The sequence below is a fragment of the Pseudophryne corroboree genome, chromosome 6, assembly GCF_028390025.1.
Source record: "Pseudophryne corroboree isolate aPseCor3 chromosome 6, aPseCor3.hap2, whole genome shotgun sequence".
Lineage (NCBI taxonomy): Eukaryota > Metazoa > Chordata > Amphibia > Anura > Myobatrachidae > Pseudophryne > Pseudophryne corroboree.
In genome coordinates, this window is record NC_086449.1 from 208,884,488 (window position 1) to 208,956,576 (window position 72,089).

The window sequence follows — 72,089 nt, forward strand, 5'->3', positions numbered from 1 at the left end:
AATGGAAGGGTAGCCAGTGAAGGGCCTGTAGGAGAGGGAAGGTAGATGTAGTGCGTTTGGTGAGGAAGATGAGCCTGGCAGCAGCATTGAGGATAGATTGGAGTGGAAAGAGGTAATTGTCAGGGAGGCCAGTTAGGAGGAGATTACAGTAATCCAGTCTGGAAATAATCAGTGAGTGAATAATGGTCTTGGTGGCATCCTGGGTGAGAAATGGTCTGATCCTGGAAATGTTTTTAAGATGAAAATGGCAGGTTTGTGAGAGGTGCTGAATGTGTGGTTTGAAGGAGAGGGAGGAGTCAAGGACTATGCCAAGACAGTGTACTTGGGGGCTGGAGGAGATAGTCATGCCATCAATGGATAATGAGATTGTGGGAGGTGAGGTTGTGCGGGAGGGAGGGAAGATGATCAGCTCAGTCTGATACAATGCAAACCAATTGGCTCCTAACTGTCATTTTTCAAACACAGCCTGTAACATGGCAGTTTGGAGCTGATTGGCTGGTACATTAGCACCGTGCAATTTATCACTCTCCAAGGCTTGATAAATATGGGCCTTATATGGGATCCAAAATCAGGACATCAAATAGTGATAAAGCAGTGGTTCCCAAACTTCTTGAATCACAGCACCCTAGAGTATCAGAATTTTTTCACGGCACCCCTAGGCTGAAAGTAATACCCCTTTTCCACTAGCTCTAAAAACACGGGTAAATGCGCAGTAGCGCGCATTTACCCGTGTTTTTTCCTAGTGGAAACGCCCCCCCCCCCCTTGCAAATTCCTGGATCAAGTGATCCGGGAATCCTACCCGAGTAGCTTGCCAGGTTGAACACGTGTTCAACCCAGTAAGCTGTGTAGTGTAAACGGAAGCCATGTCGATGCGACATGGCTCCCGTTCACAGTGTATGGAAGGGCGGCGCTGGGAGATCATGTGATCTCCCAGCGCCGCCCCTGCCGTGTCAGCAGCAGCATCACCAACCCGGCAATATGCTAGGTTGGTGAGCTAGTGTAGAAGGGGGCTCTAGCACGGGTCGTAGCCATGTCAGGCTCCCGGCTGCGACCCGTGCTACAAGTGGAAAAGGGGTACAAATTGTGCTTACTTGTAATCCGTAGGTCCAGCTATCTATCTATCTATCTATCTATCTATCTATCTATCTATCTATCTATCTATCTGTCTGTCTGTCTGTCTGTCTGTCTGTCTGTCTGTCTGTCTGTCTATCTGTCTGTCTATCTATCTATCTATCTATCTATCTATCTATCATAACATTTACTTTAAGTTAAATTAAATGCGGATGTATGCGGATGATACTCAAATCTACCTATCCTCCCCTGATTTGTCACCATCTGTATTGGGCCGTGTCACTGAATGCCTTTCTGCCATTTCATCTTGGATGACATCTCGCCACCTCAAACTTAATATTTCCAAAACAGAATTAATTATATTTCCACCGGCCAATAGTAGTTTCCAACCTGATATCTCTATCACTGTTGAGAACTCTGCAATCACCCCTACCCCACAAGCTCGCTGCCTAGGTGTCATTCTTGACTCTGAACTGTCCTTTGTTACCCACATTCAATCTGTCTCAAGATCATGTTACATACATCTAAGAAACATATCCAAAATACGCCCTTATCTTACACAAGACACAGCAAAAACTCTAATCCATGCTCTCATTATCTCCCACATTGATTATTGTAATAGTCTCCTGACCGGTCTTCCCAAACATAAGCTCTCACCACTACAATCCATTTTGAATGCAGCTGCGAGGCTAATCTTCCTTGCCAGACGTTCATCGTCTGCAGATCCGCTCGGTCAGTCCCTCCATTGGTTACCGGTATTCTACCGTATTAAATATAAAATACTTTTACTCACATACAAGGCTATTAACCAAACTGCACCAACATACATCTCTTCACTCATCTCAAAATATCTCCCTACCCGACCTCTCCGCTCTGCACAAGACCTACGTCTCTCATCCACACGCATTACTTGTTCACACTCAAAATTACAGGACTTTATCCGGGCTTCACCCACTCTGTGGAATGCCCTCCCACGCACAGTAAGACTCGCCTCTAGTCTCCAAACCTTTAAATGTTCCCTGAAAACTCACCTCTTCAGACAAGCCTATCAAATTCCAGACCCACCCACATAACCTTCAGTGCTTCCCTATCTAATTACATCCTCTGTAGAGTATTCATAACATCACATATCTTGTCTTTCTTTAGTCTCACACCCTCCTGACACTTGGATAACTTTGTGGGGTATCATCATACAACCCATTAAGAACCTAGCAATCTGGTGGACCATTATGCAATAGTTAGCATCTATCCTTGTGTATCTATGCCTATTTCCCTATAGATTGTAAGCTTGCGAGCAGGGCCTTCCTACCTCTGTCTGTCTGTTTTTACCCAGTTTTGTTCTATTACTGTTGTTCTAATTGTAAAGCGCAACGGAATATGCTGCGCTATATAAGAAACTGTTAATAAATAAATAATAAATAAATAAATTAAGCTTACCATAAACAGTGTTATGCCATACCTGCAGATAAAGCTAATAACTGACAGTTCTATATCAAGCAGTGACATACCCAACCTCAGTGACATCACAAATGCTGTCTGTGATGCTGGCAAGTCCCATGATCAGCCTACTAAGATGATACATTTTAACTTGCCTGCATTTGATCACTGCTATCTGTCAATCTTTCAATTTACAATATAAATGTATCAACTATCTCCAGTATCTACATGTCTATATATTTATCAATGTAGTATTATTTTTGAATAACATTTGCATTTAAACAAGCTAACCATACCATCAGGGCCAGTGCTAGGGTGTTCGGTGCCCCCCTGCAAACTATAAATTTGCGCCCTCCCATAATTCAAAAAAGGTCAGCGCGCACCTTAGACGTGTGTCAGGAAAAGGGGTGTAGTCTCGCAAGGAAGTGGCGTGGTCACACAATAGTACCCCCATTTGAATTTCTGCACACCGTAGCACAATCTTATTAACATTACACCGCACGTAGTAGTGCTGCTCATTCACATAATGCCCCCCAATAGCAGCGTCATTATACATAATACCCGCCAGTAGTAGCGTCCTTATCCGTAATGCCCGCCAGTAGTAGCGTCCTTATACGTAATGCCCGCCAGTAGTAGCGTCCTTATACGTAATGCCCGCCAGTAGTAGCGTCCTTATACGTAATGCCCGCCAATAGTAGCGTCCTTATACGTAATGCCCGCCACTAGTAGCGTCCTTATACGTAATGCCCCCCAGTAGTAGCGTCCATAACCATAATGCCCCCCAGTAGTAGCGTCCTTATAAGTAATGCCCCCCAGTAGTAGCGTCCTTATAAGTAATGCCCCTCAGTAGTAGCGTACTTATAAGTAATGCCCCCCAGTAGTAGCGTCCTTATAAGTAATGCCCCTCAGTAGTAGCGTCCTTATAAGTAATGCCCCCCAGTAGTAGCATCTATAATGCGCGCACACATACACACCTCAAACACACATACCCCCACTGATTAGAAATAATCAGTGATGAACTTTACATTTCAACCTATCCAAAAAGAAATAATTTGGATGGATTTTCTTATTACAGTCATTTTTATAAGATTAATATAAGCTATTTTTACATGCACTATAAACATACGTCTTTTTCATTGGTGGGCTATATCTCTGAAAAGCCACATGATTTTAAAAGTGTAGTCTTCTGACATGGAGACAAATGCATTCCTTGTATATAGTAGTGAAATAAAACATGTTTTTGAATGTCTAATTAAGAAAGCAATGTTCAAACTAAAGAAGAAAAATACAAACGCCACCCCCCCGACACAAACAAACACACACACACACACACACACACACACACACACACACACACACACACACACACACACACACACACACACATTTTTCTCTTACCAAGTCTGACAGGCCACCACTGTTGACACTCCCCCAGTGCAGCAGCCTGGTCCAGTGTAGCTCCGCCCCCTGCACTCCATGTAGCTCCGCCCCCTCCGTGCAGCGTAGCTCCACCCCTCGTGATGGGTAGCTCCGCCCCTTCCCGGGACCCACAGCCCACACTGCACACAGCCCCAACCGCTTCACAGGGAGGAGGAGGAGGCTACAAGCTGCCGGTGCCGCTGCCTGTCATGCAGTGACAGGCACAGAAGCCGGCAGCAGCAGCAGCAGGGGACATGCGGCAGGTGCAGCAGCGGGGATGCAAGACAGGTAGAGCGCCTCTCCTGCCTGGCGCCTACCTGCTTTGCATCCCTTTGCTGAGCGGGTAGCGCCAGGCCTGCATACCATGCTGATTCATATCAGCTGATGCTATACAGTTAATAACTGACTTTTTTTTACAAAGCAGTGATATTCCAAGCTGAGCGACATGACAAAGGCTGTCTAAAGCTGGATACACATTAGACCATGTGCAAATGAAGCAATGTCTTCAAAAATTTATTTTGAACTCACAGGCAAAAGATATATTGTTCTTAACAAACGTCTAACAATATACATGTGTCGTTTAACTCGTTTGGTCGTTGATAATATATAGGCCCAGATATATCAAGCCTTGGAGAGTGATAAATTGCACGGTGTTGAAGTACCAACCAATCAGCTCCTGTCCTTTTTCAAATACAGCCTGTAACATGGCAGTTAGGAGCTGGTTTGGTTGGTACTTTATCACTATGCAATTTATCGCTCTCCAAGGCTTGATAAATATGGGCCTAAATATGGGATCCCAAATCAGGATATTAAATAGTGATACAGCAGTGGTTCCCAAACTTCATGAATCACAGCACCCTAGAGTATCATATGTTTTTTTACGGCACCCCTAGGCCAAAATTTTCTCATTGAGAAATTCAGCAGAAGTGAATAAATTGAGTAAATTATCCAAATACTAAAAAGAACTTGGATCTTACCTTGATGAGGCTTATAAATTGAGTAAATTGTTCTTACTTGTAATCCGTAGGTCCATCTATCTATCTATCTATCTATCTATCTATCTATCTATCTATCTATCTATCTATCTATCTATCTATCTATCTATCTATCTATCATTTTAAGTTACGGTAAATTAAGCTTACCATAAACAGTGTTATGCCATACCTGCAGATACAGCTAACTGACAGTTCTATACCAAGCAGTGACATACCCAACCTCAGTGACATCACAAATGCTGTGTGTGATGCTGGAAAGTCACATGATCAGCCTACTAAGATGATAAATTTCAACTTGCCTGCGTTTCTTTGATCACCACTATCTGTCAATTTTTCAATCTACAGTATAAATCTATCATCTTTCTCTATCTACAGAATAGAGAAAAAACGTCCGGAAACAGAGAAAAAACGTCCATTGCAGAAATTGCGAATGTATCGCAATGCGCGATATGAACACATAACCATTTGCAAATACCAGAACATTGAAGAGTTGTTTCATCTGCGCCAGGCAAGGACGTCTACAATTCGTCATACGCAAGAGGCTGGAAATGGTCATCGCTAACATCAGAGACCCACCTGAAAAATGCCATGCCACTCCTGCTTTTTACAAACACACCCAGAAAACACTGTGTTTCCTCCCCTAAACGCTGGCTTCCATTAAATCAAAATGCGATTGCGTTGAAACACTATGCCCCTGCTTTTGGAGTATACCCTAGGAAAACCTCTATGTCAGACAGAACCTGAGATATCTGGCTGGGAAGAGCGATTAACAGGCTTGGATGGGGACCACTGCTTTGTCGGATATCTCTGGTTCCCCAGGGCCGATTTTAAAAAATCTGGTACCCCTGGAAAGAGAGGACCTTCAGCTATTAGCCTAAGGCCCTTATACTCCTGGGGCCCTTGGGCAAGAGACCATTGAGCCAATATGAAAAGACGGCCCTGGATATACATTACCTGTCCGTCCTGTATACAGCAGAGGTCTCTGATGGGGGTGGGCACTTCACGGAATCAGGCCTCGTCCCCTAAATACCAGCAAATAGCTGCAGCATGCGGGGAAGGGAGTGCTAGAGGCTGTGGTGGGGATGAAGGGGTGAGCAGCAGGCCTTGGAGGCAGCCCATGTCTGGGAGCAGGAGGAGAAGCAGCTCGGGCCCTATATCAGCTGCAGCCCCTGCACCCTCGGTAGTTACGTCACTCCATGGAGATATTGGTACATTTGTGAATGCACAAGCCACATAAACGTCTCTGGAGACTGCTTTACCCTTCTTTTACTATAATTGTAAAGCACAACGGAATTTGCTGCGCTATATAAGAAACTGTTAATATATAAATAAATACTCCTATTAATATAGACTTTAAAGCATGTAGGACAGAGGTGTAACTGTGCTCTGAAGGGGACACCGCTCCTCCAGTCCTGTGACAACTGCTGATATTTCTCCTGTGGCCGACTCCCCCACTAGTCCCTGCACCTTACACTCTTTATTATTATAGTTAAAATGATCATCCTTCCTATGCAGTAGCAAATCGCTCTATCAGTAAGGTGCATATTTCCAGCCTAATAGGTTGTGGGTTGTAATCCTTCTTGTGACACTTGCAAAATGATTGTTACAGAAATAATTAACACTGTGAGTGAAAGCGCAAATCTATGTAGTATGTGCCTGCCCACTACATAGATCTGCCTAGCTGCAATGGTTTTGAACTGACAATTCTAAGTAGCTCCATATAGTTAGGATCTGCAAGCTTAATACGCAGAAGTAAATAGCTCTATCAGTAAGGTCTCTGCTTTCAGTATAACAGGTTAAGGGTTCTAATCATGGGTATGACTGCCAAGAAATGTGTGATTTAAAATAAATGACAATGAAATGTATACACATTATCTATACATATATTTATCTATATATAGGGGTTGGGGTGGGGCACCAATAATAATCTTGCATCCAGGCTACAGGGACGAACTTGCGCCACTGATGTAGAAAAACCATAAAATAGGTGTTTGAGAATAATTTAAGATGGATTTCACCATGGTATATTGTTTTATGCAGTACAAGAAAATCTTGATCTATCTGGGATGCAGTTATGTGACCGGTGGTTGGGATCCCACACAAACTATGAAGACAAGAATGCATTACATTAGAATATCCAACATCACATGATCTTAAAGCAATTCTATTGCATTCTATAAATTGTTAAAATTGAGGAGAATTTTCTTTATTATTATTTAACACAGAAGAAGTAGGCTTATTTTGACCATTGCATCATTTGAAAGCTGAGATTCTTATCTTTCTGAACATCAGGGATTTGAGATATAATAATTTTCGGAGTCTTGCTAATCCATGCTTCATTAATATGTACAACGGTGGACTTCTTTAGACCAGTGTCACTAATGGAGCCCCAGAGTGGGTGCACTTGACCAAAGTTGGGCTTCACATGGGTGTATGTGAGTCTCTGTGGCCAGGTGCAACCTGCTACTTGTTATCCGCCTCACAGCTGATTGAATTGAATAACTTAGTATGGCTGGGGAATCATTTACTTAAAGAAAACACAACAGCAACAAAACCTGGTAGACATGATAAGGAACAGGAAGAAGTTGCTTACAGAGATAAGTATATGCACATGTCCATTCTAGATAAAGAGCTCCTGAACTTGGTGTCCTGTTTTCCATAATACTAAAAGTGTTAAAGCCAAGCTAGGAAACTAGATATCATGTTTACTGGGCAACAGTCTCCCATAAAACATTGCAAATTTTGAAATAGTAACAGATAGTCTTTCCTGAGCACCACAGGCAGCAGCAAGTCATACCTATAACAACTCTTAATAGTAATTTGTGTGTACAAAGCTCTCACAATACAGTATTTCACTTTTATAACATTTTGGGCGGTATTCAATTCTTTTCAACCCCTTCCACACTGACGGGTGTGGTATAATCATTTCAGCTCGCTACCCCCATGGTAGCAAGAACACCCAACCCTTTACGCAGCTAAACCTGATTACTATGGGCACGATATGCGCGATGATGGGGATCACTTTAGAAAGGAGATTGGGCGTGATATATCATTTGAATACCGCCCTTTGTGTTTACTTAGGAAAGCGCAATTCAGACAAATGTCTGCTTCTTCTCTTATCTCGCAATAGCTGGAGATGTTAAAACTTTGTAAATGATTGCTCTTGTGAGATTCTAAGTTTATACATGGTGTGTTTTATGTTGTCTCACTCAGTTTTGTAGTTTCACGGTTTGCTGTAGTGCTGCACAAGTTAATAGTAAACATAATAAAGCGGAATGAGTCCGGTTTATACAAGGGCTTCTTTATAATTGACCCAGTTAACGTAGATGCTGGCCTAATACACCATTATCCTCTCATTTAGCCTGATTCAGAGATGTAAGCATGCATGCATGTATGTCTGATGGTTACTGAACTGCGCATGCGGAGACTCAGTACTGTACTTGTGCAGATAAGTGGATGCAACGTTGTGCCGAGAGTCTGGATAATCAGAGGATTACTCAGTGTTCATGTAGATCAGAGGATCCCAAACGCGGTCCTTAAGGCACCCCAACAGTCCAGGTTTTAGGTACAGCCATGGCTGAGCACTGATGGTTAAATCAAATTGACTAAGGTGCTAATTAAGTCACCTGTGGCCAAGCATGGATACATTTAAAACCAGGACTGTTGGGATGCCTTGAGGACCGCGTTTGGGACCCGTCAGCAGAAACAGATCCAATGCTGCATCTTTGGACCCAGCAGCGGATCAAAGAAGTCAGCAGGAGACACCTTCTGAGGCATTAGTATTTTTTCATACAGCAGCTGCATCCAAAGACACAGCTGCTGTATGAACTGCTCTGAATCAGGCCTTAGTGTCAATTAAGGGGGTCTGTTTCCATTTCGTCTTCACATGTCTGGTTCCAAATTAGATATATTCAGCAACAGGGTTCCCAGGCTGAGCAACTATGCAACTGTGGACCAATTAGTGTAGTCAGCGCTCTTAGAGCTGGCCAGGGTTCTAAAAATATGGGGGAGGGGGGGGGGGGAATAAGTAAGGGTCCACCTTATTTTTAGAACCAGCACCAGGCTCCACTAGCAGGGGGGTAATGCCACAGTCACAGGACACACTTGCCCCAGCCAAAGCATTATTCCTCCCTAACTAGTCAGCCAAGACCAGGGATTCCTGGGGAAGTGTTGACTCCCCCTAATAGAGGGGTCCCCCCTCTTCAGTTTAACCCAGGCCTGGTTTGAAGCCTGGGGGTTATCCCCAGCCTCCCTTGCTGGAGGGTGCAAGGTTGATAGTGGGGATTTGTTAAAATAAAGTAATAGTGTCTTTTCTGGGAGGACTACAGGTCCCAGCAAACACCCTTGCATACCGGTACTTGGAGAACCACAAGTACAAGCATGTGGGGAATTAAGGGCCTGCTGGTACCTATAGTCCCTCTGTAAAATAAATATTAAATAAACACAGTACTCACAAACTGTAGAATGTAAAAGCTTAATACATACACTCACTCTCACGCTATACGCACCTGGTCCCTGGAGTTGGTCGGTCCCCTTGTAAAGTAGAATCCCGCTGCATTAAGTCACATGATCAGCATACTGAGATGATTAATTTCAACTTGCCTGCATTTGATCACCTCTATCAGTCAATCTACAGTATAAATCTATCATCTATCTCATTCTATCAATATATTTATCTATTTAGTATTATTTTCAAATAACAGTTAAGTGTCAAATAAGCTAGTCATATGTCATATCTCTACATATTATATAGCTAATAATAGTATCATACCAAAACTGAGAGACTTCACAGAGGCTGTCTATGATGCTAACCAGTCACATGGTAACACAGCCAGATTATATTTGTGGCAGATGGGGCAGTCGTTCAGGGGCCCCCACATTGTGGCAAATATTGCCCCAGCTGGCCCACTCTAGTCCTACCTGGCCGGTTCTCAGCAGCAGGGCACTGCAGAGCTGCAATTCATGGGTGGAAGGGCGCAATGCCTAATGCCATGAAGTGCCCACCCCCATCAGAGATCTGTGCTGAAGCCTAGCCAGGCTGTAATAGGTAGTGTCTCTCCCTATCCTATGCTATCTTGCCTCTCTCCCTCCCCTCTCTCTCTCTCTCTCTCTCTCCCTTTCTCTATTTCTTTCCCCTCTCTCTCACACCCCTCTGTTTGTCTCACCCTTTCTCTCCCTGACGCACTCTCTCTCTCTCTCTCTCTCTCTCTCTGCCTGATGCACGCTCACTCTATCTCCTACTGATGCTCTATCTTTCTCCCACTCGCCCCCTCCCACTCTTGCTCCTCTCTCTTTGGGGGTAATTCAGACCTGATCACTAGGGTGCGTTTTTTGCATCCCTGCGATCAGGTAGTCGCCGCCTACCGGGGGAAAGAGAATTTGCTGTGCAGGTGTACGATCGTATGTGCAGGAGAGCTGCACAGTCTCTGCACAGGTCAAGACTTACTCAGCCGCTGCGATGATTGGGGCCTGAGCTGACGTCATGAATCCTCCCACAAAACACCGGGTCCCTCCAGCGTTTTTCCGGACACTCCCTGAAAACGGTTTGTTGCCACCCACAAATGGCCTCTTCCTATCAATCTTCTTGCGGTCGTTGGTGCAATTGGATTTTTCGCACCATCTTGTCACTTCCCGGCACTCCCCGTCGCTGCAGACCATCGCGCCTGTGCGGTTCAGACCTGATCGCCCACTGTATGAAAACACACAGCAGTGATCGGGTCTGAATTAGCCCCTTTGTCTCTCCCTCTTTCTGTCCCTGACAAACTCTCTCTTTTGCTCCCCCTCTCTCTGACATCCTCCGTCTCTCTCCTGCTAGCTCCCGTCCCTTCCCCTCTCTCCCTGACATCCTATATCTCCATCTCTTGCTCTCCTCTTTCTCTCCCCCTCTCTCTCCCCCTGACACCCTCAATCTCTCTCTTCCCTCTCATCCCGCTCTCTCTTTAACCATCACCCCCTCTCTCTCTCTCTCTCTCTCTCTCTCTCTCTCTCTCTCTCTCTATTGCTCCTCTCTCTCTGTCTCTCCCCTCTCTTTCCTTCCCTCTCTCTCCCTGACATGCTCTCTCTCACTCCTGTCTCTGTCCCCAAACACCCTCTCTCTCTCTCTCGCTCTCCCTTACCACTCATTTTCCTCTCTTTTCCTGATACCCTCTCTCTCGCTGATCTGATCTTGCTGTATTACAGAGTGTTTTTAAGGTTTTATTGTTTAAAAGTGAATGCCTATTATGCAAGCAAAATAAATGGTTCAAAACGTATGCGTAAGTATATGTAACATATGCCTGGCACATATGTTATTGGTACAGCCCTGCGCATATCTTGCAATGCGTTCACCTCAGCATATGGGAATAATTATGCTTATTTTACATGCAGTGCAAATTAGAGATGAGCGGGTTCGGTTTCTCTGAATCCGAACCCGCCAGAACTTCATGGTTTTTTTCACGGGTCCGAGCAGACTCGGATCTTCCCGCCTTGCTCGGTTAACCCGAGCGCGCCCGAACGTCATCATGACGCTGTCGGATTCTCGCGAGGCTCGGATTCTATCGCGAGACTCGGATTCTATATAAGGAGCCGCGCGTCGCCGCCATTTTCACACGTGCATTGAGATTGATAGGGAGAGGACGTGGCTGGCGTCCTCTCCATTTAGATTATAAGAGACTGAGAGAGATTTACTGGAGCTGACTAGGAGGAGTACTGTTACTGTAGAAGTGTAGAGACTGAGTGGAGAGAGTTTACTAGTGAGGACAGTGCAGTTTACTTTATAATCCGTTCTCTGCCTGAAAAAAGCGATACACAGCACACAGTGACTCAGTCACATACCATATCTGTGTGCACTGCTCAGGCTCAGGCCAGTGTGCTGCATCATCTATTATCTATATATAATATTATATATATCTGTCTGACTGCTCAGCTCACACAGCTTATAATTGTGGGGGAGACTGGGGAGCACTACTGCAGTGCCAGTTATAGGTTATAGCAGGAGCCAGGAGTACATAATATATTATATAGTGAGTGACCACCAGACACACAGTGCAGTTTATTTAATATATCCGTTCTCTGCCTGAAAAAAGCGATACACACAGTGACTCAGTCAGTCACATACCATATCTGTGTGCACTGCTCAGGCCAGTGTGCTGCATCATCTATTATCTATATATAATATTATATATATCTGTCTGACTGCTCAGCTCACACAGCTTATAATTGTGGGGGAGACTGGGGAGCACTACTGCAGTGCCAGTTATAGGTTATAGCAGGAGCCAGGAGTACATAATATATTATATAGTGAGTGACCACCAGACACACAGTGCAGTTTATTTAATATATCCGTTCTCTGCCTGAAAAAAGCGATACACACAGTGACTCAGTCAGTCACATACCATATCTGTGTGCACTGCTCAGGCCAGTGTGCTGCATCATCTATTATCTATATATAATATTATATATATCTGTCTGACTGCTCAGCTCACACAGCTTATAATTGTGGGGGAGACTGGGGAGCACTACTGCAGTGCCAGTTATAGGTTATAGCAGGAGCCAGGAGTACATAATATATTATATAGTGAGTGACCACCAGACACACAGTGCAGTTTATTTAATATATCCGTTCTCTGCCTGAAAAAAGCGATACACACAGTGACTCAGTCAGTCACATACCATATCTGTGTGCACTGCTCAGGCTCAGGCCAGTGTGCTGCATCATCTATTATCTATATATAATATTATATATATCTGTCTGACTGCTCAGCTCACACAGCTTATAATTGTGGGGGAGACTGGGGAGCACTACTGCAGTGCCAGTTATAGGTTATAGCAGGAGCCAGGAGTACATAATATATTATATAGTGAGTGACCACCAGACACACAGTGCAGTTTATTTAATATATCCGTTCTCTGCCTGAAAAAAGCGATACACACAGTGACTCAGTCAGTCACATACCATATCTGTGTGCACTGCTCAGGCTCAGGCCAGTGTGCTGCATCATCTATTATCTATATATAATATTATATATATCTGTCTGACTGCTCAGCTCACACAGCTTATAATTGTGGGGGAGACTGGGGAGCACTACTGCAGTGCCAGTTATAGGTTATAGCAGGAGCCAGGAGTACATATTATATTAAAATTAAACAGTGCACACTTTTGCTGCAGGAGTGCCACTGCCAGTGTGACTGACCAGTGACCTGACCACACTGACCACCAGTATAGTTAGTAGTATACTTATATTGTGATTGCCTGAAAAAGTTAAACACTCGTCGTGTGACTTCACTTGTGTGTTTTTTTATTTTTTATTCTATAAAAATAAAACTCATTCTGCTGACAGACAGTGTCCAGCAGGTCCGTCATTATATAATATATAATATATACCTGTCCGGCTGCAGTAGTGATATATATATATTTTTTATATCATTTATCATCCAGTCGCAGCAGACACAGTACGGTAGTTCACGGCTGTGGCTACCTCTGTGTCTCTGCACTCGGCAGGCAGTCCGTCCATAATTGTAATACCACCTAACCGTGGATTTTTTTCATTCTTCTTTATACATACATAGTTACATAGACATCTTCTCTTTATCAACCAGTCTATATTAGCTGCAGACACAGTACAGTACGGTAGTTCACGGCTGTGGCTACCTCTGTGTCTGCACTCGGCAGGCAGTCCGTCCATAATTGTATACCACCTAACCGTGGTTTTTTTTCATTCTTCTTTATACATACATAGTTACATAGACATCTTCTCTTTATCAACCAGTCTATATTAGCTGCAGACACAGTACAGTACGGTAGTTCACGGCTGTGGCTACCTCTGTGTCTGCACTCGGCAGGCAGTCCGTCCATAATTGTATACCACCTAACCGTGGATTTTTTTCATTCTTCTTTATACATACATAGTTACATAGACATCTTCTCTTTATCAACCAGTCTATATTAGCTGCAGACACAGTACAGTACGGTAGTTCACGGCTGTGGCTACCTCTGTGTCTGCAGTCGGCAGGCAGTCCATAATTGTATACTAGTATCCATCTCCATTGTTTACCTGAGGTGCCTTTTAGTTGTGCCTATTAAAATATGGAGAACAAAAATGTTGAGGTTCCAAAATTAGGGAAAGATCAAGATCCACTTCCACCTCGTGCTGAAGCTGCTGCCACTAGTCATGGCCGAGACGATGAAATGCCAGCAACGTCGTCTGCCAAGGCCGATGCCCAATGTCATAGTACAGAGCATGTCAAATCCAAAACACCAAATATCAGAAAAAAAAGGACTCCAAAACCTAAAATAAAATTGTCGGAGGAGAAGCGTAAACTTGCCAATATGCCATTTACCACACGGAGTGGCAAGGAACGGCTGAGGCCCTGGCCTATGTTCATGGCTAGTGGTTCAGCTTCACATGAGGATGGAAGCACTCAGCCTCTCGCTAGAAAAATGAAAAGACTCAAGCTGGCAAAAGCAGCACAGCAAAGAACTGTGCATTCTTCGAAATCCCAAATCCACAAGGAGAGTCCAATTGTGTCGGTTGCGATGCCTGACCTTCCCAACACTGGACGTGAAGAGCATGCGCCTTCCACCATTTGCACGCCCCCTGCAAGTGCTGGAAGGAGCACCCGCAGTCCAGTTCCTGATAGTCAGATTGAAGATGTCAGTGTTGAAGTACACCAGGATGAGGAGGATATGGGTGTTGCTGGCGCTGGGGAGGAAATTGACCAGGAGGATTCTGATGGTGAGGTGGTTTGTTTAAGTCAGGCACCCGGGGAGACACCTGTTGTCCGTGGGAGGAATATGGCCGTTGACATGCCAGGTGAAATTACCAAAAAAATCAGCTCTTCGGTGTGGAGGTATTTCACCAGAAATGCGGACAACAGGTGTCAAGCCGTGTGTTCCCTTTGTCAAGCTGTAATAAGTAGGGGTAAGGACGTTAACCACCTCGGAACATCCTCCCTTATACGTCACCTGCAGCGCATTCATAATAAGTCAGTGACAAGTTCAAAAACTTTGGGTGACAGCGGAAGCAGTCCACTGACCAGTAAATCCCTTCCTCTTGTAACCAAGCTCACGCAAACCACCCCACCAACTCCCTCAGTGTCAATTTCCTCCTTCCCCAGGAATGCCAATAGTCCTGCAGGCCATGTCACTGGCAATTCTGACGAGTCCTCTCCTGCCTGGGATTCCTCCGATGCATCCTTGCGTGTAACGCCTACTGCTGCTGGCGCTGCTGTTGTTGCCGCTGGGAGTCGATGGTCATCCCAGAGGGGAAGTCGTAAGCCCACTTGTACTACTTCCAGTAAGCAATTGACTGTTCAACAGTCCTTTGCGAGGAAGATGAAATATCACAGCAGTCATCCTACTGCAAAGCGGATAACTGAGGCCTTGACAACTATGTTGGTGTTAGACGTGCGTCCGGTATCCGCCGTTAGTTCACAGGGAACTAGACAATTTATTGAGGCAGTGTGCCCCCGTTACCAAATACCATCTAGGTTCCACTTCTCTAGGCAGGCGATACCGAGAATGTACACGGACGTCAGAAAAAGACTCACCAGTGTCCTAAAAAATGCAGTTGTACCCAATGTCCACTTAACCACGGACATGTGGACAAGTGGAGCAGGGCAGGGTCAGGACTATATGACTCTGACAGCCCACTGGGTAGATGTATGGACTCCCGCCGCAAGAACAGCAGCGGCGGCACCAGTAGCAGCATCTCGCAAACGCCAACTCTTTCCTAGGCAGGCTACGCTTTGTATCACCGCTTTCCAGAATACGCACACAGCTGAAAACCTCTTACGGCAACTGAGGAAGATCATCGCGGAATGGCTTACCCCAATTGGACTCTCCTGTGGATTTGTGGCATCGGACAACGCCAGCAATATTGTGTGTGCATTAAATATGGGCAAATTCCAGCACGTCCCATGTTTTGCACATACCTTGAATTTGGTGGTGCAGAATTTTTTAAAAAACGACAGGGGCGTGCAAGAGATGCTGTCGGTGGCCAGAAGAATTGCGGGACACTTTCGGCGTACAGGCACCACGTACAGAAGACTGGAGCACCACCAAAAACTACTGAACCTGCCCTGCCATCATCTGAAGCAAGAAGTGGTAACGAGGTGGAATTCAACCCTCTATATGCTTCAGAGGTTGGAGGAGCAGCAAAAGGCCATTCAAGCCTATACAATTGAGCACGATATAGTAGGTGGAATGCACCTGTCTCAAGCGCAGTGGAGAATGATTTCAACGTTGTGCAAGGTTCTGATGCCCTTTGAACTTGCCACACGTGAAGTCAGTTCAGACACTGCCAGCCTGAGTCAGGTCATTCCCCTCATCAGGCTTTTGCAGAAGAAGCTGGAGACATTGAAGGAGGAGCTAACACGGAGCGATTCCGCTAGGCATGTGGGACTTGTGGATGGAGCCCTTAATTCGCTTAACAAGGATTCACGGGTGGTCAATCTGTTGAAATCAGAGCACTACATTTTGGCCACCGTGCTCGATCCTAGATTTAAAGCCTACCTTGGATCTCTCTTTCCGGCAGACACAAGTCTGCTGGGGTTGAAAGACCTGCTGGTGACAAAATTGTCAAGTCAAGCGGAACGCGACCTGTCAACATCTCCTCCTTCACATTCTCCCGCAACTGGGGGTGCGAGGAAAAGGCTCAGAATTCCGAGCCCACCCGCTGGCGGTGATGCAGGGCAGTCTGGAGCGACTGCTGCTGCTGACATCTGGTCCGGACTGAAGGACCTGACAACGATTACGGACATGTCGTCTACTGTCACTGCATATGATTCTCTCAACATTGATAGAATGGTGGAGGATTATATGAGTGACCGCATCCAAGTAGGCACGTCACACAGTCCGTACTTATACTGGCAGGAAAAAGAGGCAATTTGGAGGCCCTTGCACAAACTGGCTTTATTCTACCTAAGTTGCCCTCCCACAAGTGTGTACTCCGAAAGAGTGTTTAGTGCCGCCGCTCACCTTGTCAGCAATCGGCGTACGAGGTTACATCCAGAAAATGTGGAGAAGATGATGTTCATTAAAATGAATTATAATCAATTCCTCCGCGGAGACATTGACCAGCAGCAATTGCCTCCACAAAGTACACAGGGAGCTGAGATGGTGGATTCCAGTGGGGACGAATTGATAATCTGTGAGGAGGGGGATGTACACGGTGATATATCGGAGGGTGATGATGAGGTGGACATCTTGCCTCTGTAGAGCCAGTTTGTGCAAGGAGAGATTAATTGCTTCTTTTTTGGGGGGGGTCCAAACCAACCCGTCATATCAGTCACAGTCGTGTGGCAGACCCTGTCACTGAAATGATGGGTTGGTTAAAGTGTGCATGTCCTGTTTTGTTTATACAACATAAGGGTGGGTGGGAGGGCCCAAGGACAATTCCATCTTGCACCTCTTTTTTCTTTTCTTTTTCTTTGCATCATGTGCTGATTGGGGAGGGTTTTTTGGAAGGGACATCCTGCGTGACACTGCAGTGCCACTCCTAAATGGGCCCGGTGTTTGTGTCGGCCACTAGGGTCGCTAATCTTACTCACACAGCTACCTCATTGCGCCTCTTTTTTTCTTTGCGTCATGTGCTGTTTGGGGAGGGTTTTTTGGAAGGGACATCCTGCGTGACACTGCAGTGCCACTCCTAGATGGGCCCGGTGTTTGTGTCGGCCACTAGGGTCGCTAATCTTACTCACACAGCTACCTCATTGCGCCTCTTTTTTTCTTTGCGTCATGTGCTGTTTGGGGAGGGTTTTTTGGAAGGGACATCCTGCGTGACACTGCAGTGCCACTCCTAGATGGGCCCGGTGTTTGTGTCGGCCACTAGGGTCGCTAATCTTACTCACACAGCTACCTCATTGCGCCTCTTTTTTTCTTTGCGTCATGTGCTGTTTGGGGAGGGTTTTTTGGAAGGGCCATCCTGCGTGACACTGCAGTGCCACTCCTAGATGGGCCCGGTGTTTGTGTCGGCCACTAGGGTCGCTAATCTTACTCACACAGCTACCTCATTGCGCCTCTTTTTTTCTTTGCGTCATGTGCTGTTTGGGGAGGGTTTTTTGGAAGGGACATCCTGCGTGACACTGCAGTGCCACTCCTAGATGGGCCCGGTGTTTGTGTCGGCCACTAGGGTCGCTTATCTTACTCACACAGCGACCTCGGTGCAAATTTTAGGACTAAAAATAATATTGTGAGGTGTGAGGTATTCAGAATAGACTGAAAATGAGTGTAAATTATGGTTTTTGAGGTTAATAATACTTTGGGATCAAAATGACCCCCAAATTCTATGATTTAAGCTGTTTTTTAGTGTTTTTTGAAAAAAACACCCGAATCCAAAACACACCCGAATCCGACAAAAAAAATTCGGTGAGGTTTTGCCAAAACGCGTTCGAACCCAAAACACGGCCGCGGAACCGAACCCAAAACCAAAACACAAAACCCGAAAAATTTCAGGCGCTCATCTCTAGTGCAAATGACACTCAATTTGCACCTGACTCTGCGCCAGGCCTATAGATGCCTACATTAGAATATTGAGAATGTTGATTTATATACAGGAATGAAAAGCTATACCTTATACACACTTTAAATACACTTTACCATGGAGCCGCTGCGGCCGCTAAACTTAATACACACTCTACGCACCTTTTACGCTGTTAGCGTACAGATTCCCGTACCGTGTATGGACTTTGCGTACAAACGCCGCGCTGATGGTACAAAGTACACACAGCGCGTACACACCCAATGAATACACTTTAAACCTTACGCAGCAATGCAGTGCGATGCTATTACACTTTAAACCTTAGCAGGGAAAGAAAGACACGACACCAGTCTGTAGTTAAACCACTGGGTTCCGACACCACAGCGTATTATTGCTGAAAGGGGGTTACAATATAAACAATACAAAACAACAGAATAATGGCTACATTCAATGGTACATACGTGATTGGATTCGCTGCGCTACCCGGTCCGGTCCTCGGACAACTTTGTGAGTCTTGTGTCTGACCAGGCCTGCTGCAGGCTCTCTTTATACAATGCATCCAAAACATAACACAATGGATACTGTAATCTCTTTGTCCATTGGACACAGGGATGGTCATTTACAGTACAGGAGAGGTCATAGGTCGGTTTGAATAGGTGGGCGATGTCTGTTCCAACTGCTCTTGTGGGTGGTCTCCTCTGGATTCCCGCCGCATACATAATGTACAGTAAATACAGTTTATACCTATATTCTGCTCCTGCACATAACTATCCGCAAACCAACACCGGAATGTTACCCTTAAAATACCCTTCAGCTTGATACCAAACACCACCTTATAACCTTGTTCTGTCCCCTCCTATCCTGTAAAGGTGAATCCCTTTGTTCTGTTACCATTTAAACTGCTGTTACTTTCTGGTGTGGTGTAGGGAGACTATGTGTACATTGTGCACTATTTGGATTAAATATGTAATGTGTTTTGATGGCTTTCCATGTGTTCACAAACTCTACCGTAAATACTCATACCACGCGCTAATACACAGGTCCGCGGGAGCGACCATACGCAAATTGCAAATATGCGCACGCACAGCAGAGCAAGTACGCGCACGGAGGCCATCTCTGCGTAGTTTGTACGTGATGTGTGTACTGCAATATTTTTTGACTTTGACAGTCCACCCTTTGGCAGTCACCAATAACTGCCACTATCTAATCACTAAACATAAAAATATCTATACAATATCTACAGAAGTTTTGGATGGTCGGGGGAGAGTTGTAGGTGGGAAATGTATGACCTAGTGGGATAGTAGAAAGCATTTATGTATGAATCCATGTCTGAGGGGCATGTATCATCATGCTGTATATGTTCTAAATAAGCTTCGAGGTATTGCGAAGTATACATTAAATCCTTCTCATCCCGTATTAAGGGTCTGTAATTGGGCCAGTAAACACTACCGAGCTCTGTTTCGGCTTCTTGTTAAAACAAATGGGGTGCACATTTAATTGATGATACATGGAGGGGGAACATATGTGAGTGCTAGTATATGTGGATATCACCTGTCGACTATGTGTGCTGTTATTTGGAGGTTGCAGAGATGAAGATAAGACACATATCTAAAATACATTCACATAAACATTTTGGGTAGGGCTGATGTCTTTTCCGGATGGATGTATCTGGGCAGAGGGGGAAACAAAAGAAAAACGGGTGAAAGAAACAGGCCATGAAATTCATTTGCAATCTTTATCATAACACTGTCTCTATGGATGGGTCATAAATGAAATCTGCTGCTATAACAGCGCCTTCGCTCCTTAGACTCATCAACTTTGTGCCGTGCTTGCGCCGCGTCAGAATTCAAACACACCTAAATATCGAACCAATAATTATGGCGACTCCCAGGATACCAAGGAGAAGCTTCCCTACACTCATAATAACATTTTGAGCCCATTCTCCTAAACCTGAGAACCAATTTCGTGGGTTCAACCATGAGACCCAGCCGGTCAGTTCATTACTCACAGTCGCTAAGGTAAGGTTGTGCTTCCTCCTGAACTGCCACTTCAACTGCAAGATATCGTCCATCTTTTGATCGATGATCTCCGTGGGGTCATCAGTACTGTTCGTAATATACGTACAGCACTTCACACCATATTGAGTTGCCAGAGTAACACAGTACCCACCTGTCACGGCTGTGATATAATTAAGGACCATCCTGTGCTGAATCAGTTCCTTCTTGTAAGCTTGTAACTCCCTTCCCGTATACCTGAAGGTGTCGTCATACATCTCAGTGATATTATCTATCAAGTTCGCTAGCGCATGGATATACCTATAATTTATAATTCCTCTGGCAGTACGGGTGATGTCTATTGCGAGAAGGAATTGAATCCCGGTGGATTCGTGGATCAAATCAGAGGCTGCGTGCTCTGTCCTATCTATGAGGTGTCTCTTGATGATGTGTTCATAGTGAGTATGAGTATAAGGAGCCTGAGCACTGCGGTGAACGTTTTTCATCTTATCATGGGTTATGGTCATGACCTCTGGCAGTACTCTCCCAATATAACACAATCCCTCTGAGCTCGGGGCAAGCCACTTGTACGCCTTCCTCCCACATATGAAATAGGCATCATCTGGGAGAACATAGGGGACAAAATATAACATCACCATATTACAAACTTTCCAAGTGAAGAAACCAATCCCTAGTTCTCCCATCTGCTCAGTACAAGTATCGGGCTGGATGATATGAGCACAGTACCCTGGCAATACTTTTGCAACCCACATGGTGTTGCTTCCACGGGTATACCTATACCGAAAATACCTCCCACTGTTGGCTATTTGGCGTACAAGTTCAGAGTCTATGGGTATCCTATCAGCTCTGTGTGAAAAGGTCATTGTCTGGTTATTCCACGTCACTTCCCAATTTCCCTGTTTTTGGTAATTGGAAATATTAAAACACAATAAGGACCTGTCTACATGATACTGGTGGAGCTTCAAACTAGGGGGCCTAGAGATATTGAATTTCTTGTCCACCGGTCTCCCACCCCGTAATTCGAGTACCTCATCTATTGCTAAAGGGTACGGTACTAATCCTGACTTGCTCTGACCTTGAGGTACCTGTGAGCACACCCAGCATTCTGTCTGGTTTAAGACCTTACCCACTAGTGAGTGTTAATCACTCAACGGATGACGGCCCATGTCGATATTAAGGTTGGACTGACATCTCTGGATGCGCCCATCCTCAACTATATTCTCACAATTCCTACAAATACAATATTCATCAGACAATAACCCCTCACAGTGCCTCCGAGCTCCCTGACTACCAGAGCGCTTACTGATGCCAGCCTTTACTAAAGTGATGCGCTGATCCTGAGATCCTACAAATTCATACTTGCCATCAGAACCCATTCCAGATCCCTGCTCGACCTCTCTGGGACCCTCACCAAAACAAACTGTCCTTATCAAAACCAGAATTACTAACAGAACCCAAAACGCAGTCTCTTGTGATCGATCCATTTCGTTAGGGGAAAGGAGGAAAATAAGAAGGAGAAAAGAAAGGAAAAATGCAGGGGGAGGTGAAAAAAGAAAGTGGTATGACAACCATTCTAGCTCTTGTTAGTCTCTGTGCTCAGATGCCCTTCAACAGTCCTGCCTCTCAACTTTCCCAAACAGACACTCCAGTGATACGAGATGCTCTACACTCTGCTCTTTGTCACGAGTTCTCTCCGGGTCAGCGACCTTCTTGCAGTGGGACGAGTGGATCCAAGTCTCTCTTTCAGCGACCTTCAATGCTGTTGTGCTGGTTAACAAGACTTGATACGGTCCTTCCCACCTGTCTATGAGGCAACCTGAGCGTAAGAAATTTCGAATCATCACATAATCCCCAGGTTCAATGTCATGACAATTACTGTTCGGTAGGTCAGGAATCACTAGCTTTGAATTTCTTTGTTGATTTCTCAGCTGCTGGCTCATCCCAACCAAATATTTCACAGTCACTTCATTATTACATTTCAAATCATCCTGGGGGTCTATCATTACATGAGGTTGTCGACCAAAAATAATTTCAAAGGGTGATAGGTTAAGGGGAGACCTGGGAGTGGTAATGATGCTGTACAACACTAGTGGCAAAGCTTCTGGCCACGACAATCCAGTTTCAGCCATTAATTTGCTCAGCTTGTTCTTAATAGTGCTATTCACTCTCTCCACCTTTGCACTCGCCTGTGGACGGTACGAAGCATGCAGCTTGCTATTAATTCCCATCAGCTTGCACATGACCTGAAAGACTTCACCTGTAAAATGGGTACCCCTATCACTTTCAATTATTCTAGGGATACCATATCTACACACAAATTCCTGCACAATTTTCTTTGCAGTGAACGTAGCAGTATTTGTGGCAGCAGGGAATGCTTCTACCCAGCTGGAAAATACATCAATACAAACTAACACATATTTTAAATTCCTACAGGGTGGTAACTGTATGAAATCGATTTGTATTACCTGAAAAGGTCCGTCTGTTGGTATTGACTTTCCAATATTCTTCCTCAAGCAAGTAAAACATGTCATTGCTCTCTTACCTGTATGAAAAGAAAATCCTGGCGCACACCAGTAGGCTCTCACCAGCTTACACATACCCTCTTTACCCAGATGAGTCAGACCGTGTGCCGCCTCAGCTAAGCTTGGAAGATATGCTCTGGGGGCTACTGGCTTACCTTGTCCACCTGTCCACAGTCCTGAGGATTCCTGGCCATATCCCTTTGACCTCCATACTGCCCTTTTCTGTAAAGAACACAAATCTTTTTCATTTTGTTTAACTGTTGTGTATTATCCGTTGTGTGAAGTAAACCGTCTGGAAAGTGAAAAGAGAGGGGAAATAATAAAAAGAAAATTTGTCAGATTTGCGTTCACCATCAGGCTGTCACACCATCATTCATATCGGTTTCTATGCACAGTCTCCCTTCACCAGTATTCTCATTCTCCACCCTTTGTGCATGACCAGGCACACTGCATTAATACTGGCGTCTCTATGCTGGTGAGATATACTGGATTTGGGCAGAACTCTGAAGGACCGAGTAGGCATGTGACGTTTGAACTGTAATCCCGTCGGTGAACGTAAGAGATGAAGAGGAAACTTTGAAGAAAGATCACATAGAAATTAGTAACGGGTAAATTTATAGAGGCAAAGAATATTTAACAAAATTTGACATCTGGATTGGGCACTACGGAGAATGATTCTCTACTCGGTCTGTTTCCTTAAAAAAATTCTATGTGTGTTGTATCTTTACTGGGACTATCCCAGCCATCAATCCAGTGTCCTGTCCATTCTAAGTTCATAGGGAACCTGGTATCATTGAGATAATTTCCTCTACCTGTGATGGACATGCATCTAGAACAGTGAAATGCAACATTAGTCTTCGTGGTTATCCAACATACTTTGTGCTTCCTGGGCGGGAGCACTCTATATGTATACCATCTCTAACAAACCTTCTGTTAAGTTAATTAGAGGTCACTTCTGCTAGAGAAAGAAGCAAAAGTTTAGAGACCTCTTCCTAACCCCAGTAAGTTCTGTCAAAAGGGTATAGTTGCATTTATTCTGTTCTTCCCATTAACCGAATCTGTGTTTTCTATATGGCTTGTGATTCCTTACTATATGTCCCTTGATCCCGTCTATGTGTTTAATAACGTGGCTTGTTTTCTCTGTCTAGGGGTCTATATTGACTGTGTGTTCTACTATATATACAATCTTTGGCAAAATGCCCTTCCTTCCTACAAGTGTAACATATCCTAGGTCTTTTCTTACTATCTGGGTTTTGGGGTTTAGGTTGATGAGGCTTTGGTGTAAGAGCCTGTATACTTTCAATCCTCAGCTTCTCCTCCTGTTGTTTTCTACTCCTAACAATGTTCTTATGATGTTCAATTGCACATGCTCTAACACAAGCTACTGTGGCCCCTCTCCAATTAGGCAAAGATGCTTGTACCCTGTCCCTAACTGCCTTATTCAGTCCGTTCATTAGCACAGAGACAGCCACCTCCCTGTAATTTGCATCGTTCCCTGTATCTGATATCCCAATGTAGGTATCCATTATTTGCAGGGCCCGATGGAAATATTCAGATGTCGTTTCATTTTCCCTCTGTTTTATGGAGAAAATTCTTCTCCACTTAATTGGGAAACACAATTCTAGTTGCCTATTAATTCGTTCTACATTTTCTTGATTGTTTCTGTCAGTCATAGGACTATCTGACTCTAATCTACAATCAGTGATAAATTTTGAGGTGTCAATATTAGGGGGTAGGCACGCTTTCAAAATTATCCGCCAGTGTTTGTTTGTCGGTTCATACGCATTACCCAGATCTCTGATAAACTTTTGACATCTGGCTAAATGTTTCAGAGGGTCGGGGAATTCTGAAATGATTGATCGCAGCTCATCTCTGGGCCACGGGCAATACATTGCATTATTCCTGGTGAGGACTACTCCCTGACTATCGGTTCCCCCATTGGGAGTTCAAGACAGGGTGTAATTCTACCATTCCGTTCCTAATCTGTTTACTGTGAGGTGTTGTTGTCTCTGTGCAATGAACTGTCTCATACTTACCGGTAGCTGTGACCTCACTAGTTCTTTCATTGGGGAATATTGTTACTGCACTACCTGGTTGGACAGGCCCCACCTGAGTTTTTTGCAAAGTGACTGCTTGGAGGAGAGCTGCGATTTGGCTGGATCCTTCATCTTCTTGTGACCTATAACCTTGAAAAGACTTCAAAACAGGATACATCTTGCAAAAATTAGGGTTAATACATTGTTTTTTCATACTACTATAATTTACGGATATACCATTGACTGTAGCCATCTCTTCCCCTTCGATCTGTGTCGACAATGGTGTGTTTGTGTTCTCATTCCCGCTAGGTTTTGCGAATTTGTTCCCTTTGCATATCCCCCTCTTGCTGCCATAAAATTAAACAATCTTTATGTCTAATCCTTTGTTTTCTGGATTTAAGAAGACATATTTTACTGCTTACATTCTGCAGTACCTCTGGTTCAAAGCTGCCCACCCTAGGGTATGGTACCCTATCTTTGTTAGTCATACATACCCATTCATTGCAAAAAGCCTCCGTGTGTGAACCATACTTTTCACACACAATAAACCTTGCTGACCCTCTCGGTCGCACGTCTTCAGCCTGAACCATGGCTGCTGAACGCCCACTGCTTGTGCAATTGGATCCCATCGCAGACTTTTTGCCAATAAACGCAATCCCCAATGCACACCGCAGATAGACGGTGAAAGACACCTAGCGCTTTCACTCGCTCCTTCTCCACTGAGTACCACGACTCACTCCAATAGTGAACACCGCGTACCCAGCAAGGCCCTATCGGTTTCTATTTACTGGAAGTGTTTAGGAGTGACTTACCTATTCCAGTAAATATACACCACTGGAGATTTTTCTGAGAGAGACCAGCGAAAACTCCCTATAACCTTATACACAAATCACACTTGCGTATGCTCTATACAGCACTAATGGTACCGCGTTTTTACGCAAAAGCTCGTAAAGGGGTATCCAGTTGTGCTATATATATCGCACCCACAAATGCATGGTCCAATCGCACAGCATATAGGTACTTGTTACCTATCTGCCGTACAACCACGGGTCGTTGTACAAACTGCGACCCTCAGCCCGGAGCGTAATACAAAAACCTTTTTACTTCAATACTTCGCAATACAATGCACTATCACGCTCCTCTACAAATTACCTCACGATTTGCGTATTTCAATCTATATTAACGTGAGTCAGCCACTTCACGCCACCAAGCCTCTACTTACTCGGTGTACCACGGGACCCGACTTCCGGAGTTCAATACGTTCACTCTTACATTCGCTCACTCAAATAAACTTTGTTTTTCTGTACAGAAAATTTGGACTCATTCAGGTTGGCAGCTTTACCCCCAGAGGCAATTTAAATAAAAATTATTTATACTAAATTTTGTTTTTACACTAATTTTTTTTTAGAAACCGGGTAGTTTTGTGCTATTGTAGCGTGGCTACTGTCCCACCTTTAAACTAAACGAACTATTGTGTAATTTGTACTTAGCGCCCGTGTCTCTTACGCCGCATGTGCAGTTCCGTACTTTGTCCGAGACACGTGTACAAAACTGTACATCCGCAATAGCACAAATCATACAACTCTATAAATGTGAGCAATAAAACTACTATTGGCCATTAAACACAACACAGTTTCTTTCTGTATAAACCTTTACAACTAGGCCAGACTGTGTTTGTGCTTTACGCTTACTTCCTTAAATATTTATTTTAGTTTTAACTATATAGCAACAATTATCTCTGGTTTCACACAGGTCTAAATGAATCTAGCAATCTGAATGTTATGGCAACAATGTGAGGGTATACAAAGAGTATGGGTGCTGTGTACACCTTTGGCGCCCAAAAAAATCACAGATTTTTAAATACCGGTAGCTTTTTTTCTGTTTACCTTACGGGTTCTACCAGCATCTCTACAAACCATACAGAGCAGACGCCATCTAATCAGCAAATAAGTAGGGTTTTCAGTGTATCCATCGACCAGGAAAAGGATACGTAGGATACTTTCTGTCCACCCTTTTGCTGATAGATTAAGTCTGCTGTGACCTGTTAGGCTGTGAGTATGTGGAAAACCGGACGGAGCCCCCAATTGAGAATGTTGATTTATATACAGGAATGAAAAGCTATACCTTATACACACTTTAAATACACTTTACCATGGAGCCGCTGCGGCCGCTAAACTTAATACACACTCTACGCACCTTTTACGCTGTTAGCGTACAGAGTCCCGTACCGTGTATGGACTTTGCGTGCAAACGCCGCGCTGACGGTACAAAGTACACACAGCGCGTACACACCCAATGAATACACTTTAAACCTTATGCAGCAATGCAGTGCGATGCTATTACACTTTAAACCTTAGCAGGGAAAGAAAGACACGACACCAGTCTGTAGTTAAACCACTGGGTTCCGACACCACAGCGTATTATTGCTGAAAGGGGGTTACAATATAAACAATACAATAAAAACAGAATAATGGCTACATTCAATGGTACATACGTGATTGGATTCGCCGCGCTACCCGGTCCGGTCCTCTGTCATCTTAATAGATAACTTTGTGAATCTTGTGTCTGACCAGGCCTGCTGCAGGCTCTCTTTATACAATTCATCCAAAACATAACACAATGGATACTGTAATCTCTTTGTCCATTGGACACAGGGATGGTCATTTACAGTACAGGAGAGGTCATAGGTCGGTTTGAATAGGTGGGCGATGTCTGTTCCAACTGCTCTTGTGGGTGGTCTCCTCTGGATTCCCGCCGCATACATAATGTACAGTAAATACAGTTTATACCTATATTCTGCTCCTGCACATAAATATCTGCAGGAACATGCGATCTATCTCAAACCAACATCGGAATGTTACCCTTAAAATACCCTTCAGCTGGATACCAAACACCACCTTATAACCTTGTTCTGTCCCCTCCTATCCTGTAAAGGTGAATCCCTTTGTTCTGTTACCATTTAAACTGCTGTTACTTTCTGGTGTGGTGCAGGGAGACTATGTGTACATTGTGCACTATTTGGATTAAATATGTAATGTGTGTTGATGGCTTTCCATGCGTTCACAAACTCTACCGTAAATACTCATACCACGCGCTAATACGCAGGTCTGCGGGAGCGACCATACGCAAATTGCAAATATGCACACGCACAGCAGAGTAAGTACGCGCACGGAGGCCATCTGTGCGTAGTTTGTACGTGATGTGTATACTGCAATATTTTTCGACTTTGACGATATAGATTCCATGAAGACTGATGCTGGCAATGTTGTTTCTTAGCATGGCACACATCAATCTCAGTTCAATCTAGACAGGCCTTGGAGTACTACAACTGTCAGCATGATCATGTCTAGAATGGTCCAGATATAAAACCGCATGCAAGCAGCTGCATTGCGCAACAGCATTGTGTGATTGCAAATGGATGTGGCTCTCCACCTGTATTCTGAGTTGGCCACCACTATAGTTCTGCTTGTGAGAACAACTGTCATCATTATCAGCATGCATTTGCACCAGGCTGGGGAAGGGGCTCTCTCTAAGGGTCCTGTAGTGAGGATGGGCCAGATGACGAGCAGGGCTAGGCAGGACAACAAGTGGGGGTAGGCCAGATGCTTTCCGCGCATTCCAGTAGTGGAGGCGTGCAGGGTGACAAGTGGGTGCAGGCCAGATGATGAGTGGGGGTGGGCCAGATGATGACCAGAGCACATTGCTGCACTCTGCAATCCCATAGTGGGGGCAGGCCAGGCCGGATGATGAGTGGGGGTGGGCCGGATGATGACCGGAGCACATTGCTGCACTCTGCAACCCCATAGTGGAGGCAGGCCAGGCTGGATGATGAGTGGGGGGTGGGCCGGATGATGACCGGAGCACATTGCTGCACTCTGCAACCCCATAGTGGAGGCAGGCCAGGCTGGATGATGAGTGGGGGTGGGCCGGATGATGACCAGAGCACATTGCTGCACTCTGCAATCCCATAGTGGAGGCAGGCCAGGCTGGATGATGAGTGGGGGTGGGCCGGATGATGACCGGAGCACATTGCTGCACTCTGCAATCCCATAGTGGAGGCAGGCCAGGCTGGATGATGAGTGGGGGTTGGCCAGACCAAAAGTGGGCTGGCTGGATTCTCTCAGTAGGCATCCCCAGCTGAAACACACTGCTGCACTGTGCAGCCCTGTACTAAGGGCGGACAGGGTGACAAGTGGGTGTGGGCCAGATGGTGAGTAGAGATAGGCCATATAATGAGTGGGGGTGGTGCTGCAAGTAGGGAAGAGTTGAAGAAGTGGTAGGTGCCCCCCCACCAAATTAAGGGCCCAGGTCTTCAGTGCTCCGCCCCCCCCCCCCCCGAAGACTTATCCGTGCCTGGCATCAGCCCTACACCTGGTACAAGAGATCCATCTGAAATCAGACCAATCTCTACATGCACTCATCTCTGAATAGCTTGCAATTCTGTTTCCATACATATCCTACATGTGTACACCCCAAACAGCACATGATGCAAAGAAGAAAAAGAGGTGCAATGAAGTTGCTGTATGACTAAGCTAAGCGACACAAGTGTGCGGCACAAACACCTGGCCCATCTAGGAGTGGCACTGCAGTGGCAGACAGGATGGCAGATTTAAAAATAGGCCCCAAACAGCACATGATGCAAAGAAGAAAAAGAGGTGCAATGAGGTAGCTGGATGGCCAAGCTAAGCTACACAAGTGTGCGGCACAAACACCTGGCCCATCTAGGAGTGGCACTGCAGTTACAGACAGGATGGCACTTAAAAAACTAGTCCCCAAACAGCACATGATGCAAAGAAGAAAAAGAGGTGCAAGATGGAATTGTCCTTGGGCCCTCCCACCCACCCGTATGTTGTATAAACAGGACATGCACACTTTAACAAACCAATCATTTCAGTGACAGGGTCCGCCACACGACTGTGGCTGAAATGACTGGTTTGTTTGGGCCCCCACCAAAAAAGAAACAATCAATCTTTCCTTGCACAAACTGGCTCTACAGAGGCAAGATGTCGACCTCATCCTCATCCTCCGATTCCTCACCCCTTTCACTGTGTACATCCTCTTCCTCACAGAGTATTAATTCGTCCCCACTGGAATCCACCATCACAGGTTCCTGTGTACTTTCTGGAGGCAATTGCTGGTAAAGGTCTTCCCAGAGGAATTTATAATTCATTTTGATGAACATCATCTTCACCACATTTAGTGGAAGTAACCTCCTACGCCGATCGCTGACAAGGTTACTGGCTGCACTAAACACTCTTTCGGAGTATACACTGGAGGAAGGGCAACTTAGGTAAAATAAAGCCAGTTTGTGCAAGGGCCTCCAAATTGCCTCTTTTTCCTGCCAGTATTCATATGGACTGTCTGACATGCCTACTTGGATGCTGTCACTCATATAATCCTCCACCAATCTTTCAATGGTGACAGAATCAAATGCAGTGACAGTAGACATGACAGTAATCGTTGGCAGGTCCTTCAGTCTGGACCAGATGTCAGCTTTTGCTCCTGACTGCTCTGCATCACTGCCAGCGGGTGGGCTAGGAAATCTTATCCTTTTCCTTGCAGCCCCAGTGGCGAGAGAAATTGAAGGAGGAGCTGTTGACGGGTCACGTTCCGCTTGAGTTGACAATTTACTAACCAGCAGGTCTTTGCACCTCTGCACACTTGTGTCTGCTGGAAAGAGAGATACAACGTAGGCTTTAAATGTAGGATTGAGTACGGTGGCCAAAATGTAGTGCTCTGGTTTCAACAGATTGACCACCCTTGAATCCTGGCAAAGCGAATGAAGGGCGCCATCCACAAGTCCCACATACTTTGCGGAATCGCTCCGTCTTAGCTCCTCCTTCAATTTCTCCAGCTGCTTCTGCAAAAGCCTGATGAGGGGAATGACCTGACTCAAGCTGGCAGTGTCTGAACTGACTTCACGTGTGGCAAGTTCGAAGGGTTGGAGAACCTTGCACAAGATGGAAATCATTCTCCACTGCACTTGAGTCAGGTGCATTACCCCTCCTTTGCCTATATCGTAGGTGGATGAATAGGCTTGAAAGGCATTTGATGCTCCTCCATCCTCTGAAGCATATAGAGTGTTGAATTCCACCTCGTTACCACCTCTTGCTTCAGTTGATGGCGGGGCTGGTTCAGGAGTGTTTGCTGGCACCCCAGTCTTCGGCACGCAGTGGCAGAATGCCGAAAGTAGCCCGCAATTTTTCGGGCCACCGACAGCATCTCCTGCACATCCTTCATTTTTCAAAAATTTCTGCACCACCAAATTAATTGTATGTGCAAAACATGGGACATGCTGAAATTTGCCTAGATGTAATGCACACACAATATTGGTGGCGTTGTCCGATATCACAAATCCCCAGGAGAGTTCAATTGGGGTAAGCCATTCTGTGATGATGTTCCTCAGTTTCCGTAAGAGGTTGTCAGCTGTGTGCCTCTTAAGGAAAGCGGTGATACATAGCGTAGCCTGCCTAGGAACGAGTTGGCGTTTGCGAGATGCTGCTACTGGTGCTGCTGCTGTTGTTGCTGCGGGAGGCCATACATTAACCCAGTGGGCTGTTACAGTCATATAGTCCTTAGTCTGCCCTGTTCCACTTGTCCACATGTCCGTGGTTAAGTGGACACTGGATACAACCGCATTTTGTAGGACACTGGTGACTCTTTTCTGATGTCTGTGTACATTCTCAGTATCGCCTGCCTAGAGAAGTGGAACCTAGATGGGATTTGATACCGGGGACACAGTACCTCAAACAATTCTCTAAGTCCCACTGAACTAATGGTGGATACCGGACGCACCTTTAACACCAACATAGCTGTAAAGGCCTCAGTTATCCGCATTGCAAAAGGATGACTGCTGTCATATTTCATCTTCCTCACAAAGGACTGTTGGACAGTCAATTGCTTACTGGAGGTAGTACAAGTGGTCTTCCGACTTCCCCTCTGGGATGACGATCGACTTCCAGCAGCAACAACAGCAGCGGCAGCAACAGCAGGTGTACCACTCAAGGATCCTATGTAAGAATCCCAGTTAGGAGAGGACTCCTCATTCTTGATAGTGACATGGCCTCAGGACTACGGACGGTCCTGACTTAGGAGTAAGTTGACGTTGAGGGAGTTTGTGGTGGGACTTGCAGGAGCTTGGGTACAGGAGGAAGAAGGGATTTAGGTGTCAGTGGACTGCTTACGCTCTTACCCAAAGTTTCACAACTTGACACTGACTTCTGATGAATACGCAGCAGGTGATGTATAAGGGAGGATGTTCCTAGGTGGTTAACATCCTTACCCCTACTTATTACAGATTGGCAGAGGCAACAGATGGCTGTTGTCCGGATTTGTGGAGAAATAATTCCACACCGAAAAGGTGTTTTTTTTTGGTAGTTTGCCCAGGCATCACAATGGGCTTCTTCGTCCCAAGGACAACAGGTGTCTCCCCCAGTGCCTGACTTAAACAAACCACATCACCATCAGAATCCTCATCGTCAACTTCCTCCTTAGCGCCAGCAACACCCATATCCTCATCCTGGTGTACTTCAACAGTGACATCTTCAATTTGAATATCAGGAACTGGACTGTGGGTGCTCCTGTCAGCACTTGCAGGGGGCGTGCAAATGGTAGAAGGAGCCACCTCTTCCCGTCCAGTGTTGGGAAGGTCAGGCATCGCACCTGTCGACACACTTGGACTCTCCTTGGGGATTTGTGATGTCATCTCAGAATGCACAGTTCTTTTCTGTGCTCTTTCCAGCGGAACTCATTTAATTTTTGTAGCGGGAGGATGAGGGCTTCCATCGTCATGTGAAGCTGAACCTCTAGCCATAAACATAGGCCAGGGCCTCAGCCGTTCCTTGCCACTCCGTGTCGTAAATGGCATATTGGCAAGTTTACATTTCTCCTCACACGATTTAAATTTCTTTTTTTGGTTCTGTTTACTAAACTTTGGCTTTTTGGATTTTACATGCCCTCTACTATCACATTGCGCATCAGTCTTGGCAGACTACGTTGATGGAATTTCATCGTCTATGTCATGGCTAGTGGCAGCAGCTTCAACACTGGGAGGAAGTGGTTCTTCTTGATCTTTCCCTATTTTATCCTCAAGATTTTTGTTCTCCATTATTTTTTGGTAGTTATATGAGACAATATGCGGCACAGGAATGACTGGAATGACTGAAAAGACAGGACACTACCACTGGTCTGATGCAGAACAAACACAGCAACACTGTAAGGGACTTGCGGTTGTTGTTATAATTATTATACGGCAGCAGTGGACATATAGCAGCAGCGTATATCGTCACTGGAATGACTAATGAGACAGGATACTACCACTGGTCTGATGCAGCACAACACAACTACACTGTAAGGGACTTACGGTTGTTGTTATAATTATTATACAACAGCAGTGGACATATAGCAGCAGCGTATATCGTCACTGGAATGACTGATGAGACAGGACACTACCACTGGTCTGATGCAGCACAACACAACAACACTGTAAGGGTCTTGTTGTTGTTATTATAAATATTATACGGCAGCAGTGGACATATAGCAGCAGCGTATATCGTCACTGGAATGACTGATGAGACAGGACACTACCACTGGTCTGATGCAGCACAACAAAACAGCACTGTAAAGGATTTGCGGTTGTTGTTATAATTACTATACGACAGTAGTGGACATATAGCAGCAGCGTATATCGTCACTGGAATGACTGATGAGACAGGAAACTACCACTGGTCTGATGCAGCACAACACAACAACACTGTAAGGGACTTGTGGTTGTTGTTATAATTATTATTATACAAGAGCAGTGAACATATAGCAGCAGCATATATCGTCACTGGAATGACTGATGGCCAGGACACGACAACTGGTCTGATGCAGCACAACACAACAACACTGTAAGGGACTTGTGGTTGTTGTTATAATTATTATACGACAGCAGTGGACATATAGCAGCAGCGTATATAGTCACTGGAATGACTGATGAGACAGGAAACTAAAAATGGTCTGATGCAGCACAACACAAAAACACTGTAAGGGACTTGTGGTTGTTGTTGTTATAATTATTATACGGCAGCAGTGGACATATAGCAGCAGCGTATATATTCACTGGAATGACTGATGAACAGGCCACTACCACTGGTCTCATGCAACAGAACACAACAACACTGTAAGGAACTTGTGGTTGTTGTTATAATTATTATACGGCAGCAGTGGACAGATAGCAGCAGCATATATCGTCACTGGAATGACTGATAAGACAGGACACTACCACTGGTCTGATGCAGCACAACACAACAGCACTGTAAAGTGTCTTGTGTTTGTTGTTATAATTTTTATACGGCAGTAGTGGACATATAGCAGCAGCATATATCGTCACTGGAATGACTGATGAGACAGGACACTACCACTGGTCTGATGCAGCACAACACAACAACACTGTAAGGGACTTATGGTTGTTGTTATAATTATTATACGGCAGCAGTGGACATATAGCAGCAGCGTATATCGTCACTGGAATGACTGATGAGACAGGACACTACCACTGGTCTAATGCAGCATAACACAACAGCACTGTAAAGGACTTGTGGTTGTTGTTATAATTATTGTATGGCAGTAGTGGACATTTATCAGCAGCGTATACCATCACTGGAATGACTGATGAGACAGGACACTACCACTGGTCTGATGGCAGCACAACACAACAACACTGTAAGGGACTTGTGGTTGTTATTATTATTATTATATGGCAGCAGTGGACATATAGCAGCAGCGTATACTGTCATTGGAATGACTGATGAGACAGGACACTACCACTGGTCTGATGCAGAACAAACACAGCAACACTGTAAGGGACTTGTGGTTGTTGTTATAATTATTATACGGCAGTAGTGGACATATAGCAGCAGCGTATATCGTCACTGGAATGACTGATGAGACAGGACACTACCACTGGTCTGATGGCAGCACAACACAACAACACTGTAAGGGTATTGTGGTTGTTGTTATTATTATTATACAGCAGCAGTGGACATATAGCAGCAGCGTATACCACTGTGGCTGCCTCGTCCCTGGAATGACTGATGAGACAGGATACTACCACTGGTCTGATGCAGCACAACACAACAACATTGTAAGGGAATTGTGGTTGTTGTTATAATTATTATACAAGAGCAGTGAACATATAGCAGCAGCGTATATTGTCACTGGAAGGACTGATGAGACAGGAAACTACCACTGGTCTGATGCAGACAAAACAACAACACTGTAAGGGACTTACGGTTGTTGTTGTTGTTGTTATAATTATTATACAAGAGCAGTGAACATATAGCAGCAGCGTATATCGTCACTGGAATGACTGATGGCCAGGACACGACAACTGGTCTGATGCAGCACAACACAACAACACTGTAAGTGTTACGCACACCAGTGCTAACAGGAGTATACTGGTGTATGAACAGAGAGGGAAGCGAAGCAAACGAACTCACAGACAGTATAACATAACATACACAGGAGGTGATGGAATAACTAATAAACACAAAGTGAATGGGGAAGCCCAAAGGCTCAGGAATTGGGTGTCTCCCTAGTGTCAGGAATGCTCAGATGGAATAGAGCGGACAATGAAGCGAGGTGTAGTGATTTAACATGTGGAGCACCTGAAATTATGTTGCTAAGAGCAACAGAAAAAACCCCAAAGGGTTACCAACGGGTGTGGGAATAAACTCCTTGGTCAGAGATAGAAATATAGACACAAGGAGAGTATCCACAATCCTAACCCCTACTTGCAGGGCACAGGTTCAGCTTACTGCCACTAAACTGACACCTGGACGCCCTGCACAGTGAGGGAGGATTAAGCAAGCAGGTCTGAGAGTACAGCCGCAAACCTGCTGGGTTCACAGAATAGCAAAAGAACCCCAGCTGGTCAAACAACTGACTCCAGTCTTACTGCTAGGTCCGGATTGGCAGAATGAAGTACCGAATCCCAAGGCCTATTCGCAGTAAGCAACAAGTAGATACAAAGTCACACAGTACTAGCTAACTCTCTGGAACTGACTAACAAACAAAGATTCAGCAGCATTTGCCTAGCCTGAGAGGATGGTTTATATAGCAGGTGCTGTCCACGCCCCACTCAGACCTCACAGACTGTGAGCACAAAACCAGCACCGGATTCCCTGCCGTGCACAGAGCCTGTAACCACTACACAGTAAAAACCCGGACCGGAGTATCAGCTGCGCTCAGGTTACTTCGCTAACACTTGCCTCCCGGTTGCCATGGCGACGTGGCAGCACAGAGCAGGAGATCCTAACAGTACCCCCCCTCTGACGAGGGGTCAAAGAACCCCTACCACCGGGTTTATCGGGGAACTGCGAGAAGAAAGAGCGTATCATTCTGGGGGCATGAAGATCACAACTGCGCACCCACGACCGCTCCTCCGGGCCATACCCCTTCCAGTGCACCAAAAATGACAGCCGACCCCAAACCATCTTGGAGTCAAGAACCCTTTCAACCACAAACTCCCTCTGACCCCGTATCAGAAGAGGAGAAGGTCTTCCACTGGAAGAAGGATTACTAACCGCCAGTTTTAAAAGGGAACAATTAAATGTTTTATTGATACCCAATGAACGGGGCAGATCTAACTGAAATGCCACCGGATTGATAACCCTGGTGATCTTATAAGTGCCGATGAACCGGGGGCCTAACTTATGAGATGGCTGTCTCAACTTCAAATTCTTGGTGGACAACCAGACGAAGTCTCCTAATTTGAAGCTGCAGGGTCTTCTCCGCTTATCAAAAACCCTTTTGGTCACTAATGACACAGACACAAGGGCTTTCTTCACTTTCCTCCAAATACTCCTAAGGACCGAAACAACAGAGGAACCACCAGGCGTGGAATCCAGGGGGTCAAAAGAATTGGCCTTAGGATGATGCCCATACACACAAAGGAAGGGAGAGATCCCTGTAGCAGAATGAGCCGCGTTGTTATAGGCAAACTCCGCCATGGACAGATGAGCAACCCAGTCAGTATGACACTTGGAGACATAACACCTGAGGAACTGCTCCAAGGACTGGTTCACCCTCTCAGTCTGCCCATTTGACTGTGGATGGTAGCCTGATGACAAGCTCACAGAAATCTGGAGATCAGAACAAAATGCCCTCCAGAATTTGGCCACAAACTGTGATCCACGGTCAGAGACCACATCAAGTGGCAACCCGTGGAGGCGCACAACATGCTGCATAAATAACTCAGACAGGCATCTGGCCGATGGCAACCCAACCAGTGGAATGAAATGCGCCATCTTCGAAAACCTGTCAACGACAACCCAAATGGCTGTCATTCCCGAGGATTTGGGCAAGTCCACCACAAAATCCATGGAAATGTGGGTCCATGGCTTAGACGGAATAGGGAGTGGATGTAATGGGCCGACAGGAACCCCTCTAGGAGTTTTATTTCGGGCACAAACGTCACATGCCCGAACCCAATGATCCACATCCCTAGCCACCGAGGGCCACCACACCGCCCTAGACAGCAACTCCCGAGTTCTGGCAATACCCGGATGCCCTGCCGACCTCTTGGCATGGAATTCCAGGAACACTCGCTGTCTTAACCTAGGAGGCACAAACAAGAGACCTACCGGAAGGTCTGGAGGAGCCTGCTCCTGTGCTCTAAGGACTAATGACAAGAGGTCCTGGGTAATGCCCACTTTAATACATGATGGGGACACAATGGGCAATGGCTCCTCGGTGGTCTCTTGAACTGGAGCAAAACTCCGCGAGAGCGCATCAGCCTTGATGTTTTTTGACCCAGGGCGATATGTTATCAAAAAATTAAAGCGAGCAAAAAACAAAGCCCATCGTGCCTGCCTGGCATTGAGCCGCTTCGCTGACTCTAAATATGCCAGATTCTTATGGTCGGTGAGAATTGAGACCACAAACTTAGCCCCCTCAAGCCAGTGTCTCCACTCCCCGAGTGCATCCTTTATAGCCAACAATTCCCGGTTACCCACATCATAATTCATCTCGGCAGACGAAAATTTACGGGAAAAGTGAGCACAGGGATGAAGGCGATTATCAGATACCCCCATCTGAGAGAGCACTGCCCCAATACCTATCTCAGAGGCATCCACTTCTACCACAAAAGGACGCTCTGGATCTGGGTGTCGCAGCACCTTGGCCGAGACAAATGCCCTTTTGAGATGGGCAAAGGCCGCTTTGGCCTCACAAGACCAGTGAGCAACATCCGCCCCTTTCTTAGTGAGTGCCACCAAGGGGGCCACTATAGACGAAAATCCAGCGATAAACCGTCTATAAAAATTCGCAAAGCCCAGAAAACGCTGACGCGCCTTCTAACTAGTGGGCTGTACCCAATCCAGGACTGCCTGTACCTTAGAACCCTCCATTTGGAAACCTTCTGAGGAGATAATATATCCTAGAAATGCGATTTGCTGGACTTCAAACTCGCACTTCTCCAGCTTCGCCCCAAGCTGGTGGTCTCTGAGTTTCTGGAGGACTAAGCGTACATGCTTCCGATGTTCCTCCAGGGAATGAGAGAAGATTAGGATGTCATCTAGATAAACAACTAAGAATCTATCCAAATATTCCCTGAGCACATCGTTCATGAATTCCTGGAAGACTGCCGGGGCATTAGAGAGCCCAAAAGGCATCACCAAATATTCATAATGCCCTGAGTGGGTATTAAAGGCAGTCTTCCATTCATCCCCCTCTCTTATTCGGATTAGATTGTAAGCACCGCGTAGGTCAATCTTAGAAAAAATGGTGGCAGTACGAAGCTGGTCAAACAAAACCGAAATGAGAGGCAGTGGGTACGAGTTTTTAATCGTGATACGGTTCAATTCCCTGAAGTCGATGCAGGGTCGCAACGAACCGTCCTTTTCACCCACGAAGAAGAACCCCGACCCAACTGGGGACTGTGAGGATCTGATAAATCCCTTAGCCAAGTTCTCCTGAATGTACTCTGCCATAGCCTGAGTCTCAGGACGTGACAGGGAGTACAACCTGCTCTTGGGAAGCTTAGCATCCGGCAACAAATCAATGGCACAGTCATAGGGGCGATGGGGAGGTAGTACCTCCGCAACTTTTTTGGAGAACACATCCGCAAAATCTGCATAACATCCTGGCAATCCTGGCAAACTTAGCTGCGAGAGCCTGACTGGAAGGCTCAAGCAACTCCTGAAACAATCACTACCCCAACTAAGAATCTCCCTAGAGACCCAGTCAAATTGAGGGTTATGGGCCCTTAACCAGGGGAACCCCAAAACCAATGGGGCAAAAGAACAGACAGTCACATAAAAAGACAATTTTTCAGAGTGTGTGGCTCCAATAAACAAAGGAATTTGGCTGGTGCAGGAGGTAATTTTACCCTGGGACAATGGTTCCCCGTTTAACCCACAGATCTCAATCTCTGATGCCAAAGGTACTGAGGGAACAGAGTGTTCCAGGGCGAATTGACGGTCCATGAAAACCCCATCGGCCCCACTGTCAACAAAGGCTTCAGTCTTGACAGTTTGACCGAGGATCTCCAAAGTCACCGGAATGAGAAAAGTCTTTTTGGGAAATTCTGACTTCTGGCCTGACAGGATATTTCCCATCACCCTCAGGCCCTGAAGTTTTCCGGTTTTTCTGGGCATGATACTACAACATGACCTTTATTCCCACAGTACAAACACAAACCCTGCTGTCTCCTCCGCGTCTTCTCACGCGAGGAGAGGCGGGTAGCCCCAATCTGCATAGGCTCCTCGGAATATTCCTCAGAGTCTGAGGTTCCCTTGGGATAAAAGGAAACTGCGGTCTCCCTTTCAAGCCTATGCTCTCTCAGCCGTCTATCCACCCGGATGGATAACTGCATGAGCTGATCTAAGCTATCAGGCGAGGGATATTGTACCAGTTGGTCCTTTATCTGGTCAGAAAGGCCCCTTCGGTACTGGTTTCTCAGGGCTGGGTCATTCCACTGGGTATCATGAGCCAACCTCCGAAACTCCGTACTATAAACCTCAGCTGGCCGTCGCCCTTGCTTAAGAACCGTAATCTGAGCCTCGGCTGAAGCCATCTTGTCAGGGTCATCATACAAAATGCCCAGTGCCGTAAAAAAAGCATCAACACTTTTAAGCAACGGACAGTCAGGCTGTAACCCATATGCCCAGACCTGTGGGTCTCCTTGTAGCAAGGAAATCACCATGCCCACCCGCTGAATCTCCGACCCAGAAGACTGGGGCCTAAGCCTGAAATATAGCTTACAGCTCTCCTTGAAACAAAAGAACTGCGAGCGATCTCCAGAAAACGATCCGGGAGATTTACTTTCGGCTCCTTAACCCCTGAACTTGCCGCTGCTGCTGCGGGAGCTCCGCTAGCGACCTGCGGGGTGTTCATTTTAATGGACATCTCATTAAATTGTCAAGTCAGGACCAGCACCTGATCGACCACCTGTTGCAAAGTATTTTGAGGGGTATGCTCCATATTCCCACAAAATTTCAACAGGAGTAGGGCTGCTGAATATGTTACGCACACCAGTGCTAACAGGAGTATACCGGTGTATGAACAGAGAGTGAAGCAAAGCAAACGAACTCACAGACAGTATAACATAACATACACAGGAGGTGATGGAATAACTAATAAACACAAAGTGAACGGAGAAGCCCAAAGGCTCAGGAATTGGGTGTCTCCCTAGTGTCAGGAATGCTCAGATGGAATAGAGCAGACAATGAAGCGAGGTGTAGTGATTTAACATGTGGAGCACCTGAAATTATGTTGCTAAGAGCAACAGAAAAAACCCCAAAGGGTTACCAACGGGTGTGGGAATAAACTCCTTGGTCAGAGATAGAAATATAGACACAAGGAGAGTATCCACAATCCTAACCCCCACTTGCAGGGCACAGGTTCAGCTTACTGCCACTAAACTGACACCTGGACGCCCTGCACAGTGAGGGAGGATTAAGCAAGCAGGTCTGAGAGTACAGCCACAAACCTGCTGGGTTCACAGAATAGCAAAAGAACCCCAGCAGGTCAAACAACTGACTCCAGTCTTACTGCTAGGTCCGGATTGGCAGAATGAAGTACCGAATCCCAAGGCCTATTCGCAGTAAGCAACAAGTAAATACAAAGTCACACAGTACTAGCTAACTCTCTGGATCTGACTAACAAACAAAGATTCAGCAGCATTTGCCTAGCCTGAGAGGATGGTTTATATAGCAGGTGCTGTCCACGCCCCACTCAGACCTCACAGACTGTGAGCACAAAACCAGCACCGGATTCCCTGCCGTGCACAGAGCCTGTAACCACTACACAGTAAAAACCCGGACCGGAGTATCAGCTGTGCTCAGGTTACTTCGCTAACACTTGCCTCCCGGTTGCCATGGCGACGTGGCAGCACAGAGCAGTAGATCCTAACAGTAAGGAACTTGTGGTTGTTGTTGTTGTTATTATTATTATTATACAGCAGCAGTGGACATATAGCAGCAGCGTATATCGTCACTGGAATGACTGATGAGACAGGACACTACCACTGGTCTGATGCAGCACAGCACAACATTTCTGTAAGGGACTTATGAATGGTTGTTGTTATAATTATTATACGGCAGCAGTGGACAGATAGCAGCAGCGTATATTGTCACTGGAATGACTGATGAGACAGGGCACTACCACTGGTCTGATGCAGCACAACACAACAACACTGTACGGGACTTATGGTTGTTGTTATAATTATTGTACGGCAGCAGTGGACATATAGCAGCAGCGTATATCGTCACTGGAATGACTGATGAGACAGGACACTACCACTGGTCTGATGCAGCACAACACCACAATACTGTAAGGGAATTGTGGTTGTTGTTCTAATTATTATACGGCAGCAGTGGACATATAGCAGCAGCGTATATCGTCACTGGAATGATTGATGAACCGGACACTACCACTGGTCTGATGGCAGCACAACACAACAACACTGTAAGGAACTTGTGGTTGTTGTTATTATTATTAGTATACGGCAGCAGTGGACATATAGCAGCAGCGTATATCGTCACTGGAATGACTGATGAGACAGGACACTACCACTGGTCTGATGCAGCACAACACAACTACACTTTAAGGGACTTGTGGTTGTTGTTATTATTATTATACGGCAGCAGTGGACATATAGCAGCAGCGTATACCACTGTGGCTGCCTCGTCACTGGAATGACTGATGAGACAGGACACTACCACTGTTCTGAGATGCAGAACAAACACAGCAACACTGTAAGGGTCTTGTTGTTGTTATTATAAATATTATACGGCAGCAGTGGACATATAGCAGCAGCGTATATCGTCACTGGAATGACTGATGAGACAGGACACTACCACTGGTCTGATGCAGCACAACAAAACAGCACTGTAAAGGATTTGCGGTTGTTGTTATAATTACTATACGACAGTAGTGGACATATAGCAGCAGCGTATATCGTCACTGGAATGACTGATGAGACAGGAAACTACCACTGGTCTGATGCAGCACAACACAACAACACTGTAAGGGACTTGTGGTTGTTGTTATAATTATTATTATACAAGAGCAGTGAACATATAGCAGCAGCATATATCGTCACTGGAATGACTGATGGCCAGGACACGACAACTGGTCTGATGCAGCACAACACAACAACACTGTAAGGGACTTGTGGTTGTTGTTATAATTATTATACGACAGCAGTGGACATATAGCAGCAGCGTATATAGTCACTGGAATGACTGATGAGACAGGAAACTAAAAATGGTCTGATGCAGCACAACACAAAAACACTGTAAGGGACTTGTGGTTGTTGTTGTTATAATTATTATACGGCAGCAGTGGACATATAGCAGCAGCGTATATATTCACTGGAATGACTGATGAACAGGCCACTACCACTGGTCTCATGCAACAGAACACAACAACACTGTAAGGAACTTGTGGTTGTTGTTATAATTATTATACGGCAGCAGTGGACAGATAGCAGCAGCATATATCGTCACTGGAATGACTGATAAGACAGGACACTACCACTGGTCTGATGCAGCACAACACAACAGCACTGTAAAGTGTCTTGTGTTTGTTGTTATAATTTTTATACGGCAGTAGTGGACATATAGCAGCAGCATATATCGTCACTGGAATGACTGATGAGACAGGACACTACCACTGGTCTGATGCAGCACAACACAACAACACTGTAAGGGACTTATGGTTGTTGTTATAATTATTATACGGCAGCAGTGGACATATAGCAGCAGCGTATATCGTCACTGGAATGACTGATGAGACAGGACACTACCACTGGTCTAATGCAGCATAACACAACAGCACTGTAAAGGACTTGTGGTTGTTGTTATAATTATTGTATGGCAGTAGTGGACATTTATCAGCAGCGTATACCATCACTGGAATGACTGATGAGACAGGACACTACCACTGGTCTGATGGCAGCACAACACAACAACACTGTAAGGGACTTGTGGTTGTTATTATTATTATTATATGGCAGCAGTGGACATATAGCAGCAGCGTATACTGTCATTGGAATGACTGATGAGACAGGACACTACCACTGGTCTGATGCAGAACAAACACAGCAACACTGTAAGGGACTTGTGGTTGTTGTTATAATTATTATACGGCAGTAGTGGACATATAGCAGCAGCGTATATCGTCACTGGAATGACTGATGAGACAGGACACTACCACTGGTCTGATGGCAGCACAACACAACAACACTGTAAGGGTATTGTGGTTGTTGTTATTATTATTATACAGCAGCAGTGGACATATAGCAGCAGCGTATACCACTGTGGCTGCCTCGTCCCTGGAATGACTGATGAGACAGGATACTACCACTGGTCTGATGCAGCACAACACAACAACATTGTAAGGGAATTGTGGTTGTTGTTATAATTATTATACAAGAGCAGTGAACATATAGCAGCAGCGTATATTGTCACTGGAAGGACTGATGAGACAGGAAACTACCACTGGTCTGATGCAGACAAAACAACAACACTGTAAGGGACTTACGGTTGTTGTTGTTGTTATAATTATTATACAAGAGCAGTGAACATATAGCAGCAGCGTATATCGTCACTGGAATGACTGATGGCCAGGACACGACAACTGGTCTGATGCAGCACAACACAACAACACTGTAAGTGTTACGCACACCAGTGCTAACAGGAGTATACTGGTGTATGAACAGAGAGGGAAGCGAAGCAAACGAACTCACAGACAGTATAACATAACATACACAGGAGGTGATGGAATAACTAATAAACACAAAGTGAATGGGGAAGCCCAAAGGCTCAGGAATTGGGTGTCTCCCTAGTGTCAGGAATGCTCAGATGGAATAGAGCGGACAATGAAGCGAGGTGTAGTGATTTAACATGTGGAGCACCTGAAATTATGTTGCTAAGAGCAACAGAAAAAACCCCAAAGGGTTACCAACGGGTGTGGGAATAAACTCCTTGGTCAGAGATAGAAATATAGACACAAGGAGAGTATCCACAATCCTAACCCCTACTTGCAGGGCACAGGTTCAGCTTACTGCCACTAAACTGACACCTGGACGCCCTGCACAGTGAGGGAGGATTAAGCAAGCAGGTCTGAGAGTACAGCCGCAAACCTGCTGGGTTCACAGAATAGCAAAAGAACCCCAGCTGGTCAAACAACTGACTCCAGTCTTACTGCTAGGTCTGGATTGGCAGAATGAAGTACCGAATCCCAAGGCCTATTCGCAGTAAGCAACAAGTAGATACAAAGTCACACAGTACTAGCTAACTCTCTGGAACTGACTAACAAACAAAGATTCAGCAGCATTTGCCTAGCCTGAGAGGATGGTTTATATAGCAGGTGCTGTCCACGCCCCACTCAGACCTCACAGACTGTGAGCACAAAACCAGCACCGGATTCCCTGCCGTGCACAGAGCCTGTAACCACTACACAGTAAAAACCCGGACCGGAGTATCAGCTGCGCTCAGGTTACTTCGCTAACACTTGCCTCCCGGTTGCCATGGCGACGTGGCAGCACAGAGCAGGAGATCCTAACAGTACCCCCCCTCTGACGAGGGGTCAAAGAACCCCTACCACCGGGTTTATCGGGGAACTGCGAGAAGAAAGAGCGTATCATTCTGGGGGCATGAAGATCACAACTGCGCACCCACGACCGCTCCTCCGGGCCATACCCCTTCCAGTGCACCAAAAATGACAGCCGACCCCAAACCATCTTGGAGTCAAGAACCCTTTCAACCACAAACTCCCTCTGACCCCGTATCAGAAGAGGAGAAGGTCTTCCACTGGAAGAAGGATTACTAACCGCCAGTTTTAAAAGGGAACAATTAAATGTTTTATTGATACCCAATGAACGGGGCAGATCTAACTGAAATGCCACCGGATTGATAACCCTGGTGATCTTATAAGTGCCGATGAACCGGGGGCCTAACTTATGAGATGGCTGTCTCAACTTCAAATTCTTGGTGGACAACCAGACGAAGTCTCCTAATTTGAAGCTGCAGGGTCTTCTCCGCTTATCAAAAACCCTTTTGGTCACTAATGACACAGACACAAGGGCTTTCTTCACTTTCCTCCAAATACTCCTAAGGACCGAAACAACAGAGGAACCACCAGGCGTGGAATCCAGGGGGTCAAAAGAATTGGCCTTAGGATGATGCCCATACACACAAAGGAAGGGAGAGATCCCTGTAGCAGAATGAGCCGCGTTGTTATAGGCAAACTCCGCCATGGACAGATGAGCAACCCAGTCAGTATGACACTTGGAGACATAACACCTGAGGAACTGCTCCAAGGACTGGTTCACCCTCTCAGTCTGCCCATTTGACTGTGGATGGTAGCCTGATGACAAGCTCACAGAAATCTGGAGATCAGAACAAAATGCCCTCCAGAATTTGGCCACAAACTGTGATCCACGGTCAGAGACCACATCAAGTGGCAACCCGTGGAGGCGCACAACATGCTGCATAAATAACTCAGACAGGCATCTGGCCGATGGCAACCCAACCAGTGGAACGAAATGCGCCATCTTCGAAAACCTGTCAACGACAACCCAAATGGCTGTCATTCCCGAGGATTTGGGCAAGTCCACCACAAAATCCATGGAAATGTGGGTCCATGGCTTAGACGGAATAGGGAGTGGATGTAATGGGCCAACAGGAACCCCTCTAGGAGTTTTATTTCGGGCACAAACGTCACATGCCCGAACCCAATGATCCACATCCCTAGCCACCGAGGGCCACCACACCGCCCTAGACAGCAACTCCCGAGTTCTGGCAATACCCGGATGCCCTGCCGACCTCTTGGCATGGAATTCCAGGAACACTCGCTGTCTTAACCTAGGAGGCACAAACAAGAGACCTACCGGAAGGTCTGGAGGAGCCTGCTCCTGTGCTCTAAGGACTAATGACAAGAGGTCCTGGGTAATGCCCACTTTAATACATGATGGGGACACAATGGGCAATGGCTCCTCGGTGGTCTCTTGAACTGGAGCAAAACTCCGCGAGAGCGCATCAGCCTTGATGTTTTTTGACCCAGGGCGATATGTTATCAAAAAATTAAAGCGAGCAAAAAACAAAGCCCATCGTGCCTGCCTGGCATTGAGCCGCTTCGCTGACTCTAAATATGCCAGATTCTTATGGTCGGTGAGAATTGAGACCACAAACTTAGCCCCCTCAAGCCAGTGTCTCCACTCCCCGAGTGCATCCTTTATAGCCAACAATTCCCGGTTACCCACATCATAATTCATCTCGGCAGACGAAAATTTACGGGAAAAGTGAGCACAGGGATGAAGGCGATTATCAGATACCCCCATCTGAGAGAGCACTGCCCCAATACCTATCTCAGAGGCATCCACTTCTACCACAAAAGGACGCTCTGGATCTGGGTGTCGCAGCACCTTGGCCGAGACAAATGCCCTTTTGAGATGGGCAAAGGCCGCTTTGGCCTCACAAGACCAGTGAGCAACATCCGCCCCTTTCTTAGTGAGTGCCACCAAGGGGGCCACTATAGACGAAAATCCAGCGATAAACCGTCTATAAAAATTCGCAAAGCCCAGAAAACGCTGACGCGCCTTCTAACTAGTGGGCTGTACCCAATCCAGGACTGCCTGTACCTTAGAACCCTCCATTTGGAAACCTTCTGAGGAGATAATATATCCTAGAAATGCGATTTGCTGGACTTCAAACTCGCACTTCTCCAGCTTCGCCCCAAGCTGGTGGTCTCTGAGTTTCTGGAGGACTAAGCGTACATGCTTCCGATGTTCCTCCAGGGAATGAGAGAAGATTAGGATGTCATCTAGATAAACAACTAAGAATCTATCCAAATATTCCCTGAGCACATCGTTCATGAATTCCTGGAAGACTGCCGGGGCATTAGAGAGCCCAAAAGGCATCACCAAATATTCATAATGCCCTGAGTGGGTATTAAAGGCAGTCTTCCATTCATCCCCCTCTCTTATTCGGATTAGATTGTAAGCACCGCGTAGGTCAATCTTAGAAAAAATGGTGGCAGTACGAAGCTGGTCAAACAAAACCGAAATGAGAGGCAGTGGGTACGAGTTTTTAATCGTGATACGGTTCAATTCCCTGAAGTCGATGCAGGGTCGCAACGAACCGTCCTTTTCACCCACGAAGAAGAACCCCGACCCAACTGGGGACTGTGAGGATCTGATAAATCCCTTAGCCAAGTTCTCCTGAATGTACTCTGCCATAGCCTGAGTCTCAGGACGTGACAGGGAGTACAACCTGCTCTTGGGAAGCTTAGCATCCGGCAACAAATCAATGGCACAGTCATAGGGGCGATGGGGAGGTAGTACCTCCGCAACTTTTTTGGAGAACACATCCGCAAAATCTGCATAACATCCTGGCAATCCTGGCAAACTTAGCTGCGAGAGCCTGACTGGAAGGCTCAAGCAACTCCTGAAACAATCACTACCCCAACTAAGAATCTCCCTAGAGACCCAGTCAAATTGAGGGTTATGGGCCCTTAACCAGGGGAACCCCAAAACCAATGGGGCAAAAGAACAGACAGTCACATAAAAAGACAATTTTTCAGAGTGTGTGGCTCCAATAAACAAAGGAATTTGGCTGGTGCAGGAGGTAATTTTACCCTGGGACAATGGTTCCCCGTTTAACCCACAGATCTCAATCTCTGATGCCAAAGGTACTGAGGGAACAGAGTGTTCCAGGGCGAATTGACGGTCCATGAAAACCCCATCGGCCCCACTGTCAACAAAGGCTTCAGTCTTGACAGTTTGACCGAGGATCTCCAAAGTCACCGGAATGAGAAAAGTCTTTTTGGGAAATTCTGACTTCTGGCCTGACAGGATATTTCCCATCACCCTCAGGCCCTGAAGTTTTCCGGTTTTTCTGGGCATGATACTACAACATGACCTTTATTCCCACAGTACAAACACAAACCCTGCTGTCTCCTCCGCGTCTTCTCACGCGAGGAGAGGCGGGTAGCCCCAATCTGCATAGGCTCCTCGGAATATTCCTCAGAGTCTGAGGTTCCCTTGGGATAAAAGGAAACTGCGGTCTCCCTTTCAAGCCTATGCTCTCTCAGCCGTCTATCCACCCGGATGGATAACTGCATGAGCTGATCTAAGCTATCAGGCGAGGGATATTGTACCAGTTGGTCCTTTATCTGGTCAGAAAGGCCCCTTCGGTACTGGTTTCTCAGGGCTGGGTCATTCCACTGGGTATCATGAGCCAACCTCCGAAACTCCGTACTATAAACCTCAGCTGGCCGTCGCCCTTGCTTAAGAACCGTAATCTGAGCCTCGGCTGAAGCCATCTTGTCAGGGTCATCATACAAAATGCCCAGTGCCGTAAAAAAAGCATCAACACTTTTAAGCAACGGACAGTCAGGCTGTAACCCATATGCCCAGACCTGTGGGTCTCCTTGTAGCAAGGAAATCACCATGCCCACCCGCTGAATCTCCGACCCAGAAGACTGGGGCCTAAGCCTGAAATATAGCTTACAGCTCTCCTTGAAACAAAAGAACTGCGAGCGATCTCCAGAAAACGATCCGGGAGATTTACTTTCGGCTCCTTAACCCCTGAACTTGCCGCTGCTGCTGCGGGAGCTCCGCTAGCGACCTGCGGGGTGTTCATTTTAATGGACATCTCATTAAATTGTCAAGTCAGGACCAGCACCTGATCGACCACCTGTTGCAAAGTATTTTGAGGGGTATGCTCCATATTCCCACAAAATTTCAACAGGAGTAGGGCTGCTGAATATGTTACGCACACCAGTGCTAACAGGAGTATACCGGTGTATGAACAGAGAGTGAAGCAAAGCAAACGAACTCACAGACAGTATAACATAACATACACAGGAGGTGATGGAATAACTAATAAACACAAAGTGAACGGAGAAGCCCAAAGGCTCAGGAATTGGGTGTCTCCCTAGTGTCAGGAATGCTCAGATGGAATAGAGCAGACAATGAAGCGAGGTGTAGTGATTTAACATGTGGAGCACCTGAAATTATGTTGCTAAGAGCAACAGAAAAAACCCCAAAGGGTTACCAACGGGTGTGGGAATAAACTCCTTGGTCAGAGATAGAAATATAGACACAAGGAGAGTATCCACAATCCTAACCCCCACTTGCAGGGCACAGGTTCAGCTTACTGCCACTAAACTGACACCTGGACGCCCTGCACAGTGAGGGAGGATTAAGCAAGCAGGTCTGAGAGTACAGCCGCAAACCTGCTGGGTTCACAGAATAGCAAAAGAACCCCAGCAGGTCAAACAACTGACTCCAGTCTTACTGCTAGGTCCGGATTGGCAGAATGAAGTACCGAATCCCAAGGCCTATTCGCAGTAAGCAACAAGTAAATACAAAGTCACACAGTACTAGCTAACTCTCTGGATCTGACTAACAAACAAAGATTCAGCAGCATTTGCCTAGCCTGAGAGGATGGTTTATATAGCAGGTGCTGTCCACGCCCCACTCAGACCTCACAGACTGTGAGCACAAAACCAGCACCGGATTCCCTGCCGTGCACAGAGCCTGTAACCACTACACAGTAAAAACCCGGACCGGAGTATCAGCTGTGCTCAGGTTACTTCGCTAACACTTGCCTCCCGGTTGCCATGGCGACGTGGCAGCACAGAGCAGTAGATCCTAACAGTAAGGAACTTGTGGTTGTTGTTGTTGTTATTATTATTATTATACAGCAGCAGTGGACATATAGCAGCAGCGTATATCGTCACTGGAATGACTGATGAGACAGGACACTACCACTGGTCTGATGCAGCACAGCACAACATTTCTGTAAGGGACTTATGAATGGTTGTTGTTATAATTATTATACGGCAGCAGTGGACAGATAGCAGCAGCGTATATTGTCACTGGAATGACTGATGAGACAGGGCACTACCACTGGTCTGATGCAGCACAACACAACAACACTGTACGGGACTTATGGTTGTTGTTATAATTATTGTACGGCAGCAGTGGACATATAGCAGCAGCGTATATCGTCACTGGAATGACTGATGAGACAGGACACTACCACTGGTCTGATGCAGCACAACACCACAATACTGTAAGGGAATTGTGGTTGTTGTTCTAATTATTATACGGCAGCAGTGGACATATAGCAGCAGCGTATATCGTCACTGGAATGATTGATGAACCGGACACTACCACTGGTCTGATGGCAGCACAACACAACAACACTGTAAGGAACTTGTGGTTGTTGTTATTATTATTAGTATACGGCAGCAGTGGACATATAGCAGCAGCGTATATCGTCACTGGAATGACTGATGAGACAGGACACTACCACTGGTCTGATGCAGCACAACACAACTACACTTTAAGGGACTTGTGGTTGTTGTTATTATTATTATACGGCAGCAGTGGACATATAGCAGCAGCGTATACCACTGTGGCTGCCTCGTCACTGGAATGACTGATGAGACAGGACACTACCACTGTTCTGAGATGCAGAACAAACACAGCAACACTGTAAGGGACTTGTGGTTGTTGTTATAATTATTATACGGCAGTAGTGGACATATAGCAGCAGCGTATATAGTCACTGGATTGACTGATGAGACAGGACACTACCACTGGTCTGATGCAGCACAACACAACAACACTGTAAGGGACTTATGGTTGTTGTTGTTATAATTATTATACGGCAGCAGTGGACAGATAGCAGCAGCGTATATCGTCACTGGAATGACTGATGAACAGGACAGTACCACTGGTCTGATGGCAGCACAACACAACAACACTGTAAGGGACTTGTGGTATTTATTAATATTACTATACGGCAGCAGTGGACATATAGCAGCAGCGTATATCGTCACTGTAATGACTGATGAGACAGGAAACTACCACTGGTCTGATGCAGCACAACACAACAACACTGTAAGGGACTTGTGGTTGTTATTATTATTATTATTATTATTATGATTATTATTATTATACAGCAGCAGTGGACATATAGCAGCAGTGTATACCACTGTGGCTGCCTTGTCACTGGAATGACTGATGAGACAGGACACTACCACTGGTCTGATGCAGAAAGAACACAGCAACACTGTAAGGGACTTATGGTTGTTGTTATAATTATTATACGGCAGCAGTGGACAGACAGCAGCAGCGTATATCGTCACTGGAATGACTGATGAGACAGGACACTACCACTGGTCTGATGCAGCACAACACAACAACACTGTAAGGGACTTACGGTTGTTGTTATAATTATTATACAAGAGCAGTGAACATAGAGCAGCAGCGTATATCGTCACTGGAATGACAGATGAGACAGGACACTACCACTGGTCTGATGCAGCACAACACAACAACACTGTTAGGGACTTGTGGTTGTTGTTATTATTGTTATTATACGGCAGCAGTGGACATATAGCAGCAGCGTATATCGTCACTGGAATAACTGATGAGACAGGACGCTACCACTGGTCTGATGCCGCACAACACAACAACACTGTAAGGGTTTTGTGGTTGTTGTTATTAATATTATACGACAGCAGTGGACATATAGCAGCAGCGTATACCACTGTGGCTGCCTTGTCACTGGAATGACTGATGAGACAGGACACTACCACTGGTCTGATGTAGAACAAACACAGCAACACTGTAAGGGAATTGTGGTTGTTGTTATAATTATTATTATACGGCAGTAGTAGACATTAAGCAGCAGCATATATCGTCACTGGAATGACTGATGAGACAGGACACTACCACTAATCTGATGCAGCACAACACAACAACACTGTTAGGGGCTTGTGGTTGTTGTTATAATTATTACACAGCAGCAGTGAACATAAAGCAGCAGCGTATATCGTCACTGGAATGACTGATGAGACAGGACACTACCACTGGTCTGATGCAGAGCAAACACAGCAACACTGTAAGGGAATTGTGGTTGTTGTTGTTGTTATAACTATTATACGGCAGCAGTGGACATATAGCAGCAGCGTATATCGTCACTGGAATGACTGATGAGACAGGACACTACCACTGGTCTGATGCAGCACAACACAACAATACTGTAAGGGTATTGTGGTTGTTGTTATAATAATTATACGGCAGCAGTGGACATATAGCAGCAGCGTATATCATCACTGGAATGACTGATGAGACAGGACACTACCACTGGTCTGATGCAGCACAACACAACAGCACTGTAAAGGGACTTGTGGTTGTTGTTATAATTATTATACGGCAGCAGTGGACAAATAGCAACAGCGTATATCGTCACTGGAATGACTGATGAACAGGACACTACCACTGGTCTGATCGCAGCACAACACAACAACAATGTAAGGGACTTGTGGTTGTTATTATTATTAGTATACGGCAGCAGTTGACATATAGCAGCAGCGTATATCGTCACTGGAATGACTGATGAGACAGGACACTACCACTGGTCTGATGCAGCACAACACAACAACACTTTAAGGGACTTGTGGTTGTTGTTGTTGTTATTATTATTATACAGCAGCAGTGGACATATAGCAGCAGCGTATATCGTCACTGGAATGACTGATGAGACAGGACACTACCACTGGTCTAATGCAGCACAACACAACAACACTGTAAGGGACTTACGGTTGTTGTTGTTGTTGTTGTTGTTGTTATAATTATTATACAAGAGCAGTGAACATACAGCAACAGCGTATATCGTCACTGGAATGACTGATTAGACAGGACACTAACACTGGTCTGATGCAGCACAACACAACAACACTGTAAGGGTCTTGTGGTTGTTGTTGTTATTAATATTATTATTATTATAATACGGCAGCAGTGGACATATAGCAGCAGCGTATATCGTCACTGGAATGACTGATGAGACAGGACACTACCACTGGTCTGATGCCGCACAACACAACAACACTGTAAGGGACTTGTGGTTGTTGTTATTATAATTATACGACAGCATTGGACATATAGCAGCAGCGTATACCACTGTGGCTGCCTTGTCACTGGAATGACTGATGAGACAGGACACTACCACTGTTCTGAGATGCAGAACAAACACAGCAACACTGTAAGGGACTTGTGGTTGTTGTTATAATTATTATTATTATACGGCAGTAGTGGACATATAGCAACAGCGTATATCTTCACTGGAATGACTGATGAGACAGGACACTACCACTGGTCTGATGCAGCACAACACAACAAAACTGAAAGGTACTTACTGTTGTTGTTATAATTATTATTATTATACGGCAGTAGTGGACATATAGCAGCAGCATATATCATCACTGGAATGACTGATAAGACAGGACACTACCACTGGTCTGATGCAGCACAACACAACAACACTGTAAGGGACTTGTGGTTGTTATTATTATTAGTATACGGCAGTAGTGGACATATAGCAGCAGCGTATATCATCACTGAAATGACTGATGAGACAGGACACTACCACTGGTCTGATGCAGCACAACACAACAACACTTTAAGGGACTTGTGGTTGTTGTTGTTGTTATTATTATTATTATACGGCAGCAGTGGACATATAGCAGCAGCGTATATCGTCACTGGAATGACTGATGAGATAGGACACTACCACTGTTCTGATGCAGCACAACACAACAACACTGTAAGGGACTTATGGTTGTTGTTGTTATAATTATTATACGGCAGCAGTGGACAGATAGCAGCAGCGTATATCGTCACTGGAATGACTGATGAGACAGGACACTACCACTGCTCTGATGCAGCACAACACAACAACACTGTAAGGGCCTTGTTGTTGTTGTTATTATAATTATTATACGGCAGCAGTGGACATATAGCAGCAGCGTATTTCATCACTGGAATGACTTATGAGACAGGACGCTACCACTGGTCTGATGCAGCACAACACAACAGCACTGAAAGGACTTGTGGTTGTTGTTATAATTATTATACAGCAGTAGTGGACATATAGCAGCAGCGTATATCGTCACTGGAATGACTGATGAACAGGACACTACCACTGGTCTGATGGCAGCACAACACAACAACACTGTAAGGGACTTGTGGTTGTTATTATTATTATTATTATTATTATTATAATACTGCAGCAGTGGACATATAGCAGCAGCGTATATCGTCACTGTAATGACTGATGAGACAGGAAACTACCACTGGTCTGATGCAGCACAACACAACAACACTGTAAGGGACTTGTGGTTGTTATTATTATTATTATTATTATTATTATTATTATACTGCAGCAGTGGACATATAGCAGCAGCGTATACCACTGTGGCTGCCTTGTCACTGGAATGACTGATGAGACAGAACACTACCACTGGTCTGATGCAGAGCAAACACAGCAACACTTTAAGGGACTTATGGTTGTTGTTATAATTATTACACGGCAGCAGTGGACAGATAGCAGCAGCGTATATCGTCACTGGAATGACTGATGAGACAGGACACTACCACTGGTCTGATGCAGCACAACACAACAACACTGTAAGGGACTTACGGTTGTTGTTGTTATAATTATTATACAAGAGCTGTGAACATAGAGCAGCAGCGTATATCGTCACTGGAATGACTGATGAGACAGGACACTACCACTGGTCTGATGCAGCACAACACAACAACACTGTAAGGGACTTGTGTTTGTTGTTATTATTGTTATTATACGGCAGCAGTGGACATATAGCAGCAGCGTATATCGTCACTGGAATGACTGATGAGACAGGACGCTACCACTGGTCTGATGCCGCACAACACAACAACACTGTAAGGGATTTGTGGTTGTTGTTATTAATATTATACGACAGCAGTGGACATATAGCAGCAGCGTATACCACTGTGGCTGCCTTGTCACTGGAATGACTGATGAGACAGGACACTACCACTGGTCTGATGCAGAACAAACACAGCAACACTGTAAGGGAATTGTGGTTGTTGTTGTTGTTATAATTATTATACGGCATTAGTAGACATATAGCAGCAGCATATATCGTCACTGGAATGACTGATGAGACAGGACACTACCACTGGTCTGATGCAGCACAACACAACAACACTGTAAGGGGCATGTGGTTGTTGTTATAATTATTACATAGCAGCAGTGAACATAAAGCAATAGCGTATATCGTCACTCGAATGACTGATGAGACAGGACACTACCACTGGTCTGATGCAGCACAACACAACAATACTGTAAGGGTATTGTGGTTGTTGTTATAATTATTATACGGCAGCAGTGGACATATAGCAGCAGCGTATATCGTCACTGGAATGACTGATGAGACAGGACACTACCACTGGTCTTATGCAGCACAACACAACAACACTGTAAGGGACTTGTGGTTGTTATCATTTTTATACGGCAGTAGTGGACATATAGCAGCAGCGTATATCGTCACTGGAATGACTGATGAGACAGGACACTACCACTGGTCTGATGCAGCACAACACAACAATACTGTAAGGGACTTGTGGTTGTTGTTATAATTATTATACGGCAGCAGTGGACAAATAGCAACAGCGTATATCGTCACTGGAATTACTGATGAACAGGACACTACCACTGGTCTGATGCAGCACAACACAACAACACTGTAAGGGACTTGTGGTTGTTATTATTATTAGTATATGGCAGCAGTGGACATATAGCAGCAGCGTATATCGTCACTGGAATGACTGATGAGGCAGGACACTACCACTGGTCTGATGCAGCACAACACAACAACACTTTAAGGGACTTGTGGTTGTTGTTGTTATTATTATTATACGGCAGCAGTGGACATATAGCAGCAGCGTATATCGTCACTGGAATGAGTGATGAGACAGGACACTACCACTGTTTTGATGCAGCACAACACAACAACACTGTAAGGGTCTTGTGGTTGTTGTTGTTGTTGTTGTTGTTTTTGTTATTATATGGCAGCAGTGGACATATAGCAGCAGCGTTTACCACTGTGGCTGCCTCGTCACCGGAATGACTGATGAGACAGGACACTACCACTGGTCTGATGCAGAACAAACACAGCAACACTGTAAGGGTCTTGTGGTTGTTGTTGTTATAATTATTATACGGCAGTAGTGGACATATAGCGGCAGCGTATATCGTCACTGGAATGACTGATGAGACAGGACACTACCACTGGTCTGATGCAGCACAACACAACAACACTGTAAGGGACTTACGGTTGTTGTTGTTATAATTATTATACAAGAGCAGTGAACATATAGCAGCAGCGCATATAGTCACTGGAATGACTGATGAGACAGGACACTACCACTTGTCTGATGCAGCACAACACAACAACACTGTAAGGGATTTGTGGTTGTTGTTATTATTTTTATTATACGGCAGCAGTGTACATATAGCAGCAGCGTTTATCGTCACTGGAATGACTGATTAGACAGGACACTACCACTGGTCTGATACAGCACAACACAACAATACTGTAAGGGTATTGTGGTTGTTGTTATAATTATTATACGGCAGCAGTGGACATATAGCAGCAGCGTATATCGTCACTGGAATGACTGATGAGACAGGACACTACCACTGGTCTGATGCAGCACAATACAACAGCACTGTAATGGGACTTGTGGTTGTTGTTATAATTATTATACGGCAGCAGTGGACAAATAGCAACAGCGTATATCGTCACTGGAATGACTGATGAACAGGACACTACCACTGGTCTGATGCAGCACAACACAACAACACTGTAAGGGACTTGTGGTTGTTGTTGTTATTATTATTATACAGCAGCAGTGGACAAATAGCAGCAGCGTATATCATCACTGGAATGACTGATGAGACAGGACACTACCACTGGTCTAATGAAGCACAACACAACAACACTGTAAGGGACTTACGGTTGTTGTTGTTATAATTATTATACAAGAGCTGTGAACATAGAGCAGCAGCGTATATCGTCACTAGAATGACTGATGAGACAGGACACTACCACTGGTCTGATGCAGCACAACACAACAACACTGTAAGGGATTTGTGTTTGTTGTTATTATTGTTATTATACGGCAGCAGTGGACATATAGCAGCAGCGTATATCGTCACTGGAATGACTGATGAGACAGGACGCTACCACTGGTCTGATGCCGCACAACACAACAACACTGTAAGGGATTTGTGGTTGTTGTTATTAATATTATACGACAGCAGTGGACATATAGCAGCAGCGTATACCACTGTGGCTGCCTTGTCACTGGAATGACTGATGAGACAGAGCACTACCACTGGTCTGATGCAGAACAAACACAGCAACACTGTAAAAGAATTGTGGTTGTTGTTATAATTATTATACGGCAGTAGTAGACATATAGCAGCAGCATATATCGTCACTGGAATGACTGATGAGACAGGACACTACCACTGGTCTGATGCAGCACAACACAACAACACTGTAAGGGGCAGGTGGTTGTTGTTATAATTATTACATAGCAGCAGTGAACATAAAGCAACAGCGTATATCGTCACTGGAATGACTGATGAGACAGGACACTACGACTGGTCTGATGCAGCACAACACAACAATACTGTAAGGGTATTGTGGTTGTTGTTATAATTATTATACGGCAGCAGTGGACATATAGCAGCAGCGTATATCGTCACTGGAATGACTGATGAGACAGGACACTACCACTGGTCTGATGCAGCACAACACAACAACACTGTGTCACGATCCGGGTATCTGGACGCCATTTCTTACCTATCAGATGCCTCCTAAGGCTGGCTCAGCGCTCCAGGACCCGATCCCATCTGTCATCCTGATGTGCACATTCCCGCATCCTCGCCTGTCTCTCTGGACGCAGTCACAGTATTGCCTTATACATCTGGCATGGCGTCTCCCGCGGCCTCCGCCGCCGTCCCTGAGCTTCTGCATTCAGAGTGGCGATTACGTCAGCCGCGGCCTCCGCTGTGTCCGCGTGGTTGGATGTGCATCTGTCAGCCTGGCGTCTCCTGTCTCCGGTGGCCGGCGCCGCCATTACTGTTTTCCAGACCACATGGATTACAAACCAAACTTCCCTCCAAGTGTCTGCATGGGCGCAGCCATCTTGGATTCTGTCAGCTGATCATTTCCTCCAATCTGTTGTCAGTTTTGTTAATCTGCATAATTGCCTAGCCAATCCCTTCCTTGCTGCAGGTATAAATACACTGTGCCTGAGCAAGGAAGGCGTCAGTGCTTTGGTTGTCAAACCTAGTTCCAGTTTGTCTCTCTTCTGTGAATGTCTTCCAGGTTCCAGCTCCTGTCTCCAGACTTCTGCTATAGAGACCCGCACCAGCATTCCATCTGCGGTGTAGCCTGACTCTCCGATCCATACTGGACTCACCTGTTTCCAGCTACAACATCACCTGCTTCCAGCTCAGCTTCCAGCAGTGTACAGCTCTCTTAAAGGGCCGGTGTCCTTTCTGCAGTTTACCACTCTCCACCGGTATTATTATTTCTCCGCTCTCAAATTCTACATTTCATCTACATTGCATCGCTCTCAAGCTTTATTTATTATTTAACTGGTTCCAGCCAGTATCCACTCGGTGCCAACACCTGTCTGGTTCTAACCAGTACCCACAGCAGCATTTTATCTACAGCAGTCCAGCTTTCCCTGGAACACCAGCTGGTACGACCCTGGGCTTTCCTCATTGCTACAGTTGAGCCTGGTAAGGACTTTCCAACTTGCAGATAATAAGAACTGTCTCATACCACCAGAGCTCTGTGGCCCCTGCCACCCTGTAGTACCCAGGAACTGTATTATTATTTCTCTGCTGATTTTTATGTTACTTTTACTGCTACTGTGATGCATGGAGTTTGTCATAAATAAATATCATTGACTTTTACTCAAGTTGTCGTGGTCACGCCTTCGGGCGGTTTCTCTTCATGTTACTTACATGTTCAGGGGTCTGATACAACCTCCCAGGTTCCGGTACATCTCAGCCCCTACAACTGAGGCTGCCTTCCGTCAGCTCAGGCCCTCAGTTGTGACAGTAAGCACTGACCAAATGAATCCAGCCGGAGACCAGGATCAAGCGGCCAGGCCGATGCAAGAACTGGCAGCCCGACTTGAACATCAGGAGGCTGCACAGGGCCACATCATCCGCTGTCTCCAGGATCTCTCTACTCGGCTGGATGGGATTCAGACAACTCTCCGTGGATCAGGCGTATCTGGGGCGTCAACCACAGTGACTCCAACTATAACCCCACCCACCTTACCCGTTTCTGCTCCACGTCTTCATCTTCCAACGCCAGCAAAATTTGACGGATCTCCAAGATTCTGCAGGGGATTTCTCAACCAGTGTGAGATTCAGTTTGAGCTACAACCTGGCAATTTTCCCAGTGACCGTACAAAAATTGCCTACATCATCTCACTTCTCAGTGGCTCAGCCCTTGACTGGGCATCACCGTTATGGGAGAGGTCCGACACCCTGCTATCTTCTTACACTGCATTCGTGTCAACATTCAGGCGCATCTTCGACGAGCCAGGCCGGGTAACTTCAGCTTCGTCTGAGATTCTCCGTTTACGCCAGGGATCACATACTGTAGGACAATATCTTATACAGTTCCAGATCCTGGCATCTGAACTGGCATGGAACGACGAGGCCCTGTATGCTGCATTCTGGCATGGTTTATCCGAGCGTATTAAAGATGAGTTAGCTACCAGAGACTTACCCTCCAAGTTAGATGAGCTAATCTCACTTTGTACAAAAGTTGACTTACGTTTCAGAGAGAGAGCAACTGAGCGTGGAAGATCATCTGCTCCAAAATCTTCTGCTCCTCCTCCTCGCCAACTGTCACCAACTAAAGATGAACCCATGCAAATTGGCCGTTCCCGTTTAACTCCTGCTGAGCGCCGAAGACGTCTCTCTGAGTCTCTCTGTCTGTATTGTGCAGCTCCGTCTCACACTATTAATGCCTGTCCCAAACGTCCGGGAAAACTCCAAATCCTAGCTCGCCAAGGAGAGGGCCGGCTAGGAGTAATGATCTCCTCTCCATCTCCTCAAGATTGTAATCTCCCAGTCTCGCTTCAAGTTGCTCAACGTTATCAAAACGTCATTGCCCTCCTGGATTCCGGAGCAGCTGGGAACTTTATTACCGAAGCCTATGTTAAACGGTGGTCCCTACCCACCGAGAGACTTCCTTCCTCCTTTTCCTTAACTGCCGTGGATGGCAGTAAAATTTTTGATACAGTTATTGCTCTAAGGACTCTACCAGTTCGTCTGAGAGTGGGAGTTCTTCATTCCGAACTTATTTCACTTTTAGTGATTCCAAGAGCCACACATCCTGTGGTCCTGGGCCTTCCATGGCTCCGTCTTCACAATCCTACAATTGATTGGACGACTACGCAAATCCTGGCATGGGGTTCCTCCTGTGCTGAGACATGTTTGTTCAAAGTATTGCCTGTCTGTTCTTCCTCCCCCAGGTCGTCTGATGTTCCACCTCCTCCATATCAAGATTTCACGGATGTGTTCAGTAAAGCTTCTGCTGATATCCTTCCTCCTCATAGAGAATGGGACTGCCCGATTGATCTCGTTCCAGGGAAGGTTCCACCTCAAGCCCGAACTTATCCGTTGTCTCTGCCTGAGACGCATTCTATGGAGGAATACATTAAAGAGAACCTAGCAAAGGGGTTCATTCGACCTTCTTCTTCTCCAGCCGGCGCAGGCTTCTTTTTTGTAAAAAAGAAAGATGGTGGTCTGCGGCCGTGCATCGACTACAGAGGTTTGAACGACATTACCATCAAGAACCGCTATCCTTTACCCCTGATTACTGAGCTCTTTGACAGAGTTAGCGGAGCTACCATCTTTACAAAGCTGAACTTGAGAGGTGCATACAATCTCATCCGGATCCGTGAGGGTGACGAGTGGAAGACCGCATTTAACACCCGTGACGGACATTATGAGTACCTCGTCATGCCCTTCGGATTGAGCAATGCTCCAGCTGTCTTCCAGCATTTCGTCAATGAGATCTTCAGAGACATTCTATACCGTCATGTCGTGGTCTATCTAGATGATATCCTCATTTTTTCCAACAATTTAGAGGAACATCGTTTTTGGGTAAAGGAGGTTCTGTCCCGTCTCCGTGTCAATCATCTCTATTGCAAATTAGAGAAATGCGTCTTTGAAGTCAAGTCCATTCCGTTTCTAGGGTACATTGTGTCCGGTTCCGGACTAGAGATGGATCCTGAGAAACTACAAGCAATCCAGAATTGGCCGGTACCCTTAACCCTCAAAGGGGTCCAGAGGTTCTTGGGGTTCGCCAATTATTACCGAAAGTTTATACGAGACTTTTCCACCATTGTGGCGCCTATTACTGCTTTCACCAAGAAGGGTGCTAACCCGTCCAAGTGGTCTGAAGAAGCCATGCAAGCTTTTCATCTTTTAAAACAGAGGTTCATCTCTGCGCCTGTCCTGAAACAGCCTGACATCGACTCTCCTTTCATCCTAGAGGTGGATGCCTCCTCCGTTGGAGTAGGAGCGGTGTTATCTCAGAGGGCTAAAGATGGCCATTTACATCCTTGCAGTTTCTTCTCACGGAAGTTCTCCCCAGCTGAGCGCAACTATGCCATTGGCGACCAGGAGTTGCTAGCCATCAAGCTCGCTCTAGAGGAGTGGAGATATCTGTTGGAGGGAGCTTCTCATTCAATCACCATCCTTACAGACCACAAGAACCTTCTATATCTGAAAGGCGCACAATGTCTCAACCCTCGTCAGGCCAGATGGGCACTTTTCTTTTCCAGGTTCGACTTTAAACTCCAGTTCTGTCCGGGCTCTCAGAATCGCAAGGCCGATGCCCTTTCCCGCTCATGGGAGCAAGAAAATGAGTCAGAGTCTTCAGACAAGCATCCTATTATAAATCCGTTGGCATTCTCCACGGTAGGGATGGACTCTACGCCCCCATCAGGGAAAAGTTTTGTGAAGCCGACACTAAGGAAGAAGCTCATGCATTGGGCCCATGCTTCCCGCTTTGCCGGACATACAGGTATCCAAAAAACCCTGGAGTTTATCTCTAGGTCCTATTGGTGGCCAACTCTGAAAAAGGACGTTTTGGAGTTTATTGCATCTTGCCCAAAGTGTGCTCAACATAAAGTATCCCGCCAGTCGCCTGCGGGGCAACTGGTTCCACTATCTGTTCCCCGTCGTCCATGGACCCATTTGTCGATGGATTTTATTACAGATTTGCCCATGTGCAACAAGTTTAATACCATCTGGGTGGTAGTTGACCGGTTCACCAAGATGGCACACTTCATTCCTCTCACCGGTCTTCCGTCAGCTTCCAAGTTGGCTCAAGTATTCATACAAGAGATCTTTCGACTCCACGGTCTTCCAGAAGAAATTATCTCAGATCGAGGAGTTCAATTCACAGCCAAATTCTGGCGAAGTTTATGTCAAGCCCTCCAAGTCAAGCTAAAGTTTTCCACGGCCTACCATCCTCAGACCAATGGTCAAACTGAGAGGGTGAATCAGGACTTGGAGTCCTTCCTCCGCATCTATGTGTCCTCCTCTCAAGATGACTGGGTTCAATTACTTCCCTGGGCCGAGTTCTGTCATAACAACCAGTATCATTCTTCATCTTCTTCAACACCATTCTTCACCAACTTTGGATTCCACACTAAAGTCCCTGAGTTCCAACCGCTTCCAGCAACTTCTGTTCCCGCAGTGGATATCACCGTGCATCAGTTTGCCAATATCTGGAAGAGCGTACGATCAGCTCTGCTCAAGGCATCGTTCAGGTACAAGAAGTTTGCGGATAAGAAGCGTCGAGCAGTTCCTGCTCTCAAGGTGGGTGATCGGGTATGGTTATCCACGAAGAATTTGAGGTTAAGAGTTCCCAATATGAAGTTTGCACCTCGCTACATCAGTCCTTTTAAAATTGACCAAGTCATCAATCCTGTTGCTTACAGACTCCAGTTGCCTCCCTTCTTAAAGATACCCAGGACATTCCATGTTTCCCTGTTGAAACTGCTAATCTTGAATCGGTTTCATTCCTCACTTCCTCCAACTCCGAAAGTCAAAACTCAACGAGGCGTTGAGTATGAAGTAGCCAAGATCCTGGACTCACGTCACCGTTACGGTCAACTTCAGTATCTTATTGACTGGAAGGGTTATGGCCCTGAGGAACGTTCATGGACCAATGCTTCTGATGTCCATGCTCCTGCCTTGGTCCGGAGATTCCATTCCAAGTTTTCTCAAAAGCCAAAGAAGTGTCCTGGGGCCACTCCTAAAGGGGGGGGTGCTGTCACGATCCGGGTATCTGGACGCCATTTCTTACCTATCAGATGCCTCCTAAGGCTGGCTCAGCGCTCCAGGACCGGATCCCATCTGTCATCCTGATGTGCACATTCCCGCATCCTCGCCTGTCTCTCTGGACGCAGTCACAGTAATGCCTTATACATCTGGCATGGCGTCTCCCGCGGCCTCCGCCGCCGTCCCTGAGCTTCTGCATTCAGAGTGGCGATTACGTCAGCCGCGGCCTCCGCTGTGTCCGCGTGGTTGGATGTGCATCTATCAGCCTGGCGTCTCCTGTCTCCGGTGGCCGGCGCCGCCATTACTGTTTTCCAGACCACATGGATTACAAACCAAACTTCCCTCCAAGTGTCTGCATGGGCGCAGCCATCTTGGATTCTGTCAGCTGATCATTTCCTCCAATCTGTTGTCAGTTTTGTTAATCTGCATAATTGCCTAGCCAATCCCTTCCTTGCTGCAGGTATAAATACACTGTGCCTGAGCAAGGAAGGCGTCAGTGCTTTGGTTGTCAAACCTAGTTCCAGTTTGTCTCTCTTCTGTGAATGTCTTCCAGGTTCCAGCTCCTGTCTCCAGACTTCTGCTATAGAGACCCGCACCAGCATTCCATCTGCGGTGTAGCCTGACTCTCCGATCCATACTGGACTCACCTGTTTCCAGCTACAACATCACCTGCTTTCAGCTCAGCTTCCAGCAGTGTACAGCTTCTCTTAAAGGGCCGGTGTCCTTTCTGCAGTTTACCACTCTCCACCGGTATTATTATTTCTCCGCTCTCAAATTCTACATTTCATCTACATTGCATCGCTCTCAAGCTTTATTTATTATTTAACTGGTTCCAGCCAGTATCCACTCCGTGCCAACACCTGTCTGGTTCTAACCAGTACCCACAGCAGCATTTTATCTACAGCAGTCCAGCTTTCCCTGGAACACCAGCTGGTACGACCCTGGGCTTTCCTCATTGCTACAGTTGAGCCTGGTAAGGACTTTCCAACTTGCAGATAATAAGAACTGTCTCATACCACCAGAGCTCTGTGGCCCCTGCCACCCTGTAGTACCCAGGAACTGTATTATTATTTCTCTGCTGATTTTTATGTTACTTTTACTGCTACTGTGATGCATGGAGTTTGTCATAAATAAATATCATTGACTTTTACTCAAGTTGTCGTGGTCACGCCTTCGGGCGGTTTCTCTTCATGTTACTTACATGTCCAGGGGTCTGACACAACCTCCCAGGTTCCGGTACATCTCAGCCCCTACAACTGAGGCTGCCTTCCGTCAGCTCAGGCCCTCAGTTGTGACACACTGTAAGGGACTTGTGGTTGTTATCATTTTTATACGGCAGTAGTGGACATATAGCAGCAGCGTATATCGTCACTGGAATTACTGATGAGACAGGACACTACCACTGGTCTGATGCAGCACAACACAACAATACTGTAAGGGACTTGTGGTTGTTGTTGTTGTTGTTGTTGTTGTTATAATTATTATACGGCAGCAGTGGACAAATAGCAACAGCGTATATCGTCACTGGAATGACTGATGAACAGGACACTACCACTGGTCTGATGCAGCACAACACAACAACACTGTAAGGGACTTGAGGTTGTTATTATTATTAGTATATGGCAGCAGTGGACATATAGCAGCAGCGTATATCGTCACTGGAATGACTGATGAGACAGGACACTACCACTGGTCTGATGCAGCACAACACAACAACACTTTAAGGGACTTGTGGTTGTTGTTGTTATTATTATTATACGGCAGCAGTGGACATATAGCAGCAGCGTATATCGTCACTGGAATGAGTGATGAGACAGGACACTACCACTGTTTTGATGCAGCACAACACAACAACACTGTAAGGGTCTTGTGGTTGTTGTTGTTTTTGTTATTATATGGCAGCAGTGGACATATAGCAGCAGCGTATACCACTGTGGATGCCTCGTCACCGGAATGACTGATGAGACAGGACACTACCACTGGTCTGATGCAGAACAAACACAGCAACACTGTAAGGGTCTTGTGGTTGTTGTTTTAATTATTATACAGCAGTAGTGGACATATAGCGGCAGCGTATATCGTCACTGGAATGACTGATAAGACAGGACACTACCACTGGTCTGATGCAGCACAACACAACAACACTGTAAGGGACTTACGGTTGTTGTTATAATTATTATTATACAAGAGCAGTGAACATATAGCAGCAGCGTATATCGTCACTGGAATGACTGATGAGACAGGACACTACCACTTGTCTGATGCAGCACAACACAACAACACTGTAAGGGACTTGTGGTTGTTGTTGTTATTATTTTTATTATACGGCAGCAGTGGACATATAGCAGCAGCGTTTATCGTCACTGGAATGACTGATGAGACAGGACACTACCACTGGTCTGATGCAGCACAACACAACAGCACTGTAAAGGGACTTGTGGTTGTTGTTATAATTATTATACGGCAGCAGTGGACAAATAGCAACAGCGTATATCGTCACTGGAATGACTGATGAACAGGACACTACCACTGGTCTGATGCAGCACAACACAACAACACTGTAAGGGACTTGTGGTTGTTGTTGTTATTATCATTATACAGCAGCAGTGGACATATAGCAGCAGCGTATATCATCACTGGAATGACTGATGAACAGGACACTACCACTGGTCTAATGAAGCACAACACAACAACACTGTAAGGGACTTACGGTTGTTGTTGTTGTTGTTGTTGTTATAATTATTATTATACAAGAGCAGTGAACATACAGCAGCAGCGTATATCGTCACTGGAATGACTGATGAGACAGGACACTACCACTGGTCTGATGCAGCACAACACAACAACACTGTAAGGGACTTGTGGTTGTTGTTATTATTTTTATTATACGGCAGCAGTGGACATATAGCAGCAGCGTTTATCGTCACTGGAATGACTGATGAGACAGGACACTACCACTGGTCTGATGCAGCACAACACAACAATACTGTAAGGGTATTGTGGTTGTTGTTATAATTATTATACGGCAGCAGTGGACATATAGCAGCAGCGTATATCGTCACTGGAATGACTGATGAGACAGGACACTACCATTGGTCTGATGCCGCACAACACAACAACACTGTAAGGGACTTGTGGTTGTTGTTATTATAATTATACGACAGCATTGGACATATAGCAGCAGCGTATACCACTGTGGCTGCCTTATCACTGGAATGACTGATGAGACAGGACACTACCTCTGGTCTGATGCAGAACAAACACAGCAACACTGTAAAGGAATTGTGGTTGTTGTTATAATTATTCTACGGCAGTAGTGGACATATAGCAGCAGCTTATATCGTCATTGGAATGACTGATGAGACAGGACACTACCACTGGTCTGATGCAGCACAACACAACAACACTGTAAGGGACTTGTGGTTGTTGTTATAATTTTTATACGGCAGTAGTGGACATATAGCAGCAGCTTATATCGTCATTGGAATGACTGATGAGACAGGACACTACCACTGGTCTGATGCAGCACAACACAACAATACTGTAAGAGAATTGTGGTTGTTGTTATAATTATTATACGGCAGCAGTGGACAAATAGCAACAGCGTATATCGTCACTGGAATGACTGATAAACAGGCCACTACCATTGGTCTGATGGCAGCACAACACAGCAGCACTGTAAGGGACTTGTGGTTGTTATAATTATTAGTATACGGCAGCAGTGGACATATAGCAGCAGCGTATATCGTCACTGGAATGACTGATGAGACAGGACACTACCACTGGTCTGATGCAGCACAACACAACAACACTTTAAGGGACTTGTGGTTGTTGTTGTTATTATTATTATACGGCAGCAGTGGACATATAGCAGCAGCATATATCGTCACTGGAATGACTGATGAGACAGGACACTACCACTGGTCTGATGCAGCACAACACAACAACACTGTAAGGGACTTGTGGTTGTTGTTGTTTTTGTTATTATATGGCAGCAGTGGACATATAGCAGCAGCGTATACCACTGTGGCTGCCTCGTCACCGGAATGACTGATGAGACAGGACACTACCACTGGTCTGATGCAGAACAAACACAACAACACTGTAAGGGACTTGTGGTTGTTGTTATAATTATTGTACGTCAGTAGTGGACATATAGCAGCAGCGTATATCGTCACTGGAATGACTGATGAGACAGGACACTACCACTGGTCTAATGAAGCACAACACAACAACACTGTAAGGGACTTACGGTTGTTGTTGTTGTTGTTGTTGTTATAATTATTATTATACAAGAGCAGTGAACATACAGCAGCAGCGTATATCGTCACTGGAATGACTGATGAGACAGGACACTACCACTGGTCTGATGCAGCACAACACAACAACACTGTAAGGGACTTGTGGTTGTTGTTATTATTTTTATTATACGGCAGCAGTGGACATATAGCAGCAGCGTATATCGTCACTGGAATGACTGATGAGACAGGACACTACCATTGGTCTGATGCCGCACAACACAACAACACTGTAAGGGACTTGTGGTTGTTGTTATTATAATTATACGACAGCATTGGACATATAGCAGCAGCGTATACCACTGTGGCTGCCTTATCACTGGAATGACTGATGAGACAGGACACTACCTCTGGTCTGATGCAGAACAAACACAGCAACACTGTAAAGGAATTGTGGTTGTTGTTATAATTATTCTACGGCAGTAGTGGACATATAGCAGCAGCATACATCGTCACTGGAATGACTGATGAGACAGGACACTACCACTGGTCTGATGCAGCACAACACAACAACACTGTAAGGGACTTGTGGTTGTTGTTATAATTATTATACGGCAGCAGTGAACATATAGCAACAGCGTATATCGTTACTGGAATGACTGATGAGAGAGGACACTACCACTGGTCTGATGCAGCACAACACAACAATACTGTAAGGGTATTGTAGTTGTTGTTATAATTATTATACGGCAGCAGTGGACATATAGCAGCAACGTATATCGTCACTGGAATGACTGATGAGACAGGACACTACCACTGGTCTGATGCAGCACAACACAACAACACTGTAAGGGACTTGTGGTTGTTGTTATAATATTTATACGGCAGTAGTGGACATATAGCAGCAGCTTATATCGTCATTGGAATGACTGATGAGACAGGACACTACCACTGGTCTGATGCAGCACAACACAACAATACTGTAAGAGAATTGTGGTTGTTGTTATAATTATTATACGGCAGCAGTGGACAAATAGCAACAGCGTATATCGTCACTGGAATGACTGATAAACACTACAGGCCACTACCATTGGTCTGATGGCAGCACAACACAGCAACACTGTAAGGGACTTGTGGTTGTTATAATTATTAGTATACGGCAGCAGTGGACATATAGCAGCAGCGTATATCGTCACTGGAATGACTGATGAGACAGGACACTACCACTGGTCTGATGCAGCACAACACAACAACACTTTAAGGGACTTGTGGTTGTTGTTGTTGTTATTATTATTATTATACGGCAGCAGTGGACATATAGCAGCAGCATATATCGTCACTGGAATGACTGATGAGACAGGACACTACCACTGGTCTGATGCAGCACAACACAACAACACTGTAAGGGACTTGTGGTTGTTGTTGTTTTTGTTATTATATGGCAGCAGTGGAGATATAGCAGCAGCGTATACCACTGTGGCTGCCTCGTCACCGGAATGACTGATGAGACAGGACACTACCACTGGTCTGATGCAGAACAAACACAACAACACTGTAAGGGACTTGTGGTTGTTGTTATAATTATTGTACGTCAGTAGTGGACATATAGCAGCAGCGTATATCGTCACTGGAATGACTGATGAGACAGGACACTACCACTGGTCTGATGCAGCACAACACAACAACACTGTAAGGGACTTGTGGTTGTTGTTGTTGTTATTATTATTATTATTATTATTATACAGCAGCAGTGGACATATAGCAGCAGCGTATACCACTGTGGCTGCCTTGTCACTGGAATGACAGATGAGACAGGACACTACCACTGGTCTGATGCAGAACAAACATAGCAACAATGTAAGGGATTTGTGGTTGTTGTTATAATTATTATACGGCAGTAGTGGACATATAATAGCAGCGTATATCGTCACTGGAATGACTGATGAGACAGGACACTACCACTGGTCTGATGCAGCACAACACAACTGCACTGTAAAGGGTCTTGTGGTTGTTGTTATAATTTTTAAACGGCAGTAGTGGACATATAGCAGCAGCATATATCGTCACTGGAATGACTGATGAGACAGGACACTACCACTGGTCTGATGCAGCACAACACAACAATACCGTAAGTGACTTGTGGTTGTTGTTGTTATAATTATTATACGGCAGTAGTGGACAAATAGCAACAGCGTATATCATCACTGGAATGACTGATGAACAGGACACTACCACTGGTCTTATGGCAGCACAACACAGCAACACTGTAAGGGCCTTGTGGTTGTTATTATTATTAGTATACGGCAGCAGTGGACATATAGCAGAAGCATATATCGTCACTGGAATGACTGATGAGACAGGACACTACCACTGGTCTGATGCAGCACAACACAACAACACTTTAAGGGACTTGTGGTTGTTGTTGTTATTATTATTATACGGCAGCAGTGGACATATAGCAGCAGCGTATATCGTCACTGGAATTACTGATGAGACAGGACACTACCACTGTTCTGATGCAGCACAACACAACAACACTGTAAGGGACTTGTGGTTGTTGTTATTATTATTATTATTATTATTATTATTATTATTATACAGCAGCAGTGGTCATATAGCAGCAGCGTATACCACTGTGGCTGCCTTGTCACTGGAATGACTGATGAGAAAGGACACTACCACTGGTCTGATGCAGAACAAACACAGCAACACTGTAAGGGACTTGTGGTTTTTGTTATAATTATTATACGGCAGCAGTGAACATATAGCAGCAGCGTATATCGTCACTGGAATGACTGATGAGACAGGACACCACCACTGGTCTGATGCAGCACAACACAACAACACTGTAAGGGACTTGTGGTTGTTGTTTTTATTATTAGTATACGGCAGCAGTGAACATATAGCAGCAGCGTATATATCGTCACTGGAATGACTGATGAGACAGGACACTACCACTGGTCTGATTCAGCACAACACAACAACACTGTAAGGGACTTGTGGTTGTTGTTATAATTATTATACAACAGTAGTGGACATATAGCAGCAGCGTATATCGTCACTGAAATGACTGATGAGACAGGACACTACCACTAGTCTGATGCAGCACAATACAACAGCACCGTATGGGCCTTGTGGTTGTTGTTATAATTATTATACTGCAGTAATGGACATATAGCAGCAGCGTATATCATCACTGGAATGGCTGATAATACAGGACACTACAACTGGTCTGATGCAGCACAACACAACAGCACTGTAAAGGGTCTTGTGGTTGTTGTTATAATTTTTATACAGCAGTAGTGGACATATAGCAGCAGCGTATATCGTCACTAGAATGACTGATGAGACGGGACACTACCACTGGTCTGATGCAGCACAACACAACAATACTGTAAGGGACTTGTGGTTGTTGTTATAATTATTATACAGCAGCAGTGGACAAATAGCAACAGCGTATATCATCACTGGAATGACTGATGAACAGGACACTACCACTGGTCTGATGGCAGCACAACACAACAACACTGTAAGGGACTTGTGGTTGTTATTATTATTAGTATACGGCAGCAGTGGACATATAGCAGCAGCGTATATCGTCACTGGAATGACTGATGAGACAGGACACTACCACTGGTCTGATGCAGCACAACACAACAATACTTTAAGGGACTTGTGGTTGTTGTTGTTATTATTATGATTATTATACGGCAGCAGTGGACATATAGCAGCAGCGTATATCACCACTGGAATGACTGATGAGACAGGACACTACCACTGTTCTGATGCAGCACAACACAACAACACTGTAAGGGACTTGTGGTTGTTGTTGTTTTTGTTATTATGTGGCAGCAGTGGACATATAGCAGCAGCGTATACCACTGTGGCTGCCTCGTCACCGGAATGACTGATGAGACAGGACACTACCACTGTTCTGATGCAGAACAAACACAGCAACACTTTAAGGGACTTGTGGTTGTTGTTGTTATAATTATTATACGGCAGTAGTGGACATATAGCAGCAGCGTATATCGTCACTGGAATGACTGATGAGACAGGACACTACCACTGGTCTGATGCAGCACAACACAACAACACTGTAAGGGACTTGTGGTTGTTGTTAGAATTATTATACGTCAGCAGTGAACATATAGCAGCAGCGTATA